At 41.4% G+C, this 72,089-nt stretch overlaps 4 protein-coding genes and 2 pseudogenes across 6 annotated transcripts in view; all 6 read right to left on the reverse strand.

Annotated features, from left to right (window-relative positions):
• Positions 1-9,543: 9,543 nt before the first annotated feature.
• LOC308283112 (uncharacterized protein) lies at positions 9,544-21,014 on the reverse strand (the record flags this gene model as incomplete). The annotated part of the gene is made up of 4 exons (XM_080723495.1): positions 9,544-9,555; positions 10,991-12,368; positions 13,916-14,112; positions 19,644-21,014. The coding sequence occupies 4 exons, from the start codon at positions 21,012-21,014 to the stop codon at positions 9,544-9,546; spliced, it is 2,958 nt and encodes a 985-aa protein (XP_080579621.1).
• A 9,722-nt stretch (positions 21,015-30,736) lies between these two features.
• LOC308283113 (nuclear factor 7, ovary-like) lies at positions 30,737-32,143 on the reverse strand (annotated as a pseudogene). Its single transcript has one exon. The product of its transcript is annotated as a nuclear factor 7, ovary-like (transcript).
• A 12,159-nt stretch (positions 32,144-44,302) lies between these two features.
• Positions 44,303-45,706, reverse strand: LOC308283416 (nuclear factor 7, ovary-like; the record flags this gene model as incomplete). Its single annotated transcript, XM_080723847.1, has 1 exon — positions 44,303-45,706. One exon carries the CDS (start codon positions 45,704-45,706, stop codon positions 44,303-44,305), a length of 1,404 nt encoding a protein of 467 aa, XP_080579973.1.
• A 9,247-nt stretch (positions 45,707-54,953) lies between these two features.
• On the reverse strand, positions 54,954-56,363 carry LOC308283114 (E3 ubiquitin-protein ligase TRIM35-like; annotated as a pseudogene). Its single transcript has one exon. The product of its transcript is annotated as an E3 ubiquitin-protein ligase TRIM35-like (transcript).
• An 11,553-nt stretch (positions 56,364-67,916) lies between these two features.
• Positions 67,917-69,326, reverse strand: LOC308283115 (E3 ubiquitin-protein ligase TRIM39-like; the record flags this gene model as incomplete). Its single annotated transcript, XM_080723496.1, has 1 exon — positions 67,917-69,326. The coding sequence occupies one exon, from the start codon at positions 69,324-69,326 to the stop codon at positions 67,917-67,919; it is 1,410 nt and encodes a 469-aa protein (XP_080579622.1).
• Positions 69,327-71,707: 2,381 nt separating this feature from the next.
• The window catches only part of LOC308283116 (uncharacterized protein), a gene marked incomplete at both ends in the record, with an annotated part of 11,888 nt that continues 11,506 nt past the window's right edge, over positions 71,708-72,089 (reverse strand). The window contains one exon of the mRNA XM_080723497.1: positions 71,708-72,089. This exon is cut by the window's right edge and continues 1,034 nt beyond it. Within this exon, the coding sequence (XP_080579623.1) occupies positions 71,708-72,089 (382 nt within the window).

The following is a 72,089-nucleotide window of genomic DNA, read 5'->3' on the forward strand; positions in this document are numbered from 1 at the left end:
TGACCTCATCATGATGACACGAGCAAACACAGCTGAATTGTATAAATGATCAGTGCAGAAACCAACAGAAGTATTTGACCAAGACTCTTCGATTTAAACATCAACAAAGGTGTGACGTTTGTTGATGGTCACAAAGGTGTGACGGACGGACGGACGGACGGACGGCCGGTGGAGGTTTTCATAGTAAACTGCTCCCTGACGGTCGCAATAAGTATACAGGTATATAGAGCAGGGGTTCCCAAACTTTTTTGTCTCAGGGCACCCCATAAATATTGTTTTAATCCGAGGCACCCCTACATTATAATTTTCACTCCCAGCACGTTATATTTATAGCATATCGTCGTTGTCGGGTGGAAACCTTGTATGTCCAAAACCGTTCGTTTTGTATTTATCATCTATAAAATGTACTAAACTAGTGAAAACAGCAGATCTACAAGCACACAATGTGTGCTTGTAGATCGGCTGTTTTCACTAGTTTTGTGTGACAGTCTTGTATGATGAAGCAGGGCTTTGCTTTACCAAAAGACGTACACATTTGAAACTTGGAGATGCAAGGTTTCTGCCCGACAGTGACGATATTTTAGTGATTTTGTTGCGAGGAAAACGTTGAGATAATAGCTATTTTTGTTAGAACTGACTGAAAATAACTCTGTAAGTTTAAAATGATACTAAATATTTTTTCAAATAAATTCCAAATATTATCAAATGATCTCGCGGCACCCCTGGACTGCCGTCACGGCACCCCAGGGTGCCCCGTCACCCACTTTGAAAACCCCTGATATAGAGTATTCTGCACATTTCTAAAGTTACAATTGAATGCCTTTTTCATACCAAATTCGCCCAATATTACCTAAGAAAGAGGCAAACGTTTTGAAAATAGCCGTTCTACAAGCTCACACATGGGGGTTTGGGAACCCTTGAGCTAGGCTATAGAGGGTATGCGCATGAATAGAGTAAATGGCATATCGAGTGGCAAATCGAGTGGCAAAGGGAGTGTCAAAATGAGTTTAACGTCATTTAACATTGTTTAATGCAATCAGATTGGGCTTTTCTGTTTGGATGTATGGGCTGTCAAGGCCAGAAAGTAGTTTTTTGCCACTTAGTTACCTTTCCCGCATAACTTCCTGGTATGAGGATGATGTCTCACGCATACCCTCGACAGTTCAATTAAATCATTGTTCACAGACACAGAATAATGATAAAAAATGTATTTTACTTGTAAACTGTGTGTGGAACCGGTGTTGACGTGACTCTCGTTGTCTTTGCAGGAGCCGACTACGTGAACACAGACGACAGTGACGCAGAAGGCTACGTGTACGTACGGGGCCGTCACAAGGGGGGGAGGGGGGGGGGGGAGTGGGACTGAGTTACAAGGGCCCAAGGTGGAGGAGCCTTAATTATTTTATACTTTAGCTGTTGAGAAATAGCAGATCTACATGCTCACAGCGCGGCACCGAGTGCCGCGCTGCGAGCTTGTAGATCTGCTATTTTTGAAAAGTTGTGAAAATGTGTGCAAATCTTTGAATATGTATTCTTTAAGCGAACATATGTAACTCAGAGTTTGCTTCTGGGGGGTCCCTGGAACTAAATATTTTGAGATGGGGGTCCGTACGTGGCCAAATACATATCATGTTGGGGGTCCTTCACATGAAAAAGTTTGAGCACCATTGACACAGAAACATTGTTTTTTTTTTTTAATAAAACTTCAAAGACTTGCGCAAATGTTCACGATTTTTCAAAAATAGCAGATCTACAAGCTTACAGCTTGCTGTGAGCAACATAACCCAGTGAATCCTTGCACCCAGGGCCCGGAATTTGGTGTGACACCCCTGGGAATTAGATATTAGCCTGGAATGACTTACCGGTATTCAGTTACAGTTACACTCCCCATGAAGCCTTGAATTCATGGAGATAATTCCTGATCGGTCATCAAATTATTGGCAAAAAAAGAAAGAAATCAATGAAAATTGTTGCAATATGTAGTAGCCCAGCGTTGGAGAGAGAGAGAGAGAGAGAGAGAGAGAGAGACATGTGTACACTGTACTTGTGTACTAAGGGTGCAACGGTTTACAAAATTCACGGTTCGGTTCGGTTCGATATTTTGGTGTCACGGTTCGATACAAAAAATAAACTGTCCTTGATTTATAAATGTGTTTTTATAACTACGTATTTGTTTGGTTTGAACAATACGGTACCCTCTAGGGTAGTGGTTCTCTAAGTGGGCTCGAATACATGTATTGTTGCACCCTAAAGCTGGTTGCACCCTAAAGCTGGTTGCACACTGCTGCGTTTTTCGTTGCGAAATGCGTTTTTCAGGGCAAGGAGAGAGAGAGAGATAGAGAGAGCAAGGGACAGAGTGGTGCCCGAAACGGGCGGCAGTGTGCAAACGTGACTGACATAACGTGAGTTTGATTTTTTTATTTGCGTGCTCCGAAATTCACTCCGATATTCGGCCCGAAAAACGCAGCAGTGTGCAACCACCTTTCACTGGGTGAAAAGAGAGATTATCTGACATATACTGGTAGATTATATGACCAATTTTGTACCAGTATACTGGGCATATACCCACATTATTGGAAGTTTTCAGTTCAAGAGATTTTCAGGCATATTCCCCTGTAAACTGCAAATAATAGACAAAGGCACAGTGTGCCTTTGTCTAGCTGGGGGCAGAATATCACCTATTATTTGCAGTTTACAGGGGAATATGCCTGAAAATCTCTTGAACTGAAAACTTCCAATAATGTGGGTATATGCCCAGTATATACTGGTACAAAATTGGTCATATAATCTACCAGTATACCGTATGTCAGATAATCTCTCTTTTCACCCAGTGTTTATTGTGTACCAATGTTAAAATTGTCTTGGTCCTCACAAGAGAAGAGGTTAGGGGTTGGCATTATGCCTCATTTATACTTAAAACAAATAAATAGATACATTTTTCAGATCAAATGGCAAAAACATGTATGGTAATATAAACGTGTGTGTGTGTGTGTGTGTGTGTGTGTGTGTGTGTGTGTGTGTGTGAGTGTGTGTGTGTGTGTGTGTGTGTGTGTGTGTGTGTGTGTGTGTGTGTGTGTGTGTGTGTGTGTGTGTGTGTGTGTGTGTGTGTGTGTGTGTGTGTGTGTGTGTGTGTGTGTGTGTGTGTGTGTGTGTGTGTGTGTGGTAGGAAGGTGTTGCCTGATGAACCAGCTGCAATTCATCAGTCCCGTTGCAGTCTGGCTTCAACGCACAGTTCAGGTACACTGTAAAACCAGCTGTCTGTGTAACCTTCTTTAATGAACACAATGTCATTTTCTTGTTGTAATACGTTAATACTATATAATGTATACAAACTGTATGGTAGTTAAGCAACACTACACAAGAGGGTGTGCATTATCGTGGTTATTGGCACGCCAGCCTTCGCTGCAGAACGCGAGGTGACAGGTGAGTTCCGTAGGCAGGGCTGAAGTGCCGATAACCACGATAAGGCACGACCCTCAAGTGTAACATTGTGATTATACAACAAACAGTTACCATTAAAAAGAAACACGTCAACTTCATTTCATTGTAATTAAGATATTCAAATGAAGTTTTAAAAGATTTAAAGGACAACTTTGTTTTTTTAGAAAAGGTGAGTGTACCAATGTTTTCATTTGCTTCGTTCTATTGTTTTATCGCGTTTACCGTGCTAAAATGTGGGGCATGCGTACGCATGGGGGCATGCGTACAAGTGGCTAAATATGTCTTTTTAGACACAATAAGCCAGCAGTTTCTTTATTGCTATTTACAGTAACACCTCTAGCCCCCATAAGTCACATCCAACCATGAAAGGTTGCGTTGTATCTTGGTAATGGGTTTATTCTGTGTAAAATGACATATTTAGTACTTGTACGCATGCCCCCAGCCACTGAAATAAAAAAATCTCTAAAACAATAGAAAGAAGTAAATGAAATCATTTTAACACTCATCTTTTATATTCTTTAGTTACAATCTAAAATATGAACCCTTGTTGTAAAAAAAACAAAGTTGTCCTTTAATGCCAGATATCTCCACTTTTTTGGACTCAAATCTTGGTCAAGATTCAATTTATCCCCTGAGCAAGCAGGCCGGCTCTAGTGGCTCAATGGTAAAAGATGTCTGCTCTTGCTCAGGAAACCACATTCAAAGAGGAAAGTTACATAGTGCTGCTTTAATATTATTTGTAATGAAGTGTTCAGTCATATAATAAGACATGCTGTTGTTCCTCCACAGTGGATGTAGAGCCTGCCTATGTCAATGTCAAACCAAACCAGAAGGGCAGATGTGGCTCAGGTAAGAACAGGCACGTGCACACATACAGTAGACATCAAAGGGGGCTTGAGCCCCTGCCCTTTTACCTGTCTGTAAAAAGGTGCCCTCTCCAGACCATGAATGCAGTTCAAATGCCCTCTTTCCATGCCATACCTGAAGGCAGCATTCAAGAGAATTCTCCTGAACTTGAATGCAGCGTCTCATGTTGAGAGCATTGCCCTCTCTGTGTTGAAATCCATGCCACATTTCCAGTATTGACTTAACTTCATTGTGGTATCACACGCTGGAAATAGCTGACCTCCAAGCTCACAACGCGTCGCAGCGCGACGCGTTGTGAGCTTGGAGGTCAGCTATTTTCAATATTTCCACCAAAAGGCCCTTTTAGAAATTTCAGCCCCTGCCTCTCTAACATTCTCTGTTTTTATCTCTGGGACCAAAATGCAAACCAAGTGGACCGCTTCCAGAGTTACAGACCCGCAAGGGTCCATTTGGTTCCATTTGTACACTCTCAATTACAGTCCCATAAAGGTCCATTTGCTTCCTTTCCTCTTGGCCCCCAAACTGTGGAATTAACTCCCTGTCGCACTTAGAACAGACTCACTCCTTAGCTTTTGCCGTGGACTGAAAACTCACCTCTTCTTCAGACTCCACCTAAGCCCATACTGTAGCATTTACTGTATCTCGCGCCTACCCCCCAATGACCATACTGTACATGAAAGCTAGATAGTATTTTTTAGTTTTTTTATATAAAGCTTTTTTTTACTGATTAGGTGCTTGGTCTACCTATGTTATTTTGTCTGGGTTAGGGTCAACTAACCCTAAGCTAAACCTAACCCCAATTATTTTGGGGGGTCCTCAGATGATTAACTTAATGTGCAACATTGTTTTCTCTCTCAACAGTAAACAAACCAACATACAGTTTAGGTGTATAGAGGGTATTTGCACATTTCTAAAGTGACAATTTAAAGACATTTTAATACCTCTAAAATGGCAATTAAACATTGGCCAAATTGTCAAATATTAGAGGCAGACATTTTTAAAATAGCAGATCTACATGCTCACAACGCCTCGCGATTTGAGGCGTTGTGAGCATGTAGATCTGCTATTTTCACAATAGAACCGTGTTATACAAAATGTAATGCCTCAACTCTTGGTGCTCGTCAGGGTGGGGGGTCCCCAGTTAAGATATAATTATTTTGGGGGTCGCTGCCTGAAAAGGTTGAGAACCACTGGGGTAGGAGGCCCTTGGCCTGAAAAAGGCTGGCAGTATGAAAATACATGTTCAGAAATGTTATTGTCACTCTGTTCCTTCGCTGCTGCTCAGGTGATTATTTGAATGTGGACCCCCTGAACCCCCAGCAGCCTCTGGAGGACCCCCAGAAAACCCGGGACCCCCGGAAGAGATCAGGTACGTTTGGAACTCACTCATTCACTGACCATAATATGACTTTTTATTTGATTTTATAGTATTCCAGTATGCATTATTAGGCCATGGCTTATATCCCCATAGTTTCTGAGAGTGTACAAATGGAACCAAATGGACCCTTAAGGGTGCCTTAAGGGTCCATCTGTACACTCTGAATTATAGACCTGTAAGTTAATCCATTTGATACCCAGTAAATTTGTAATTGTGACCGTCAGGTCGCAAGTTACTATGACAAGCTCCACCGGCTGTCCCTCGCCAGTCCCTCCGTCCCTCCATCTGTCCGTCACGTCACGCCACACTTTTGCCCCTACTCTTATCTCTGCCACCGGCCCTCGAAGCCAAACTTTGCACACAAACTCCTTCCTTGGATGGCAAACCACAACCTCCGCCCCTCATTTCTCCCTCTTCTAGCGCCACCATCAGGCCGATTTTTACAAACACATTTTTGGACACTGCTCCTACAGATTTTGGGCTAAAATCACGCAAAGCGGTACACAGTATCTCTAAAGTCATGTCATCAACATGGATCTGTCCCATTTCCCATATTCCCTCCTGATTGGCTACCATTGCCTTCTAAAGTTTGTGTATGCGACGTGGCGGTCGCTTATCTCCTGATTAGGGAGTCTTACTGGTTATACCTACAATTCATCAGCTTAAAATAATGTCCCAAGTAATCTATCAGCTCTTCATAACACTGGCCACTTCTGGAAGAATCGCCTATATGCTAATTGAAAAGGATCATTTTAATCCCGACCCAGTAATATAATGGCCTATCTCAAGAGTGACATGTGACATGGGCCTTCCCTTAAGTCAGGGGTTTTCAAAGTGGGTGACGGGGCACCCTGGGGTGACGTGATGGCAGTCCGGGATTGCCGCGAGATAATTTGATAATATTTGGAATTCATTTGGACACTTAAAAAAAATATTTAGTATCATTTTAAACTTGAAGTACAAAGTTATTTTCTGTCAGTTTCTTTCAATATGGCTATTATGTCAATGTTTTCCTCACAACATAATCAGTAAAATATGGCATAAATATAAGATGTTATGAATTATGAATATAATTTAGGGGTGCCTCGGATGAAAAAATATATATTTGGGAACCCCTGCCTTAAGTCACATTGTCTTGTGCTCTCAAAAGATTGCCTAGGTCTTGAGTAAGACAGTTACTCAATTTAATAATTTGGCCTTGAAGTCTGATTGGCCTAAGTCATTTAATCCTTAGGAAGTTTAACACTTCCTAAGGTTAATATGAGCATCAAAACAATATTTTGAATATTTGTATTTGCACATGTATGGAATCCATACTTTCCATAGGGCTGGACCACACATGAACAGGGGTGTCGTACCAAGGGCCCTGGGTACAAGAATTCTCTGCGGGACCCCCATGTGCTTTAACTATTGAATAATAGCAGATATACAAGCTCACAGCATGGCACCGAGTGCCGCGCTGCGAGCTTGTAGGTCTGCTATTTTTGAAAAGTCGTGTACCGGTAAATGTGTGCAAGTCTTTGATTACCTATAAAACATAGGTTTAAAAAAAAAAAAAAAAACTATGTTTCTATGTCAGTGGTGCTCAAACCTTTTCATGTGAAGGACCCCCAAAATTATATGTATTTGGCCACGGACCCCCATCTCGTTCCAGGGACCCCCCAGAAGCAAAGTTTGAGTTAAAAATGTCCACTTAAAAAATACATACATTCAAAAATAGCAGATCTACAAAGTATAAAATAATTACGTCCCCTCCACCTTGGGCCCTAGTAACTACAATAGGAGTTGGCTTTACATTTAGCTTGACTTGATCTATTCCATTGTGAAAATAGCCGATCTACATGCTCACAACGCCTCTGAACATGTAGATCGGCTATTTTCACAATTTCTGCTTGTAATATTTGACAATTTGACCAATGTTTGACCTAAAAAGGTCTTTAAAGTCCTTAAAGTGTCACTTTAGAAATGTGCAGATAGGCTGTACATACACTTATACTGTATGCTGTTTACTGTTGAGTGAGAAAACAATGTTAACATTTAGCTAATTATCTGGGGACCCCCAACATAATTTGGGGACCCCTCTGGGGGTCCTAACCCACAGGTTGAGAACCATTGCGCTAGGGGGCGGCCGCAATTGCCATCCCCTGCTGAGACCCTCAAAACACCCCTTCATTGTCATGAAAAAGTGAGTGAACCCTAATAACGCATCCCAGGGACGTGCTGGGCCCCTGATTCAGCCCGGGAAAAAGAGTTGGAGGGGCCCTCATTGCGCGCTATAGAGAGAGATCTCTCTCTGCTGCTACTCAAAGATTTGCCATTTCAGATCATGATGAGTTACATTTCGTCGTTGTCCAAAACCGTTTGTTTTGTATTTATCATTTGAAAAATGTATTAAACTAGTGAAAAGAGACGATCTACGTTGTGTGCTTGTAGATCTGCTGTTTTCACTACTTTTGTGCGACGGCCTTTTATGAGGCAGGGCTTTGCTTTGCGAAAAAATTTACACATTTGAAACTTGGAGACACAAGGTTTCTGCCCGACAGTGACGTTTTACTTTGTCCCCAAAATGGAACGAAGGCCGACATTTAATTTAATTTTTTTTCCCCTAATGGCCGGCCTGGACCGGCCGGGAATGAACCGGCCGTTCGGGAGTTGTCCCGCTTTTCCCAATGGCCAGCACGTCCCTGACTCATCCCTATCCCAAACCTCTGTTCCAGGTGGGAAGGCTGATTACTGCAACGACGTTAGCGATAGCAGCGATGACGAAGATGACGACGATGATGATGGCAACTATGTCAACCAACCAGCGGTACGGTCCAAACACACGTCTACACACTTGGTCACTCGCTGTTTGACAAAAGAAATCTATAAAAACGAACTTAACTTAAAACTTAATTAATTAACTTAATTAATTAAAGCCCAACTTCGCCGACCAATAGTGTCACGCTTTAAGTGTCAAAAATAGGGTTAGCAACAAAGTTTTACGTAATTTATACATCCTACCTGGTTCGCATATTGGTTTTCATATTGCGTCATATAAGAACTGTGTTCCAAACATAACAAATGATCTCAGCGGTTTGACTCATATAGATATGAAGAATCAACTGATGGTGAGAAAACGCCAATGTTACTGTTGCCGAATTAGTTACAGACTGTATCAAATATGAGTGACTGAATATCATAAACCATACAGAGCCACCTCCCCGACAATATCGAGGACACTGTTTTCTTATTTTTGAACCGCAATGCTTATATGAGATGATTTTAGGATGACTCAATGTTATTCTCCATAGAGAAATTACTTCCATGAACCGGGGGATAAGCGAGTGACATCATGACTTCACTGCTCAATTGCACCTTTTCTAGTAGGGGTGGGTGATATGGTGGTAAATATCGTTGAGACAATACGAGAGACTGGATTGCTTGCACTTTGAGGACCACTGGTCTAAATGGTCTGTTACTCCTTTTTCTTTTAGTTTTTGTTACCTTGTAGGTGGCTGTACGGTTAAGTAACTTGAAAAATAACCATAATAAACCAACATGAAAAAGAATCATGATAAGATTGCATGTGTATCGTGATACAGCTTGGAAATATATCGTGATATTGTATTTTTCCATATCAGCCACCCCTACTTTCTAGTTTAATTTAGCGTCCTGTGAAGCTTGGCCAGTGCGGGATGGGATGTGGGATGCGGGACATACCTACAAACAGACGTGGGACAAACAGTGCAGTTAGCACCGTTCATAAACATTTGAAATAGAACTATTGGATGCTATAGGTAAATAATGATCCTATCGCCTGAATAACATGCTATCTAAATGTCATTTCAACCTATTTGCATAAGTCAAGGCTTGGTCTAAGGTGGAGTCTGAAGAGGTGAGAGGTCAGATTACAGTGGTTCACCATCCCTTACAGTCTATGTCACTGGTTCCCCAACACAGTGAAATCTCGACGCATTTGTAGGTTGCGGACAAATTATTATGGGTCCCTGTATTGTATTGTATTTTATTTTATTTCCTACTATTTGTTTTTAATTATTTATTTCAAAACATTCCCCCCCAAAAAAGCAACATACAAGTAATTTCATTCATAAATAAAACTATGGCCAAAATGCAAAACCTCACATCTGTAAAAATCACTTTGTTGGGGAAAATGTAAAAGAAAATGTGAGTAAAAACGCAAATCCTCCTATCTACTATTTCTACTATTTTTAGGTAAAAACCTCCAGTCGACAACATGCAGATAGGAGGTTTTACCTAGAAATAGTTAGGCTATTTTTTTTCTTAAATAACACCTTTTACAGCACTTCATTGAGAACAAGACATTCTACTGGTCTGTACATGTATTACCATTAACATTTTTTATTACATTTCACCACCTGACACCAATCATTATCAATCAACAAGGCAATGCAGATAGGAGGTTTTGAGCTTCATCATTTTGCCACGTTTGCAAACCTGTCAAACGTCATGTTTTAGTCACATGACATTTTTGGCCAAATGAGTGGCAGAACAATCTTGCAGACAGACTGACCATGTGCAGCATAGCCTGTTGTCCTCATTTCAAGTGAAATCCAAAAATCATGACATTTGCATATAGGAGGTTTTGCATTTTGGCCATCGAAAAGCAAAATCTAAGAAATTCCATAAATTAGGAAACATATTTAAGAAGTAGTGAAAGTATTTATTAAATATCTATTTTGACTAGTTTGGGTCCAGGACAAATGCTTAATTTCTCTTTTGGGTCACTCACACACACACACACACACACACACACACACACACACACACACACACACACACACACACACACACACACACACACACACACACACACACACACACACACACACACACATTCGAGCAATGTGACATAATTAGAACCAAAAATATTTTATTATTTTATTATTTGTTATAATTTTAATCACAGTGATTCAAGTGACTGCAGGGTTCCTAGTTAATTAATGTAAACATTTAACATACTGACCTCTGCTAGCCATCATATTATAACATGTCATTCTTTATAATGTCATAGAGAGATTGTTCCAATGTGATGATTCTATATTAGGAAATAGTGTAAAAAGTACAATACAGTTACTTGCAAAAGTATCATAATAATAGTCTGGTACATTTTAAAGTATCTCAATGTTTACTATTGAGACAATTACATTTCTATGAATCCCCATAATATTAATTACCATTATTGTTGGCACTATTACTGATCTGATTAATACATCATCATCATCATCATCATCATCATCATCATCATCATGTCTAACTACGTGGTTCCAGAGTTACACTGACCTTCCATGGTAACATCTTCAGAGTCAGATCAGTGGCAAAGTATGGAAAGAGTGTTTCAGTGAAAGTGTGTGTGAAGGTGTGTATGTGTGTGTTAGTATCAGGATCAGAGAAGGACAGCTTTCCTTTGTTCCAGTCCAGCTGGACTCTGATCTTCTTGGGGTTCTGCTTCACTGAGAGAACAGTGACTGACCCTGGTGAGGAGTATGTGCAGTATTTACCGTGAGATAACCATATGCACCAGCATTGACCCCCTCCATTTCCCTTCCTCTGATAAGACTCTGCTAACACACCCAGCCACCACCATGTACTGTCTCCAACCTCAACATCCCAGCTGTGAGTCCCAGAGTTAAAACCCTCAGAACCCAGGACACGGGGCCACCAGTAGTCAAACCTCTCTGGGTTGTCAGGAAGCTGCTGTTCATCTCCACATCTCACACTGGTCAGATCATCAGACAGGATGAGTTTTGCACAGGCAGTGTTGGGGTCCAGAATGACAGGAGTGTAGGAGACAATGTCCTTCATCTTGTCCCAGACTCTGAAGGTCAGGTTCTTCAGGTGTTTGGTCTCGTCTATCAGTGGTCCTGAGACCGGCTGTGGGTCCTGCAGTGTGAACTGGACTCTTTCCACTGTGGTCTTGTAGTTCTGCAGGAATGAGATGTGTTCAGCTCTCAGATCCTCCTCTATGGCTCTGATTGTGTCTGAAAGGGTTGATATGTCTCTGTTCAGACCCTCAATCTTCTCCTTCACCATCTGAGTCTTCTGCTGCTCTTCCTCCCTCAGTGCAATGATCCTTGTCTTCTCTTCCTTCTTTAGAAACTGATGCATCTTCTTAAAGTGTTCCTTCATCTGCATCTCTGTGTGCCGGGCCCGGACCTTAATGTGTTCTGCTGTTTGGTCACAGTTTGTTTTAACTTTATTAAAGACCTCCAGTTTCTCCTGTAAAGGCTTCAGTGATTTCTGGACCTCCTCCTTGTGTTCCAGTGCAACTTCATCGATGGGTCTGAAACTGTGTTTGGTGTGTTTTTTAGAATCCAGACACACAAGACACACGGCCAGTTGACATTCCAGACAGAACAGTTTGAGTTTCTCAGCATGCAGACTGCAGAGAACCTCAGGCCCTGTTGAAGCTCTCTGATGTCTCTCCTGTATGAAGGCCTCACACAGGTTCTTCAGAGCCAGGTTTCTGGGTGGATCCACTGAATGTCTCTCCTTACAAACTGGACATTCTTTTATTACCTTCTCTCTCCACCATTCCTGCAGACAGGCTTTACAGAAGCTATGGCTGCAGGACAGGAGAACAGGATCTTTAAAGATGTCACAACACACAGGACAGCAATAATCCTCTTCTGGGCGAGTTGCCTTGGATGCCATTTTGTCCCTGAATGAAGCAACAAACACTCTGCTCAATAAAGGAAATCAGCCAGTCAGTGGTGGTAACACTCCCTCCTCTAGAATGTTCCCTGAAGTTTACTTTCACTTTGAATGGTGGTTGTTGTTAAAGTCCATTCAGCTGACAGAGTCAGCAGCAGGTTCCAGTGGTCTGGGTCAGTATTCCCTCCTGTAGATGTGGAAAGACAGTCTGTCCTCCTCACTGGAAGTTGTGCGTTTGATCTGAACGTGAATCTTATCGCCTGTCTCTGTGTGTGTGTGTATCTGTCTGTGTCGACAGAGCAGAGTGTGCTGTAAGTTTCTGTTTCCTGACTCCTCTGAGTCAGAGAGGGGAGGAGCTTTGACACAGCACAGAGCTGTTGCAACTCTCTCTCTTACACACACACACACACACACACACACACACACACACACACACGCAAGCACGCATACACGCACACATTTGAAATGTTTATTTATGCCCGCATAAGCAGAAGTACACAAATGTACAAAGGACATAAACAATAACAGTGCAGTTAGATAAATAGGAAAACAGCCAGTTACAAAGGGCATGTAGGGCAGAACGTTGTTACATACAATACAAGTCACACACACGCACGCACGTACGCACACACGCACGCACGCACACACACACACACATAGATGTCCAGTCCTTGAACTGTACTGAGCTGAAATAAGAGGCATTATCAGTCATGATCTCTTCTGTTAAGCCGAAACGTGTGAATATGCTCATCAGCTTGTTTATCACAGCTTCACTGGTTGTTCTTGTGAGACCTTTTATCTCTAGCCACCTTGAATAGTCGGGGGGTATCTTCAGAAATAGTGTCTCCTGGAATAAATTCCTTACCATTTCCTTAGTGACTCATCACTAAACCATAGTTTTATGGGGGCGTTTTTAGCCCAATGAATGTTTTTTTGTGCAAAACAAATGCTTGCAATGGATTCAGAATCATGAAAAAACCCTAGTTTGACCCCTCACATGCTACTTAAAGCATATTTATTTTGGTGTGTTTTATCCTGTATAGTTAATTTAATGTGACCCCAACTTTCAGCAGCTGTCACGGATTCTCCTAGGGAAACTGAATTTCAGTCTTTGTAGGATGTGTTACTAGACACCTTTACAAACACATTGGTGAAGACATTTTTTGGTAAGGAATTTATTCCAGGACTTTTTAAGATGTCCCCTGATAGTCTATATAATCTATAATGGTAGTTCTTTCCCTTGAACTCACACAACTCCATATCTTTTGCCATGGTACTGTAGCTCTGGTAACAGTGTTGTGATGAGTGGTTCTCTGTGTCGGCTAGGTTTGTGCTCATTACAATGGGAACAGGCAGCTTTCTCTTTAACATCTTGGCTGATATTTGGCCACCAGATGACGTCTCTGTACTTTGCTCTGCATTTGTTTAGGCCCTGGTGCCCATGATGGATTCTCTCCAGCATCTCTGATTGTAACGTCTGTGGAATCACAATTTGGTTCTTCTCTTTTTCGTAGCCCTTTCTGTTCACTTAAGCTACATCTCTCCCTGAAATACTCTAAGGCGGGCTTGGCCACATGCCTCTCGTATCGTGGCCAGCCTGACTTGGTGTATTGTTTGACAAGCTGCAGGGACTCATCTTTCCCTGTCTCTGTCTTTAACCTTTCAATCACTGTCTTGTGTCCCTCATACTCTTCGATGGCGTCCACATAGGCCTGGACGTCCTCGCACAGTCCAGTGTCGTCCTCCTTTGGCTGAGGATGCCTAGAGCAGAGGTTCCCAAACGTTTTGGTCTCAGGGTACCCCATACATATTCGTTTAATCCGAGGCACCCCTACATTATAATTTTCACTCCCAGCACCTTATATGTATAACATATCGTCGTTGTCGGGTGGAAACCTTGTATGTTCAAAACCATTCGTTTTGTATTTATCATCTATAACATTTACTAAACTAGTGAAACAGCAGATAGATCGGCTGTTTTCACTGGTTTTGTGTGACAGTCTTGTATGATGAATACTACCAAAAGACGTACACATTTGAAACTTGGAGATACGAGGTTTCTGCCAGACAGTGACGATATTTTAGTGATTATGTTGCGAGGAAAACGTTGAGATAATAGCCATTTTGGTTAGAACTGACTGAAAATAACGTTGTACTTCAAGTTTAAAATGATACTAAATATTTTTTCAAGTGTCCAAATAAATTCCAAATATTATCAAATGATCTCGCGGCACCCCTGGACTGCCGTCACGGCACCCCAGGGTGCCCCGTCACCCACTTTGAAAACCCCTGGCCTAGAGACCATGTCGGGCACAATCAGGTCCTTACCAGGGATGCAATCAGCGACTGGGTTGAACTTCATGAGATGGATAAGAAGTCGCTGGCAGCGCAGTGGGGTCTTATCCAGGTCTGTAGCTCTCCAGACCACACAGATAGAGATAGAACTGTTCTGAAGCCCATACACTAGCGAGACTACACTCTTTTTCGATCTGAGCGTAATTCTTTTCTGCATCATTTAGTGTACGGGAACAATAAGCTACAGGTTTCAGTGTGCCTGCATGTTCCTGCAACAGCACTCCTCTTATGCCATAACTCGATGCATCAGCAGCTACCACTGTGGGCAGGGTATACGCTCTCCATTCAGACATGTTGCCATTCAGACATTGAGAAAGAAGTAGTCGCCAGCACTCAAGGAATATCCTTTTTACATGATTTTATTTACCTCAATGGACAGTGTACGGACGCTGAGGAAGGCCGAAGGGCCGAAACGCGTCCGTACACTGTCCATTGAGGTAAATAAAATCATGTAAAAAGGATATTCCTTGAGTGCTGGCGACTACTTCTTTCTCATTATGCTTTTTTGAGCCGTGCACCTAAAAGCCTTCATCTAACTTGGAGTGTTGCGGGCTGTCTGCTTTATTGCAGATACCTTTCTCTGCCATTCAGACATTGACTTCTAATTGTCTGAGTGGCAACACTTCCATTGAGGTTAGGGTTAGGTATAGGGTTGGTGTCTGAATGGGGGGATGTCTGAATTGAATGGCAGCATGTAACCAGTGGGCAGTTTTGGGTCGTGGTACTGGATACAGGTGCTGAGCATATTAGTGTTTTCACTTTCTAAAGGCTTCTTGCTGTTGTGGGCCCCAAACCCATTCCACGCTATACTTCAACAACTCATACAGAGGTTGGAGTGTGTGAGATAAGTGAGGTGAAGTATCTCCTTACATAATTTACCATAGGGCATTAACGACTTGTGATTTTTACAAGTCGACTCGACTCAGTAAAAAGTTGAGTTGAAGTCGACTTTATCGTTTGATGACGTCATCACATCACACCCGACCCCCCAATTATTTTGGGGGTCCCCAGATGATTAACTTAATGTGCAACATTGTTTTCTCACTCAACTGTAAACAAACCAACATAAAGTTTAAGTATATTGAGGGTATCGTCACATTTCTAAAGTGACAATTTAAGGACTTTTTAATACCTCTAAAATGGCAAATTAAACATTGTCCAAATTGTCAAATATATAGTGGCAGAAAATGTGAAAATAGCCGATCTGAGGCCACAGTGGCCTTAATGCCCCAGCTTACTTGTACCACTTACCCCTCTGTCTTTCTTGTCAATATGTAGACAGCAGACACCGTGTGTCTTTCTTGTCATGTAGACACCAGTGTCTTTTGTTGCGATTCTGAAATCTTACCTCCCCGAGTCCCCATCTTTAAACCAATCCAGTGACTTTGATTGGTGCAGGGCTGAGCACGGATCAGATTGTAAATACCATCATTTATTTCACTGCATATTAGGTTATCATCCCTAACCCTTAAATTCGACAAATTCTTTCAATGGACTAAAATCTTGTTTTATTTGATGGCCTCCCTGTCCTGGCATTTGGCCTGTGTTCCCTGTGGCCTCGCCTTGCCCCTAAAATGAAGACATTCCAGGCCTGCATGTCATGACAGCTGTGTTAAGAGATACCTTTTGATGCACTGATGTGAGCACGCATGCACTTTTAATAACATGATTTACATCAAATAGGCATCTCCCCCTTTAGGTTATGGGTAATACTTTTCAATACAGTGTATGACATTAATCAAATAATAATCCATCAATCAAATAACAAAACTAATTGTACAGCTGTTCTTTTACTTTGTTGAACAAATATCTTTTTTTTTCTCCTTTTCTTTAGCCTTACATTTACAGCAATATCCAAATATTATAAATTCAAAACAACATTACTAATCTACAGGCAGGGCCAGATTAACCCTTCATGGTGCCCTGGTGCTTGGACCGTGTTTGGTGCCCCCCCCCCCCACGCGCGCGCTGGCGACCTGCGGTAGCCGCTGGTGCGGATACACACGGCTGCTTAGACATAGATAGGAACAGAGAAAGTCATTATGAGGACGCACACACACACACACACACACACACACACACACACACACACACCACTGCTCACTTCAAACTTGGTTTGATTTTTTTTCCCCTAATCGTGTGGTCTCATTTGTTATATGAGATACATAAAGGTTTCCTGTGCAAATAAGCCTTAAAGCTTACTAGGATATCCTTTTAGTTGACCTTGTACCAGTGAACTTTGAAACTGTACCTTTTCCTATGCAAACTTATAATAGTCTTCAATCAATCAAACAATCGGGATAGATAGCACCTTAACTCTGCAGCCAGCACTGAGGCGCTCCAACCAGTTGTGCATACTACTAGTATCCACCAAACATTTCCTCAAAACTCTTAAGTGTAACCACAAACCAGTCATTACAGACAGCAACGTTAGCTTAGCTTAGCTTAGCTCATGTGTTTACAGTGAAAAACACTACAAACACTAATACCGGTAATGTAATTTCCTCTTCGTAGCACTTAAAACATGTATGTATTCTCCACATATTTACCTGAAACAGGGAGAAGAGTGTATGGAACAACACATATGTCTTCTCTCATTCAAAGGTCTGTAGCATAGCAGACTCCATCTCAGAGTAGGTCATTACAGGCATTACTAGCCGATTCTCTTCACTATAGAAATACTATGAAATACAATGAATCAACTAGGGAAAAAGAAGGAAAGAAGGGGGGCACTGGGAAAACCACTCCTACAAACAAACCTCCTCGCTAATGGGGAGGAGGGAAAAAAAGATGTGGGGAAAAAAGCCTGCTTGAGCCTTGAGGATGGTGCCCCCTTGTGGTTTGATGCCCCGTGCAGCGCCTTCAGCCCGTGCATAAGTCCGGCCCTGTCTACAGGGTAGTGGGTAGAGGTAGACTACCACGCCCTGATGGAATGGGATGGGATTATACTGTGGTTCAGTGGTTCACAAACCTTCATCTCAAGACCCAAAAGAGAAATTAGACGTTTGCCCGGCAGGGACCCAAACTATTGAAAATAGCAGATGTGAGCTTGAAGATCTACTATTTTCCCTACTTCCTAAACATTTGTTCTCTAATTTATGGAGTTTATTTGATGTATTCTTTGATTTCTTGTTTAATTCTTTTGGGAATGTTTTTTGAAAATGTTTTGAAATAATAATAGCCTAAGAAAAAAAGAAATACCAATACTTTTGTGCTTTTACTCAACTACATTTTGAATTCCAGACTTTTACTTGCATACTTCTAAATTGCTGTATTGATACCTTGTGCAAATGGAGATTATGATGTGCTTGGACCTGAAGTCTGGTGGCCGTGGATTCCTTGTGACTTGCGTCAGTGCAACCACTTTCCCACAATGTCAACTTTTCTAGTACGGTGGGTGATATGGTGATAAATATCTTTGAGACGATACAGTCCACAATATGCCTTTTCAGAGATATCGTATGTATTGTGATACAATGAAGGGAGCCTGGTTGAATTGTTAACACAGAGATTCATTGCCGGATTCAATTTTTGCATTTTGGTCTAGATCAGTAGTTCTCCAACTTTAAAATGTCAAGGTCACACCTTAACTCTGACAGCATACAAATGAAACCAAATGGACCTGTAAGGGTCCATTTGGTTTCATGTGTATACTGTCAGAGTTACATACTTGTATGGGTCAATTTAGACCTCCCAAAAGGAACACAGAGAGTCTGGATCACATGCACTTTGAGGACCACTGGTCTAAATGGTCTGTTACTCCTTCTTTCTTTTCAACATGAAAAAGAATTGTGATAAGATTGCATGTGTATCGTGATACAGCTTGGAAAATAATCATGATATTGTATTTTTCCATATCGCCCACCCCTACTTTCTAGTTTAATTTAGCGTCCCGTGAAGCTTGGCCAATGTGGGATGGGGCGGTACAAACAGACATGGGACAAACAGACAATGTCAGATTTAGGAGCGGTTTGCACCGTTCATAAACATTTGAAATAGAGCTATAGGATGCTATAGGTAAATAATGAACCTATCGTCTGAATAACATGCTATCTAAATATCATTTTAACCTATTTGCATAAGTCAAGGCTTGGTCTAAGGTGGAGTCCGAAGAGGTGAGTGGTCAGATTACAGTGGTTCACCATCCCTTACAGTCTATGTCACTGGTTCCTTAACATAGTGAAATCTTGACGCATTTGTAGGTTGCGGACAAATTGTTATTTGTTTTTAATTATTTATTTCAAAACATTCCTCATCATTTAATAATTTCATTCATGAATAAAAGCAAAATCTAAGAATTTCCATAAATTAGGAAACAAAAGTAGTGAAAATATTTATTAAATATCTATTTTCACTAGTTTGGGAAATGGGCAAATGCCTAATTTCTCTTTTGGGTCGGAAACCATGCACGCACGCACGCACGCATGCATGCACGCACGCACGCACGCACGCACGCACACACACACACACACACACACACACACACACACAAGCAATGTGATATAATTAGAAACATAAATATTTCATTATGGTGTTTGTTATCATTTTATTAACAGTGATTCAAGTGACTGCAGGGTTCATAGTCTATCAGCCGTTATGGTTTCATAAAACTAATGTAATATTTAACATACTGACCTCTGCTAGCCATCATATTATAACATGTCATTCTTTATATTGTCATAAAGAGATTGTTCCAATGTGATGATTCTGTATTAGGAAATAGTGTAAAAAGTACATTACAGGTGCAAAAGTATCATAATAATAGTCTGGTACATTTTAAAGTATCTCGATGTTTACTCCTTAGATAATTACACTTCTACGAATCCCCATAATATTAATTACCATTATTGTTGGCACTAGTACTATTACTGACCTGATTAATACATCATCATCATCATGTCTAACTACCTGGTTCCAGAGTTACACTGATCTTCCATGGTAACATCTTCAGAGTAAGAATAGTGTAAATGAATGGAAAGAGTGTGTCTGTGAAAGTGTGTGTGAAGGTGTGTATGTGTGTGTTAGTATCAGGATCAGAGAAGGACAGTTTTCCTTTGTTCCAGTCCAGCTGGACTCTGATCTTCTTGGGGTTCTGCTTCACTGAGAGAACAGTGGTTGACCCTGGTGAGGAGTATGCTCTGTATTTACCTTCATAATAAAGGCTCCAGTATTCACCCCCTCCCTTTCCCTTCCTCTGATAAGACTCTGCTAACACACCCAGTCCCCACCATGTGCTGTCTCCAACCTCAACATCCCAGCTGTGAGTCCCAGAGTTAAAGCCCTCAGAACCCAGGACAAGGCTCCAGTGGTCAAACCTCTCTGGGTTGTCAGGAAGCTGCTGTCTCTTTCCACATCTCACACTGGTCAGATCATCAGACAGGATGAGGTTTGGATGGGCAGTGTTGGGGTCCAGAATGACAGGAGTGTAGGAGACAATGTCCTTCATCTTGTCCCAGACTCTGAAGGTCAGGTTCTTCAGGTGTTTGGTCTCGTCTATCAGTGCTCCTGAGACCGGCTGTGGGTCCTGCAGTGTGAACTGGACTCTTTCCACTGTGGTCTTGTAGTTCTGCAGGAATGAGATGTGTTCAGCTCTCAGATCCTCCTCTATGGCTCTGATTGTGTCTGAAAGGGTTGATATGTCTCTGTTCAGACCCTCAATCTTCTCCTTCACCATCTGAGTCTTCTGCTGCTCTTCCTCCCTCAGTGCAGTGATCCTGGCCTCCTCTTCCTCTTGTAGAAACTGATGCATCTTCTTATACTGTTCCTTCATCTGCATCTCTGTGTGCCGGGCCCGGACCTTAATGTGTTCTGCTGTTTGGTCACAGTTTGTTTTAACTTTATTAAAGACCTCCAGTTTCTCCTGTAAAGGCTTCAGTGATTTCTGGACTTCCTCCTTGTGATCCAGTGCAGCTTCATCGATGGGTCTGATTCTGTGGTTGATGTGTTTTTTAGAATCCTGACACACAAGACACACGGTCAGTTGACATTCCAGACAGAACAGTTTGAGTTTCTCAGCATGCAGACTGCAGAGAACCTCAGACCCTGTTGAAGCTCTCTGATGTCTCTCCTGTATGAAGGCCTCACACAGGTTCTTCAGAGCCAGGTTTCTGGGTGGATCCACTGAATGTCTCTCCTTACAAACTGGACATTCTTTTATTACCTTCTCTCTCCACCATTCCTGCAGACAGGCTTTACAGAAGCTGTGGCTGCAGGACAGGAGAACAGGATCTTTAAAGATGTCACGACACACAGGACAGCAATAATCCTCTTCTGGGCGAGTCCTCTTCCTGGATGCCATTTTGTCCCTGAATGAAGCAACAAACACTCTGCTCAATAAAGGAAATCAGCCAGTCAGTGGTGGTAACAATCCCTCCTCTAGAATGTTCCCTGAAGTTTACTGTCACTTTGAATCGTGGTTGTTGTTAAAGTCCATTCAGCTGAGTCAGCAGCAGCAGGTTCCAGTGGTCTGGGTCAGTATTCCCTCCTGTAGCTGTGGAAAGACTGTCTGTCCTCCTCACTGGAAGATGTGTGTTTGAACTGACCATGAGTCTTATCTATGGGCGGCAGGTCTGGGGGTGGCGCATCGCCATGGCAACCGCGGGCTGAGAGTCGAAATTTACTTTATCATAGCATGACAGGTTGTGCCAGTTCACTCATTGTGGCACGCACCCCGTGGGCATATGCAAATGTAGGGTCAATAATTATTTTGTTTTACCTGGCGGATTTGAGATGGAGGTGATCCTCCACACAACTTCCAAACACCAAAGAAGTGCACAGACTAGCAATTATTCGAGGTCACGGACACATCATCATCATCATCATCATCATCATCATCATCATCATCATCATCATCATCATCCCTGAACTGCAGATGTAGTGCTTCTGTGTTCAATCACAATCATGCAAGATGTTGAGGATTTTGTGGTCGGAAATGTCTTTTCATTTTCTTTCATTTAGCAATACATGATGCACTAATACCAGGGTGTGCAGGCAGTGGCAGTCAACGGGGGAGAGAGGGAGCAATCGAGGGGGAGAGAGAAATGAAGTGTGTGTGTGTGTGTGTGTGTGGGTGTGTGTGTGTGTGTGTGTGTGTGTGTGTGCGTGCGTGCGTGCGTGCGTGCGTGCGTGCGTGCGTGCGTGCGTGCGTGCGTGCGTGTGTGTGTGTGTCTCGACAGAGAAGAGTGTGCTGTAAGTTTCTGTTTCCTGACTCCTCTGAGTCAGAGAGGGGAGGAGCTTTGACACACCACAGAGCTGTTGCAACACTGTCTCACACTCTCTCTCTCTCTCTCTCTCTCTCTCACACACACACATGCACACACACACACACACACACACACACACACACACACACACACACACACACATACAAACGCAAGCACGCACGCACGCACGCACACACACACCAGGGGTCCACAGAAATAGTGAAACTAGCCTCTAAACTGTAGAGGCAAAAACTCTAGACCAAGTAAGAGCCAACAGTGAAGCTTAACTGTATGAAAATACATATTATTATTATTATTATTAAAGCTGCAATATTTAACTTTCCTCTGCTGTCCTGGATATGAACCTGGTTTCTTGCATTCAGCATTTTACTATTGAACCATGAGTTCAATGGTAAATCGTGATTTCTTTTGCCACAATAAACGGGACATGACATTTTCACATCGTGAAATCTCTACTGCCGAGCCCTAGACATTGCCCCTTAGGGCAGGCAACCTTAGGCACGGGTGCGAACATTGGCACAGACAGTGGAGCATAATCATTGGCACACTGGTATTTAGTGTGAGAGAGGATTTCTGGTTTAAAAAGTCTTACATTCATTCAAACTCTGAACTCTGACTGGGGAGGGAGTCTGGGAGATGGGTGGGTTATTGCTCGTAATGATCTTTACAATGTCCTGATATGAAGAAAAAAAAAGAGAGAACAAAAAAGTTCCGAAGAACAATAAGGTTGTTATATTCATGGACAATCAAAATCTATTGGAAATATTTTATTTTGATGTGGTGTCATAAATCAGTGGTTCTCAACCTTTTCAGGCCGCGACCCCCAAAATAATCAAATTTTAACTGACCCACCCCCACCCTGACGAGCACTAAGAGTTGAGGCGTTACATTTTGTATAACACAGTTCTATTGTGAAAATAGCCGATCTACATGCTCACAACGCCTCTAATATTTGACAATTGGTCAATGTTTCATTTCACAGGTATTAAGAAGTCCTTAAATTGTCACTTTAGAAATGTGCAGTTACACTTAAACTTTATGTTGGTTTGTTTACTGTTGTTGCACATTAAGTTAATCATCTGGGGACCCCCCACAATAATTTGGGGGTCCCGACCCACAGGTTGAGAACCACTGTCATAATTAAACTTAAAGTTGATATGGCACACTGGCTATCAAAACAGGGCACCAGAAGGACATACGTATAAGGTTTTCCACCTGCCTAGTAACCTCGCCTCTCGTTCACAACAGGTCGTTTGGTTTCCGCCCAACGCGGAAACCATTAGAAGAAGCGGCGTCGCTTTGATGTGCTTCCCTCCGTTTGTTTCCCCAATCCCTATTAAAATGCTGGAGTAGCCTAGTGTAGTCTTGCTAGTCGCTACGAGTTGGACTAAAAGATGCATATACCAACAATTTTTTCAAAAGCAAAACTACTCTGCATCAAGGAGTTTATTAGGTAGGCCCTAAAAGTATGTCCTTGAGCGCAGGGGAATTATTTGGGGTTAAAACTGTTTCCGGTTGGATAGTTCCGGCCAAATTGTAGTCTTTGAGTACTAACATCACGTGTTGTGGTTTCCACTCCCAACCGGTTACAACCCCGAAAAGTGAAGTGATCCCAAACTACCTGCCTGGTGACCATCTCTCATTATGTTTTGTTTTCAGATGATTGACAGATAGCCGGCCTCAGCTGCCTGTTGCATGATGGGACACAAACGGACTGCTTCGACTGATGGACATGTGGAGAAGAACTGGGCACTATAGGGACATCTGGGCACCTCAATGTAAAATTGTCTATTTTGTCCAACACATTGTCCAACAAAATCTAATAGGCGTATTGGAAAAATAAAAAAAGTATACGATTGGTCAGTAGTCACTTTGACTGGCAGCGATCCCTCCGTTTTTCCCAGATGTCTGTTACACATTGCTCCAATGAACTGCAGAGTCGGATGATGTATTAGTGTTTTATATCTATGTTGGAATCCACATCCATAACGGTATCGATACTGATGGTGGTGATGATGGTAGGTAGGGTTCTGGACTGAGGACCAGAGTGAATTGAGATGAGAGAGTGGTGCCAATGAGGGGTCAGAAAATGACCTGGTCACATGTTTCTGCTCGAGAGTGACAAGTGGGCAATTTAAATAACATTGGTTTCAATAGCAGCTCCACAAATATCTGCATTTTTAGGTAAATATACAACATGACAACTGTTTTAAAGTATTTTACAGTGACTAACTAAAGTCTCTGTAATATTTACTTTATACTATTGACAAAAAACTAAGTAAAATAACGTGGTTTAAGATCATTAAAGTCGAGCTGTTGTCCTGTCTGGCTTATCACTGCGTTGTCATAACGTTGTTAACATGCACAATAGCACCACCGAGTGGCAGGAGAAAGTAAGGCAATGAAAGACATGTACTCTGTTATCTTGAGACTGTCAGTTATTAACAGCTTGCAAACCAATTCTCGGCGATTTGTCACTTTAGAAGCTCATCCTGAGCCACCATGAAGTGAACGTAGGTGGCAGAACTCTCCGTTATAGGGCTCTGGTGAGGTCCAGTTAAATGAAGTTATACGTTAGAAAATGGGGCCTTTAAGCCTATGGGTCTATGGGTCCCCCTTGCACTGTGGGCCAGGCTTGTCAACTCTCCTGGATTTCCCAGGAGTCTCCTGGATTTTGAACCCCTCTCCTGGGAGTCTCCTGGATTGGCAAATCTCCTGGATTTCTCCTGGATTTGGTATCAAACTCCCAAAATTCACCAGAACACAGGAAATTACATCTACTATGTACATTTTTTTCTGGGGGAGGACCCCCAGACCCCCCGCTTTAGGGGTGGGGCAATGAATGCAAGAAAGATCAGACACATAGACTATTCACTTAAGTAATGACTTAAAAATTAGAAGTCATCATTAAAGATGTCCTTTGGTTCAGTCATCAATACTACATGTGTATAAAACATGCACAAAATTCACCAGAACACAGGAAATTACATCTACTATGTTAAATCTTTTCGGGGGGAGGACCCCCAGACCCCCCGCTTTAGGGTTGGGGGCAATGCATGCAAGAAAGATCATACGTGTAATGACTTAAAGATGAGAAGTCATTATTATTCACCTACATTTGGCATTTTAAGGCTGAAATTGTACCAGTGCTAGTAAAGCAAGCCTGATAAAAGTATCAAACATGCACAAAATTCAACAGAACACAGGAAAATATATATATCTGTTAAGAGGTTTTGGGGAGAGGACCCCCAGACCCCGGTAGGGGAGCACCCCCCAAAAAATTAATCTCCTGGATTCTGACCGTCCAATGTTGACAACCCTGCTGTGGGCTTGCACATAGGCTATTTTCTTATGTATGACATGTATCATGTATCGTATGACAGAGAATAGTATTAGCGGACATGAGGTTTCTGTGGCAGACTTTTGAATCTAAATGCCCTGACCCTGAGTAAGAAAATGAACGATATTCAATGGTATTTTCTCGTGAGATCCTTTAATTTGCAATGATCTACTATATTGTTTGCAAAAGCAAAATATCGTTCCTTTTTGGCTTTGTATTGTATCGTATCGTTTTAAAATGCGGAAATCGGTATCGAATCGTTTTGCAATGTTTGTATGGAAACTAAGTATTTGTGTCTTGTATTTGGCAATTTTAAGAGGGAAAATGAAAAAGAGGGGTCTAATTACTTTTCCATTCCATATAGCTACTCTTGGTCTATCGATAAATGTGTGTATCTCTGTATTCGTGTCAAGGTGGGTTTGTCCATATGTGTTGAAATATACATGTATTTGCTAGATAATCACAGTGTTTACTTCCATAATAATATATCTTTTACACGTTTTACACAGATTTCATTTCTTTGCCAAATAGTTACTATATCGATTTAAAATCATTGAATTGAATCGTATCGCCATGAATGAACCAATATCGTCCATGTATCGTATCGTTAACCATAAATCGTGATGCGTATCGTATCGCTGTTAAAACGTATCGTTACGAAAAAAGAAACCTTAGGTTTTTATCATAGCCAATTCTTTGTTCATTTTCTTAAACACAAAATAGCTGTTTGAACTTTCATAGAATCCTTTTTGGATTATTCACTGGTTTCCTTCGTCTGTTGTTTTTGCATTGGATTTCAGCCTCCCTGTTTCTGTGCGGCATGTTTTAATTGTTGCCATTTTGGCCATCGGTTGTCAATGTTCTGAGTTGATTGTTTATTTCATGGGATGGACGTTTCTGTAACGTGGACAGTATATACTATAGTTACAGTATAATATTGTCACTGTCGGGCAGAAATCTCGTATCTCCATTTTTTTTTTTTGCAAAGCAAAGCCCCGCTTCATCATACAAGGCCGTCGCACAAAAGTAGTGAAAACAGCCGATCTTTTCACTAGTTTAAATCATTTTCAAAATGATAAATACAAAACAAACGGTTTTGGACATACAAGGTTTTCACCCGACAACGACACGGTCACCAATCAACCACCAAAAAAAGTATAGCCTATATATTTTCAACCGATTACACACCCATGAAGCCTTGAATTCGTGGTGATTTTGTTTGTTTTTGTCTTATTCCAAAGCCAATACTTTTTAATACGAGCGAGAACTGAGGACTGCAGTCTCAGTCTTGTACCTGTGAACTGTACTGTTATGAAACTGTACCTTTTCCTATGAAAACTTCTAATAAATACTTTAATCAATCAATCAATCAATCAATCAATCAATCAATCAATCAATCCATCCTACTGACTGACCCGGTCATTAGTCATCAGTCAGTCAACGCTATTGATAGAAAAATATGTATTTTTTTTTTACTGTATTGTGTGTGTGCTTTTAATCTATATGGAATTAAGTGTGTACAGTATGCTAGCTCCATTCTGAACCTCTCCCTCCGCTAGGCAGGCCAGTCAATCTAAGCTAAAAAAAAAAAAATTGCAATAGTAATCATTCAGGTTTTTTTTATGATCCTTAGGGTCATCCAAAACACATGTGTTTTGGACTAACATGTGTTTTGGATGACCCTAAGGATCATAAAAAACCTTGAACCATTTCTCAGATTGACTGGACTAATGCAGCTCCGAGGGCTGTACAGCGGAGGGGGAGGGTCCCGAAAGGAGCTAACAGTATGTGTACTTTTAGTGACCATGGCATTGTGTGTGTCTGTGCTTTTGTGTGATTCACTGACGAGTCCTGAGAACATTTATTGTACAGGTTTGTATTTATGCGTTTTTCCATTAGTTTGTCAATTTGAACTCAACATGTGTGCTTTCCTTCTGTATTTTGCTCTTATTTTTTGAGAGAAAAAAAAAAGAAAAAAAAAACATAATACGCTTGTTGGAGCCAAATTGGCCTTTTGGTTTATTTAGTTTTGTTTTCATTTGAATTAATGGTGTGGCCTTGGTAATACGATGACGTCATGTCAATCACAATGGATTGGCATTATTATTCACCATGACAACCACCACAGGGGGGTGGTTACCCATGTATACCTGTCTGTGGGTGATTGTGGCCAGGTGTGCAACGGGGAAAGCCACACAGTTTTCGACCGTGATTCATATGCCTGTGTAAGACTGGCGCTTCAATGTTGTATGACATCAAGTGAGTTTATGTTATCTGAACATCTGTTAATAAATGGATTGACATATCCAAAGATACACCTTTACTCTGGACATTGAATTTATGTATGCACGAGTCTGACTTAAACAAGTACCCAGTTGCCCCTCACAGTAGACGTGGAACAAAATTATTGTGTAACCCCCTGATTTGAACCACTTTAACCATTATTTGATACTTTAACTTAAAAAAAAATAGCAGACAAGCTTGCAGCGCGACACTCGGTGTCACTTCTCGCCTGTCTATGGGAGAAGTGATAACTACCTCCTTCTCTGGCCTCCTGAAAGGTGAGTTTTCAGGGTAGTTTTGAAGGATGCCAGCGAGCTACCTACATGTTTAAAGGGAGGTAGTCAAGGAATTCCACACCTGGGTGGCAGTGTTGTAGAAGGAGAATTTACCCATATTTGACTTATGGGTTTGTGTTATCAGATCATAGTGTGTGCTCCCTCTGATGTTGTGGCTGTGGGTGTCGCTAACTTTTTGGAGATGTTTGGACAGATATGCGGGTACTGAGGGGATGGAGGGCAGATTTGTATTGACTATTTTGAAAGTCAATCCCATTTTTAGTTGTTGTGACCGTCAGGTCACAGTTACTATCAAAAGTAAGTCAGTCAGTCTCTCCGTCACGTCACGTCACGTCACGTCACGTCACGTCACGTCACGTCACGTCACGTCACGTCACACTTTTGCCCTACTGATATCTCTGCCACCGTTGCCCCTATCCATGCCAAACTTTGCACACACACTGCTTGGCCTTTAAGCCACAACCTCCACCCCTCATTTCTCACATGGCCCTCTTCTAGCGGCACCATGAGGCCAGTGTTGGCAGGTTAGCATTTCACCAGGTTAACATTCACCCGCGTCAAACAAATGGAACGTCGAACACATGTTATGTCGAAATATCGACACTCTCCCCCCAAACACTGGGTCTGGAGTCAGGACGCATCTGTAGGTCATGGATAAATTGTTATGGGTACCTTTATTTTATTTTGTTTTATTTCCTACTATTTGTTTTTAATTATTTATTTCAAAACATTTTCTAAAAAGAAAAAACATTCCCCCCAAAAAAGCAACGAGACATAATTAGAACCACAATCCTTCCAAGTAAACTGTTTTAATATTTTATTATGGTGTTATCATTTTATTAACAGTGATTCAAGTGACAGCAGGGTTCATAGTCTACCTCACCGTTGTGGTTTCATAAAACTAATGTAATATTTAACATACTGACCTCTGCTAACCATCATATTATAACATGTCATTCTTTATAATGTCATAAAGAGATTGTTCCAACGTGATGATTCTATAATCTATATTAGGAAATAGTGTAAAAAGTACAATACAGTTAAGTGCAAGAGTAAAAGTATAATAATAATAATCTGATACATTTCATATTAAAGTATCTCAATGTTTACAATTGAGACAATTACATGTCTATGAATCCCCATAATATTAATTACCATGGTGATATGGTGATAAATATCGTTGAGACGATACAATGTCTCCACAGTCCACAAAATGACTTTAGAGATATCGTATGTATGGTGATACAATGAAGGGAGCCTGGTTGAATTCCTAACACAGAGATTATTTGCAGCTTTAAATTTTAACCTGCATTTCGGTCTAGATCAGTAGTTCTCAAACTTTGTCAAACTTGACAAAAATGTCAAGGTCACACCTGTAAGGGACTTTCCCACTGGGCCAGATGACAGATAAAAAAATCTCTTTCTCCTGATATGTTTCCATTCAAAGTGGATGGTAGATACAGGTAAAATCTATCTATATATATATATATATATATATATATATATATATATATATATATCTGCCACAGTATTTCTTTTATCTGTGACAGATTCTTTATTTTATTCTTTTTTATTTTTTTATCTGTATCTATCATCCACTTTGAATGGAAAAATATCTGGAGAAAGAGATTTTTGTATCTGTTATCTGGCCCAGTGGGAATGGAACTTAACTCTGACAGCATACAAATGAAACCAAATGGACCCATAAGGGTCCATTTGGTTTCACGTGTATCGTGATACAGCTTGGAAAATAATCATGATATTGTGTTTTTCCATATCGCCCACCCCTACTTTCTAGTTTAATTTAGCGTCCTGTGAAGCTTGGCCAATGTGGGATGGGATGTGGCGGGACATACCTACAAACAGACGTGGGACAAACAGACAATGTCAGATTTAGGAGCAGTTAACACCGTTCATAAACATTTGAAATATGAACTATAGGATGCTATAGGTAAATAATGAACCTATCGTCTGAATAACATGCTATCTAAATGTCATTTTAACCTATTTGCATAAGACAAGGCTTGGTCTAACAGTCTATGTCACTGTTTCCCCAACACAGTGAAATCTCAACACATTTGTAGGTCATGGACAAATTGTTATGGGTCCCTGTATTTTATTTTGTTTTATTTCCAACTATTTGTTTTAATTATTTATTTCAAAACATTCCCCTCCAAAAAAAAAATATATATATTTAAGTAGTTTCATTCATGAATAAAAGCAAAATCTAAGAAATTCCATAAATTAGGAAACATGACTGTTTAAGAAGTAGTGAAAATATTTATTAAATATCTATTTTCACTAGTTTGGGTCTAGGGCAAATGCCTAATTTCTCTTTTGGGGCTGAACCACGCACGCACTCACACACGCACGCACGCACGCACGCACGCACACACACACACACACACACACACACACACACACACACACACACACACACACACACACACACACACTCACACAAGCAATGTGACATAATAGAAACACAAATATTTCATTATGGTGTTTGTTATCATTTTATTAACAGTGATTCAAGTGACTGCAGGGTTCATAGTCTATCAGCCGTTGTGGTTTCATAAAACTAATGTAATATTTAACATACTGACCTCTGCTAGCCATCATATTATAACATGTCATTCTTTATATTGTCATAAAGAGATTGTTCCAATGTGATGATTCTGTATTAGGAAATAGTGTAAAAAGTACATTACAGTTAAGTGCAAAAGTATCATAATAATAGTCTGGTACATTTTAAAGTATCTCGATGTTTACTACTGAGATAATTACATTTCTACGAATCCCCATAATATTAATTACCATTATTGTTGGCACTAATACTACTATTACTAATATGATTAATACATCATCATCATCATCTCTAACTACATGGTTCCAGAGTTACACTGATCTTCCATGGTAACATCTTCAGAGGGACAGTTTGATTAGTGGCAAAGTATGGAAAGAGTGTGTCAGTGAAGGTGTGTTTGAAGGTGTGTATGTGTGTGTTAGTATCAGGATAAGAGAAGGACAGCTTTCCTTTGTTCCAGTCCAGCTGGACTCTGATCTTCTTGGGGTTCTGCTGCATTGAGAGATCAGTGACTGACCCTGGTGAGGAGAGTGCTTTGTATTTACCTTTAGATAAACATATGCTCCAGAATTGACCCTCTCCCTCTCCCTTCCTCTGAAAAGACTCTGCTGACACACCCAGCCACCACCATGTACTGTCTCCAACCTCAACATCCCAGCTGTGAGTCCCAGAGTTAAAGCCCTCAGAACCCAGGACAAGGGGCAAGTTGTCAAACCTCTCTGGGTTGTCAGGAAGCTGCTGTTCATATCCACATCTCACACTGGTCAGATCATCAGACAGGATGAGGTTTGGATGGGCAGTGTTGGGGTCCAGAATGACAGGAGTGTAGGAGACAATGTCCTTCATCTTGTCCCAGACTCTGAAGGTCAGGTTCTTCAGGTGTTTGGTCTCGTCTATCAGTGCTCCTGAGACCGGCTGTGGGTCCTGCAGTGTGAACTGGACTCTTTCCACTGTGGTCTTGTAGTTCTGCAGGAATGAGATGTGTTCAGCTCTCAGATCCTCCTCTATGGCTCTGATTGTCTCTGAAAGGGTTGATATGTCTCTGTTCAGACCCTCAATCTTCTCCTTCACCATCTGAGTCTTCTGCTGCTCTTCCTCCCTCAGTGCAGTGATCCTGGCCTCCTCTTCCTCTTGTAGAAACTGATGCATCTTCTTAAACTGTTCCTCCATCTGCATCTCTGTGTGCCGGGCCCGGACCTTAATGTGTCCTGCTGTTTGGCCACAGTTTGTTTTAACTTTATTAAAGACCTCCAGTTTCTCTTGTAAAGTCTTCAGCGATTTCTTGATTTTCTCCTTGTGTTCCGGTGCAGCTTCATCGATGGGTCTGAATCTGTGGTTGATGTGTTTTATAGAATCTCGACACACAAAACAAGCTGGCAGTTGACATTCCAGACAGAACAGTTTGAGTTTCTCAGCATGCAGACTGCAGAGAACCTCAGACCCTGTTGAAGCTCTCTAATGTCTCTCCTGTATGAAGGCCTCACACAGGTTCTTCAGAGCCAGGTTTCTGGGTGGATCCACTGAATGTCTCTCCTTACAAACTGGACATTCTTTTATTACCTTCTCTCTCCACCATTCCTGCAGGCAGGCTTTACAGAAGCTGTGGCTGCATGGCAGAACAACAGGATCTTTAAAGATGTCACGACACACAGGACAGGAATAATCCTCTTCTGGGCGAGTCCTCTTCTTGGATGCCATCTTGTCCCTGAATGAAGCAACAAACACTCTGCTCAATAAAGGAAATCAGCCAGTCAGTGGTGGTAACACTCCCTCCTCTAGAATGTTCCCTTCGTGAAAGTTTCCTTTCACTTCGAATGGTGGTTCTTGTTAAAGTCCATTCAGCTGACAGAGTCAGCAGCAGGTTCCAGTGGTCTGGGTCAGTATTCCCTCCTGTAGCTGTGGAAAGACTGTCTGTCCTCCTCACTGGAAGGTGTGTTTGAACTGACCGTGAGTCTTATCTATGGGTGGCAGGTCTGGGGGTGGCGCATCGCCATGGCAACCGCAGGCTGAGAGTCGAAATTTACATTATCATAGCATGACCGGTTGAGCCAGTTTGCTCATTGTGGCACGCACCCCGTGGGCATAATGCAAATGTAGGGTCAATAATTATTTTGTTTTACCTGGCGGATTTGAGATGGAGGTGATCCTCCACACAACTTCCAAACACCAAAGAAGTGCACAGACAGCAATTATTCGAGGTCACGGACACATCATCATCATCATCATCATCATCATCATCATCATCATCATCATCATCATCATCATCCCTGAACTGCAGATGAAGTGCTTCTGTGTTCAACCACAATCATGCAAGATGTTGAGGATTTTGTGGTCGGAAAGGTCTTTTCATCTTCTTTCATTTAGCAATACATGATGCACTAATACCAGGGTGTGAAGGCAGTGGCAGTCAACGGGGGAGAGAGGGAGCAATCGAGGGGGAGAGAGAAATGTTTCTTCCAGAATTTTTTTTAAAAAAGAAAAGAAAACGAAAGTTATCTTTTGTGATGAATATCTTTGCTGTTATAGTATGGTGCTTAAATGTATGCAAAACTCGGCGCCTCTGGTCTTATCGTGTGTGTGTGTGTGTGTGTGTGTGTGTGTGTGTGTGTGTGTGTGTGTGTGTGTGTGTGTGTGTGTGTGTGTGTGTGTGTGTGTGTGTGTATAAACGGGATATGACATTTTCACATCGTGAAATCTCTACTGCCGAGCCTTAGAAATTTCCCCTTAGGGCAGGCAACCCTGGGCACGGGTGCAAACATTGGCACAGACAGTGGAGCATAATCATTGGCACACTGGTATTTAGTGTGAGAGAGGATTTCTGGTTTAAAAAGTCTTACATTCATTCAAACTCTGAACTCTGACTGGGGAGGGAGTCTGGGAGATGGGTGGGTTATTGCTCATAATGATCTTTACAATGTCCTGATATGAAGAAAAAAAAGAGAGAAAAAAAGTTCCGAAGAACAATAAGGTTGTTATATTCATGGACAATCAAAATCTATTGGAAATATTTTATTTTGATGTGGTGTCATAAATCAGTGGTTCTCAACCTTTTCAGGCCGCGACCCCCAAAATAATCATATTTTAACTGGGGACCCCCCCCCCTACCCTGACGAGCACTAAGAGTTGAGGCATTACATTTTGTATAACACGGTTCTATTGTGAAAATAGCGAGGTGTTGTGAGCATGTAGATCGGCTATTTTCACAAGTTCTGCCTCTAATATTTGACAATTGGTCAATGTTTCATTTCACAGGTATTAAGAAGTCCTTAAATTGTCAGCTGTGCATTTAGTCTCAATGTTTGTAAACAAGAAACCTGTCTATAGTAGGCGACGTTCGCGACCCCCCAAACACTGAATCACCATTGCACCACTGAATACAGCAGGAGACATAACCAACTGTGTATTATTTATTCAGCACAAACTTAATCAAAACAGTTATTCTATTCTAGTCGCTTCTATCGCTTTACTCTGGTGGCACAGCAGCTGTGATGGAAGTTGGAACAACCACGACATGAAACGAGCAATTATAATCAATTGAATCAAATTAGGTAGTCTACAAGAGTAGTGTCACGGAACCGTGAGACTCGATCGGTGAGAGAAAAACATCCATGCTTTTTACATTGTGTTTTCGGTGGAGAAGTCTTGTTGTAAACAGTCTGCCTTCCCTTCACAACCAAAGAATCGCCCGTTTCAGCTTGACTCATTATCATTTTGAATCAATTAAACTTACATTGTGAGCAAGTCTAACTCCGAGGCAAAGCACTGTGTCTGCGAGGCGGACGGTCAGTGTGAAGCGAAAGTTAAATAGCATCTGGAGGTTTATTCTTCGCTGCATGACGGTGTCGCTATAACATGCACCCTTAATCTACAAGCCCACAACGTATTGGATCAGTGACGCATTGTGGACTTGTAGATCAGCTCACTTTTGCAGCAGCGAATGGAGACTTCTGCCTCACGATACCAGCCGCCTTTTAACGTTACATGCGCCCAGAATCTCGCATTTTCTACTATCGAATCTTCTTTTATTGTTAACATTTGAAGGAATATTCGAATATAGAATATTCTTTCACAGCTCTACTACGAGTTGGACTAAAAGATGCATATACCAAACACATTTTTCAAAAGCAAAACTACTCCGCATCAAGGAGTTTATTAGGTAGGCCCTAAAAGTCTGTCCTTGAGCGCAGGGGAATATTTTGGCTTAAAACTGTTTCCGGTTGGATAGTTCCGGCCAAATTGTAGTCTTTGAGTACTACAACATGGCATGTTGTGGTTTCCGCTCCCAACCGGTTACAACCCCGAAAAGTGAAGTGATCCCAGACTACCTGCCTAGTGACCATCTCTCATTATGTTTTGTTTTCAGATGATTGACAGATAGCCGGCCTGTTGCATGATGGGACACAAACGGACAGCTTCGACTGATGGACATGTGGAGAAGAACTGGGACATCTGGACACCTCGATGTAAAATTATCTATTTTGTCCAACATGTTAAAAAATCTAATAGGCCTATTTGAAAAATAAAAAAAGTATACGTGATTAGAACATTCGATAATTAAGGTCTAATAATTCTACAATTGCTACACAACCTGTATATCCAGTCATTGGGTCATAAACAATAAGAAAATAGCCAAGTTTACGTGCGTCACACATACACCAATAAAGCTCTGTTGAATTGATAAGTCTGATTGGTCGGTAGTCACTTGGCAGCGATCCCTCCGCTATTTCCCGGGCGTCTGTTACACGTTGCTCCAAAGAACTGCAGAGGCGGATGATGTATCTAGTGTTTTATATCTATGTTGGAATCCACATCCATGATGGTATCGATATTGATGGTGGTGATGATGGTAGGTAGGGTTCTGGACTGTCCATAGTGAGGACCAGAGTGAGTTGAGATGAGAGAGTGGTGCCAATGAGGGGTCAGAAAATGACCTGGTCACATGTTTCTGCTTGAGAGTGACAAGTGGGCGATTTAAATAACATTGATTGATTTCAATGTTCCGCAAATATCTGCATTTTTAGGTAAATATACAACATGACAACTGTTTTAAAGTATTTTACAACTAAAGTCTCTGTAATATTTACAAAAAACTATGTAAAATAACATGGTTTAAGATCATTAAAGTCGAGCTGTTGCCCTGTCTGGCTTATCACTGTAGTCATAAAGCTGTTAACATGCACAATAGCACCACTGAGTGGCAGGCGAAAGTAAGGCAATGAAAGGCATGTACTATTGTTATTATGAGTCAGTTATTAACAGCTTGCAAACCAATTCTTGCGATTTGTCACTTTAGAAGCTCCTCACAAGCCGCCATTGGACTCGCCCCATGAAGTGAACGTAGGTGGCAGAACTCTCCGTTATAGGTCTCTGGTGAGGACCAGTTAAATGAAGGTATACGTTAGAAAATGGGGCCTTTATGCCTATGGGTCTATGGGTCCCCCTTGCACTGTGGGCTTGCACATAGGCTATTTTCTTATGTATGACATGTATCATGTATCGTATGACAGAGAATAGTATTAGCGGACATGAGGTTTCTGTGGCAGACTTTTGAATCTAAATGCCCTGACCCTGAGTAAGAAAATGAACGATATTCAATGGTGTTTTCTCGTGAGATCCATCGCTGGAAGTTGATGCCTCCATTTAACCTTTGGTTCTGTAGTGTGAAACTATATAACAGGTTCCATATGTAACCCATTCCCATCCCCTACTCGTCATATCATATTTTGACACTTGTTCAGGGGTCAGGTTTAAATATGGAGTTGGACAAAGTACCATAGGGTGAGGGGGGGAAAATAGCTGCCATATCATGTTATGTCATGTTTTAATTGTTGCAAAATAGAGGGAGAGCACTAGAGGTGTAACGATATAGTAACTGAATCGAAAAATCGATTTTAATTGGCAATGATCTACTATATTGTTTGCAAAAGCAAAATATCGTTCCTTTTTGGCTTTGTATTATATCGTATCGTTTTAAAATGCGGAAATCGGTATCGAATCGTTTTGCAATGTTTGTATGGAAACTAAGTATTTGTGTCTTGTATTTGGCAATTTTAAGAGGGAAAATGAAAAAGAGGGGGCTAATTACTTTTCCATTCCATATAGCTACTCTTGGTCTATCGATAAATGTGTGTAATCTCTGTATTCGTGTCAAGGTGGGTTTGTCCATATGTGTTGCTAGATAATCACATTGTTTACTTCCATAATAATATATCTTTTACACGTTTTACACAGATTTAATTCTTTGCCAAATAGTTACTATATCGATTTAAAATCATTGAATTGAATCGTATCGCCATGAATGAACCAATATCGTCCATGTATCGTATCGTTAACCATAAATCGTGATGCGTATCGTATCGCTGTTAAAACGTATCGTTACGAAAAAAGAAACCTTAGGTTTTTATCATAGCCAATTCTTTGTTCATTTTTCTAAAACACAAAATAGCTGTTTGAACTTTCATAGAATCCTTTTTGGATTATTCACTGGTTTCCTTCGTCTGTTGTTTTTGCATTGGATTTCAGCCTCCCTGTTTCTGTGCGGCATGTTTTAATTGTTGCCATTTTGGCCATCGGTTGTCAATGTTCTGAGTTGATTGTTTATTTCATGGGATGGAGGTTTCTGTAACGTGGACAGTATATACTATAGTTACAGTATAATATTGTCACTGTCGGGCAGAAACCTCGTATCTCCAAGTTTGTTTGTTTTTTCGCAAAGCAAAGCCCCGCTTCATCATACAAGGCCGTCGCACAAAAGTAGTGAAAACAGCCGATCTCCAAGCGCACAACGCCTCGTGCGAGGCGTTGTGTGCTTGTAGATCTGCTGTTTTCACTAGTTTAAATCATTTTCAAAATGATAAATACAAAACAAACGGTTTTGGACATACAAGGTTTTCACCCGACAACGACACGGTCACCAATCAACCACCAAAAAAAGTATAGCCTATATACTTTCAACCGATTACACACCCCATGAAGCCTTGAATTCGTGGTGATTTTGTTTGTTTTTGTCTTATTCCAAAGCCAATACTTTTTAATACGAGCGAGAACTGAGGACTGCAGTCTCAGTCTTGTACCTGTGAACTGTACTGTTATGAAACTGTACCTTTTCCTATGAAAACTTCTAATAAATACTTCAATCAATCAATCAATCAATCAATCAATCAATCAATCCATCCTACTGACTGACCCGGTCATTAGTCATCAGTCAGTCAACGCCATTGATAGAAAAATATGTATTTTTTTTTTACTGTATTGTGAGTGTGCTTTTAATCTATATGGAATTAAGTGTGTACAGTATGCTAGCTCCATTCTGAACCTCTCCCTCCGCTAGGCAGGCCAGTCAATCTAAGCTTTTTTATGATCCTTAGGGTCATCCAAGACACATATTAAAAATCTTCCAAAATGTTATTAGTGGATCACGGTAAATTCAGGGCGTTCAAGTTTGGGTCCCTTCACTTACTATACAGGAAAAAGATACAAGAAATCTTCTTTAAGTAGCATGTGAGGGGTCTAACTAGGGGGTTTTCATGATTCTGAATCCATTGCAAGCATTTATTTTGCACAAAAAAGCTAGGGGGTTTTCATGATTCTGAATCCATTGCAAGCATTTGTTTTGCACAGAAAAAAATCCACTGCCCAAAAACGGACCCACAACACTATGGTATAGTGATTGTTTAGTGATGAGTCATCACTTTTCACACTTTTGTGGGGTCCATTTTTAGCCAGAGGAATGTTTTTCATGCAAAACAAAAGCTTGCAATGGATTCAGAATCATGAAATAACCCTAGTTAGACCCCTCACATACTACTTATTTAATTTTTAAGAATATTTTGGAAGATTTTTAACATGTGTTTTGGATGACCCTAAGGATCATAAAAAACCTTGAACCATTTCTCAGATTGACTGGACTAATGCAGCTCCGAGGGCTGTATAGCGGAGGGGGAGGTCCTGAAAGGAGCTAACAGTATGTTTACTTTTAGTGACCATGGCATTGTGCGTGTCTGTGCTTTTGTGTGATTCACTGACGAGTCCTGAGAACATTTATTGTACAGGTTTGTATTTATGCGTTTTTCCATTAGTTTGTCAATTTGAACTCAACATGTGTGCTTTCCTTCTGTATTTTGCTCTTATTTTTTGAGAGAAAAAAACAAGAAAAAAAAAAAAACATAATACGCTTGTTGGAGCCAAATTGGCCTTTTGGTTTATTTAGTTTTGTTTTCATTTGAATTAATGGTGTGGCCTTGTAGTTGGTAATACGATGACGTCATGTCAATCACAATGGATTGGCATTATTATTCACCATGACAACCACCACGGGGGGTGGTTACCCATTTATACCTGTCTGTGGGTGATTGTGGCCAGGTGTGCAATGGGGAAAGCCACACAGTTTTCGACCGTGATTCATATGCCTGTGTAAGACTGGCGCTTTAATGTTTTATGACATCAAGTGAGTTTATGTTATCTGAACATCTGTTAATAAATGGATTGACATATCCAAAGATACACCTTTACTCTGGACATTGAATTTATGTATGCACGCGACTTAAACAACTACCCAGTTGCCCTTCACAGTAGACGTGGAACACAATTATTGTGTAACCCCCTGATTTGAACACTTTAACCATTATTTGATGCTTTGACTAAAAAAAATAGCAGACAAGCTCGCAGCGCGACACTCTTCTCGCCTGTCTATGGGAGAAGTGATAACTACCTCCTTCTCTGGAGGTAGTTATCGTTCCTTGGGCTAAAATCGGACCTACAAAACGATGGTTTAGTGATGAATCATCACTTTTCACTGTTTAGTGGGGGCCATTTGTAGCCCATGGAATGTTTTTCGTGCAAAACAAATGCTTGTAATGGATTCAGCATCATGAAAAAGCCCTAGTTTGACCCCTCACATATTACTTAAAGCAGATTTATTTTTTGTATTTCTTTCCTGTAGGCTATAGTAAAGTTAATGGGACACAAACACAAATCAGTTTTTTTATGAGGTTTCCCCCGGGAGTTGAATTTCAACCTTTTAGTACACATTATTACACACCTTTAGAAACACATTGGTGAAGAAATTCTATGGTAATTTTTTCAAACACATTTTGGACACTGCTCTACAGATTTTGGCCTAAAATCATGCAAGACATAGCAAGTACAATAGTGATCTCTAGTCATAGTCATTATTCCATAGTCAGTACCATAGTCATCTATACCAGTGGTTCCCAAACCTTTTAGCCCATGACCCAAAAGATAAATTCAATATTTGCCCGTGACCCAAACTAGTGAGAAACAGCAGATCTAAAAGCTCACACCGCGTCGCTTCGAGCCGCGTTGTGAGCTTGAAGAGCGGCTATTTTCACTAGTTCTTAAACATTCGTTTTCTAATTTCAATAAAGCAAAAGCAAAGGGACCCATAAGAATGTGTCCACAACACAGTTTGGGAACCAGTGATCTATCCATAGTCATCTATACAGTAATAAGTACCATAGTCATTTATTCTATACCATAGTCATTTATTCTCAGGGGCCACTCAGCAAAATACCAAAAGTCCAAGGGCCACAAGCTAAAAATGACCATGATCACACTATTCTAAAAAAGTAAGGAAACACAGCCATATTTCTATAACCTCATTGAACAAAAAGATGGTCATGGAATGATTAATGATCGTGAAATGATGGAGTTTCCAAAAATAAAGTCTTGCAACAAGACTGAAATAGTTTCTTATGGGGTTTTGGAGATAAAATGACATCAGAAATGATTTGTCCACACTGAAATAGAAGAAATATATTTTTCTTGGTATGACCATGACGGGCCGCATAGACATGCCGCAGGGGCCGCATAGCGGTTAACATTCACCAGGTTAGCATTCACCAGGTTAGCATTCACCAGGTTAACATTCACCAGGTTAACATTCACCAGGTTAGCATTCACCAGGTTAGCATTCACCAGGTTAACATTCACCAGGTTAGCATTCTAATTAATTCCATAAATTAGGAAACATGTTTAAGAAGTGGTGAAAATAGCTGATCTAAAGCTCACACGTGAGCTTGTAGATCAGCTATTTTCACTAGTTTGGGCAAATGACTAATTTCTCTTTTGGGTCTGAACCACACACACACACACACACACACACACACACACACACACACACACACACACACACACACAGGGCACACACACACACACACACACACACACACACACACACACACACACACACACACACACACACACACACACACGTGACATAATTATAACGATAATACCTCCAAGTAAACTGTTTTTATTAACAGTGATTCAAGTGACTGCAGGGTTCATAGTCTACATCACCGTAATGTAATATTTAACATACTGACCTCTGCTAGCCAACAACATGTCATTCTTTATAATGTCATAAAGACATTGTTCCAATGTGATTGATAAATATATTATTTGTAAACAACAACACATTCTTATTTATTCCCCTATGAGATACATTAATCCATCACAAAGAAATAAGACAGGAGAGTTCAGGTTCAGAGTGAGAATGGAATGTTTACTATGGAGAGAGAATTCAAGACAGGTACAGTACAGAGATAATGGTTGGTTCGTGCTCTCTCTGACAAACGATGTTTTGACATGAGTATAAGTATGGTCATTTGGTCAGTCAGTGGATGACGTTTCAACAGTTCATAGGATGTTTCTTGTCCACAAGTGGGTTCCATATACGTGGCAAAGAGTTCATAGGTTGCTGAAGGGATGTCCTTCCAGGCTGAGCTGAACCAAAACAATTCTCATTGTTTTAGTTACAGGCTCCATGGCAGTAGATAAGGCCTTTCTACCAGACCTAGTGTCCAGTGCGGGACATACCTACAAACAGACGTGGGACAAACTGGCAAATGTAGGATGCACCGTTCATAAACATTTGAAATTGAACTATAGGATGCTATAGGTAAATAATGAACCTATCGTCTGAATAACATGCTATCTAAATGTCATTTTAACCTATTTGCATAAGTCAAGGCTTGGTCTAAGGTGGAGTCTGAAGAGGTGAGTGGTCAGATTACAGTGGTTCACCATCCCTTACAGTCTATGTCACTGGTTCCCCAACACAGTGAAATCTCACTATTTCCACGTGTCATTATTTCGACTAAGGGTTTGGTTTAGGTTTAGGCATAGTGGTTAACATTCACCAGGTTGGCATTCACCAGTGTCGGCAGGTTAGCATTTCACCAGGTTAACATTCACCCGCGTCAAACAAATGGAACGTCGAACACATGTTATGTCGAAATATCGACACTCTCCCCCCCAAACACTGGGTCTGGAGTCAGGAGGCATTTGTAGGTCATGGATAAATTGTTATGGGTACCTTTATTTTATTTTGTTTTATTTCCTGCTATTTGTTTTTAATTATTTATTTCAAAACATTTTCTAAAACAAAACATTCCCCCCCCAAAAAGCAACAACACATAATTAGAAACACAATCCTTCCAAGTAAACTGTTTTAATATTTTATTATGGTGTTATAATTTTATTAACAGTGATTCAAGTGACTGCAGGGTTCATAGTCTACCTCACCGTTCTGGTTTCATAAAACTAATGTAATATTTAACATGCTGACCTCTGCTAACCATCATATTATAACATGTCATTCTTTATAATGTCATAAAGACATTGTTCCAACGTGATGATTCTATAATCTATATTAGGAAATAGTGTAAAAAGTACAATACAGTTAAGTGCAAGAGTAAAAGTATAATAATAATAATCTGATACATTTCATATTAAAGTATCTCAATGTTTACAATTGAGACAATTACATGTCTATGAATCCCCATAATATTAATTACCATGGTGATATGGTGATAAATATCACAGTCCACAAAATGCCTTTAGAGATATCGTATGTATGGTGATACAATGAAGGGAGCCTGGTTGAATTCCTAACACAGAGATTATTTGCAGCTTTAAATTTTAACCTGCATTTCGGTCTAGATCAGTAGTTCTTAAACTTTGTCAAACTTGACAAAAATGTCAAGGTCACACCTGTAAAGCCCTTTGCACACAGGTGCGTTTAACCGCACGGATAAAACGGACAATATAATTTTTTGAAAAGAAAACAATGATTCTCTATGACCTCATGCACACCGGCTTCGAATTAGCCGTGCGACGAGTGGCTGCCGCCGTGCGTTTTTTTCTCGATCGAACCCAGTTCGATTCGTGCGTCTTGTCGCATGCGGTAAAAAACTCATCACTCCTTTTATGACTCCTTTTGGGATCCGCAGCGCTGATTCCGCACAGCCTTGCACACCAAATCCAATGCGTTTTATTCATGCAACAAACGAAAAAAACGCAACTGTCCTGTGTGCAAAGGGCTTAAGGGCCTTTCCCACTGGGCCAGATGACAGATAAAAAAATCTCTTTCTCCTGATATGTTTCCAATCAAAGTGGATGGTAGATACAGATATATATATATATATATATATATATATATATATATATATATATATATATATATATATACCGGTATATATATATATATATATATATATATATCTGCCACAGATATTTCTTTTATCTGTGACAGATTTTTTATTTTATTCTTTTTTACTTTTTTTATCTGTATCTATCATCCACTTTGAATGGAAAAATATCTGAGATTTTTGTATCTGTTATCTGGCCCAGTGGGAATGGAACTTAACTCTGACAGCATACAAATGAAACCAAATGGACCCATAAGGGTCCATTTGGTTTCACGTGTATCGTGATACAGCTTGGAAAATAATCGTGATATTGTGTTTTTCCATATCGCCCACCCCTACTTTCTAGTTTAATTTAGCGTCCTGTGAAGCTTGGCCAATGTGGGATGGGATGTGGCGGGACATACATACAAACAGACGTGGGACAAACAGACAATGTCAGATTTGGGAGCAGTTAACACCGTTCATAAACATTTGAAATATGAACTATAGGATGCTATAGGTAAATAATGAACCTATCGTCTGAATAACATGCTATCTAAATGTCATTTTAACCTATTTGCATAAGACAAGGCTTGGTCTAACAGTCTATGTCACTGTTTCCCCAACACAGTGAAATCTCAACGCATTTGTAGGTCATGGACAAATTGTTATGGGTCCCTGTATTTTATTTTATTTTATTTCCTACAATTAGTTTTTAATTATTTATTTCAAAACATTCCCCTCCAAAAAAAAATATATATATATATTTAAGTAATTTCATTCATGAATAAAAGCAAAATCGAAGAAATTCCATAAATTAGGAAACATGTTTAAGAAGTAGTGAAAATATTTATTAAATATCTATTTTCACTAGTTTGGGACCTGGGCAAATGCCTAATTTCTCTTTTGGGTCTGAACCACGCACGCACTCACGCACACACACACACACACACACACAAACACACACACACACACACACTCACAGGGTTACACAAGCAATGTGACATAATAGAAACACAAATATTTCATTATGGTGTTTGTTATCATTTTATTAACAGTGATTCAAGTGACTGCAGGGTTCATAGTCTACCTCAGCCGTTGTGGTTTCATAAAACTAATGTAATATTTAACATACTGACCTCTGCTAACCATCATAATATAACATGTCATTCTTTATATTGTCATAAAGAGATTGTTCCAATGTGATGATTCTGTATTAGGAAATAGTGTAAAAAGTACATTACAGTTAAGTGCAAAAGTATCATAATAATAGTCTGGTACATTTTAAAGTATCTCGATGTTTACTACTAAGATAATTACATTTCTACGAATCCCCATAATATTAATTACCATTATTGTTGGCACTAGTACTATTACTGATCTGATTAATACAACAACATCATCATCATCATCATCATCATCATCTTTAACTACATGGTTCCAGAGTTACACTGACCTTCCATGGTAACATCTTCAGAGGGACAGTTTGATCAGTGGCAAAGTATGGAAAGAGTGTTTCAGTGAAAGTGTGTGTGAAGGTGTGTATGTGTGTGTTAGTATCAGGATCAGAGAAGGACAGCTTTCCTTTGTTCCAGTCCAGCTGGACTCTGATCTTCTTGGGGTTCTGCTGCACTGAGAGAGCAGTGACTGACCCTGGTGAGGAGAGTGCTTTGTATTTACCTTTAGATAAACATATGCTCCAGAGTTGACCCGCTCCCTCTCCCTTCCTCTGAAAAGACTCTGCTGACACACCCAGCCACCACCATCTACTGTCTCCAACCTCAACATCCCAGCTGTGAGTCCCAGAGTTAAAACCCTCAGAACCCAGGACACGGCACCAGTGGTCAAACCTCTCTGGGTTGTCAGGAAGCTGCTGTTCATCTCCACTTCTCACACTGGTCAGATCATCAGACAGGGTGTATACTGGATGGGCAGTGTTGGGGTCCAGAATGACAGGAGTGTAGGAGACAATGTCCTTCATCTTGTCCCAGACTCTGAAGGTCAGGTTCTTCAGGTGTTTGGTCTCGTCTATCAGTGCTCCTGAGACCGGCTGTGGGTCCTGCAGTGTGAACTGGACTCTTTCCACTGTGGTCTTGTAGTTCTGCAGGAATGAGATGTGTTCAGCTCTCAGATCCTCCTCTATGGCTCTGATTGTGTCTGAAAGGGTTGATATGTCTCTGTTCAGACCCTCAATCTTCTCCTTCACCATCTGAGTCTTCTGCTGCTCTTCCTCCCTCAGTGCAGTGATCCTGGCCTCCTCTTCCTCTTGTAGAAACTGATGCATCTTCTTAAAGTGTTCCTTCATCTGCATCTCTGTGTGCCGGGCCCGGACCTTAATGTGTTCTGCTGTTTGGTCACAGTTTGTTTTAACTTTATTAAAGACCACCAGTTTCTCCTGTAAAGGCTTCAGTGATTTCTGGACTTCCTCCTTGTGATCCAGTGCAGCTTCATCGATGGGTCTGATTCTGTGGTTGATGTGTTTTTTAGAATCCCGACACACAAGACACACGGTCTGTTGACATTCCAGACAGAACAGTTTGAGTTTCTCAGCATGCAGACTGCAGAGAACCTCAGACCCTGTTGAAGCTCTCTGATGTCTCTCCTGTATGAAGGCCTCACACAGGTTCTTCAGAGCCAGGTTTCTGGGTGGATCCACTGAATGTCTCTCCTTACAAACTGGACATTCTTTTATTACCTTCTCTCTCCACCATTCCTGCAGACAGGCTTTACAGAAGCTGTGGCTACAGGACAGGAGAACAGGATCTTTAAAGATGTCACAACACACAGGACAGGAATAATCCTCTTCTGGGCGAGTTGCCTTGGATGCCATTTTGTCCCTGAATGAAGCAACAAACACTCCGCACAATAAAGGAAATCAGCCCGTCAGTGGTGGTAACACTCCCTCCTCTAGAATGTTCCCTGAAGTTTACTTTCACTTTGAATCGTGGTTCTTGTTAAAGTCCATTCAGCTGACAGAGTCAGCAGCAGGTTCCAGTGGTCTGGTTCAGTATTCCCTCCTGTAGCTGTGGAAAGACTGTCTGTCCTCCTCACTGGAAGGTGCGTTTGATCTGATCGTGAATCTTATCGCCTGTCTCTGTGTGTGTATCTGTATGTGTCGACAGAGAAGAGTGTGCTGTAAGTTTCTGTTTCCTGACTCCTCTGAGTCAGAGAGGGGAGGAGCTTTGACACAGCAGAGAGCTGTTGCAACTCTCTCTCTCTCTCTCTCTCTTTCTCTCTCGCACGCACGCACGCACGCACGAACGCACACGCACACGCACACGCACACACACACACACACACACACACACACACACACACACAGACAGACACAAGGGGTCCGCAAAAATAGTGAAACTAGCCTCTACACTGTAGAGGGGAAAAAGCTAGACCAAGTAAGAGCCAACAGTGAAGCTTAACTGTATGAAAATACATATTATTATTATTAAAGCTGCAATATTTAACTTTCCTCTGCTGTTTGGATTTGAACCTGGTTTCTTGCATTCAGCATTTTACCATTGAACCATGAGCTCAATGGTAAGCTGGCCTGCTTGATCATAAATATTTGTTTTAATCCCAGGCACCTCATTATAATTTTCACTCCCAGCACCAGGCCTAGAATTTCGTCATTTTAGGGGCAAGGCCAATTGGCCTTTAGGGTTGTCAAATATTTGAGGGCACAAAGGCCAAGTCTCAGGGCAGGAAGGCCATCAATTAAAACAACAGTTTTAAGTCACGGGCATAATTAATTTAGCTTAAAGGTTAAGTATGATTACATTGTAATGATAACTTTCAATGAAGAAAATATCAAGAAGCCGTTTATTTCTGTTTTACTGTTTTATTTCTTAAATAGTGTCCAAAGTAAACAGTGCAACAAGGTCTCTCAAACAATCAGTGCAACAAGGTCACTGTTTTCTCGTAACAGCAATGACAGAAATGACATCTCAGTTTTTATGTGACAATTAGTGAGGTCACTTCCTGAACTGCACTCCTCCCTTTGATGCTGAGTCAGTATTAAATATTATTAGACTAAATTCTTAAGTAGTTAACCTTTAAACAAAAAGTGCAAAATCACTGGCAAAGGAGGTTTCTCATGGTCACATTCAGTCCTGGCCTGTACAAGCTGAATAATCTGAATCACTGCTTGAAGATGATGATGGGGAGTAGGGGGTTGTCACATTTTTGAATGTTTTATTTCTTGGACCTTATGGCTTGATGTATGGCCTCTTTTTACAGATGCCATCTCCCCACCATTTTGCCACTGCTTCCTGGCTTTTATAATCTGCAGGAGCACAACCCTGTGATTTGATAAGGAGGAGGTCTTCAATTGTGGATGTGTGCAGACTTAGGCGCCAGTCTCCCTGCATTCTCTTCATAATTGAGAACTGTCGCTCTACCTGAGAGGTGGAAACAGGGAACACTAAGACAATTCTAATAAGGTGTAGCAGGTTGGGATATGCGTTTCCCTTCTCATTGAGAAACTTTGACCATAACTGGAGGAAAGTCTGGTTCTTGTGGTGGCGTACTATGTTAACTTTAGCTCTATACCACTCTCTGTGAATCTCTGCCACATTACAACCGTTTTTTGTGAGAAGAGGCTCAAAGTGCTTGCATAAGTGATGCACTTCTTCCTCACCAAACTCCTCCAAGAGCCCTTCTTCTGTTGGGAAATTCACAGGATCAAACACCTCTGCTGCAAACAGCACAGGATCAGTGGAGAAAGTGGAAAATCTCTTGCCAATGCAGGCAATGATTTTGTCCACAGTCTCTTTCCTACAGCGACAGAAGGCCTCTGCTGTTACATTGGAGTTTTTGATTGTGACACCATTGTATTTAAAATCCTCCGTGGCACTGGTGAAGGATTCAAGGACTGGGCGGAGATAGGGTCCTGGCTTCTTAGTTTGCTTTCGCAGTGCAGCCTGGGAAGCCAGGATCCTACCACGCACACTCGATAGGGGAAGTTGATCTCCTTGGAATTGAAGTGACAGATCAGCCAGTGCAGATAAAAGGTCCTGATATAGTGCCATATTGAGGATAAACTTTTCTGAGGTTAACTGCCGCAAGATGGCTCTGATCTTCTCTCTCTCTGGCGCGGGCTCATCCTGTCTTTCCTGGAGGTGGGTGACAATGCCCATGTAGTTGGAGTTGGCAAGACACGACACAGCTTTCTTCCTGTGGTCAATCCACCTAGATAGATAAATAGATACCTTTAATATCCCAACGGGTAAAATCAGTTGTCCAGAGGCAGTCAAGGTTACAGAGTTACAGATAGGGCAAAGAATGCAAGTACTGTTGTGAACAGCAAGAAAACCCAATGCAAACAAAGCAGAATAAATATTTATCAAAGAGCAACACCTATCCAAAGCAAAGGTAAAAAGAGGTAGAAGACACCTCCAAACAGTCAGTGCAAGTTCTCTCACTGTTATCTCGTCTTAACACCGATAGTAATACTTAATGTAAAATGTAAATACTTGAATACTAATTAATAATAAAAAAGTGTTCATAGGCGAGTACAAAAAAACAGAAGTGACATGTGCTCAGCGAAAGCAGCAAGAACCCCACCCTAGGAATGTCTTTAGAGGTCAGGGTCTTTAACTATTATTCACCTTGTTCCCTGGGAGCGAGCTGGTTTCACAACATGCTCCTTAAGTTCCTTTCCGATGGCCTTCAACTCCCTCCATTTTTTGGGGGAACGACGGTAGAGAGAGTACAGTTTTGCCAAGAGTTCATCAATCTTAGCAAAAGACAAACAGAAATAAAGGCATTTATTACACTGCATTACACATGTACATTTTGATTATATATTTTCCAGATATAGTAGGTAAAGAATAATACATTACCTGTTCAAAGTATGTGCCCTTGAAGGCTTCCTTCAGGCACAGCTCCAGTCTGTGGGCAACACAATGCACTTTCAGCTTCCATGGCACAGATTCCTGGAGTTTGGTAAGGACACCATTTGTCTTTCCAAAGTTGACGGCTGCTCCATCAGCTGCTGTTGCAGTCAAGCAGCCACTTAGATCCAGGTGGTTCTCTCCACACTTCTGCATTATGGCCTCAAAGATCCCATCAGCGTCACAGGTCGTTGGCTCTGCAATACTTAAAAAACAGAAAATGGAGCACAAAGATAGACAATGAAAATAAATTAGTTTTTAATACATCCATGCTTTTTATACTGTCACTAACCAAATAAAGCAAAAACTAAAAACATAAGCTTGCATGTGGAGAAAAGAAAATTCAGCAAAGACTACAATCCCCATTTACACTGGCAGCCAAATCCAGCCTGAATCAGATCTGTGTCACATCCAGATTGGAATCTGATTTGTTTCATGTGACCATTTAAAGTTTATAATCTGGATGTGGCACAGATCTGATTCAGGCTGGATTTGGCTGCCACTGTAAATGGGGCCCCAAGTCCACATTCTTCTTACCCAAGTAGGCAGATTTTTGGGGATCCATTTTGAATAAGCTTTATGCTTATAACTTCTTTGTCGGAAGCTGCTTTTTCTGTGCTTCCATCGAAAAGCAAAGAGCAGTAGAAAGGCTCACCTTTTCTTATGACTTGAAGCTCATCTCTTATGCTTTCAGCAATATAGTGGATGAACACACGGCAGGATTTAGAATTATGGTAGGTGAGCCCCAGCTCCACCCCATGTTTTCGCTCCACTGACACATGAGTCTTGTACATACTAAACGGTTGCTCAGAGTATGCAACCATGTAAGCTATGTCAAATAATTTGCACATCTTCGTCTCTGTCCTCTCGTGAAGCTTCTGGAGCTGTGAAACTGTATTACTTGGAGTTGTGTTTCCTTGGTTGCATGCTGTCATGTGAGCTTTTGACTCATTATGTGTTTTAGCTGTGTCTTTTTTAATGTTTGTCGTTCCAGTTGAGTATGAATCAGAGCAAATTGAAAGATGTGGCGCTTTTTTTGTTTTCTCTTTATAGTATTTTCTACACATGGAACACCACAGCTTAGTAACATATCCTTCATTGTCCTTATCAAAGAGCAGCCAGTCATATCCCCACGACTCTACAGTTGTGGCAGTTGTCTTTCTTGGCTGTCTTACATTGTCTGCTCCAGCATGTTTTCCTCCATTCTTAGCTCTGTGTCTCTCATTGTCTTCATGTTCTCCTTCACTTTCATCTCTGTGTCTCTCATTGTCTTCATGTTCTCCTCCACTCTCATCTCTGTGTCTCTCATTGTCATCATGTTCTCGTCTCTCATCTCTGTGTCTCTCACTGTCTTCATTTTCTCCTCTCTCATCTCTGTCTCTTTGTCTTAGATTTTCTTCTCCTCTCTCATCTCTGTGTCTTACACCGTCTCCTCTGGCATGTTTTCCTCTCTTGTCTCTGTGTCTCTCATTGTCTTCATTTTCTCCTCTCTCTCTGTCTCTTTGTCTTAGATTTTCTTCTCTCTCATCTCTGTGTCTTACACCGTCTCCTCTCTCATCTCTGTGTCTTACACCGTCTCCTCTGGCATGTTCTCCTCTCTTCTCTCTGTGTCTCTCATTGTCTTCATTTTCTCCTCTCTCATCTCTGTCTCTTTGTCTTAGATTTTCTTCTCCTCTCTCATCTCTGTGTCTTACACCGTCTCCTCTGGCATGTTCTCCTCTCTTGTCTCTGTGTCTCTCATTGTCTTCATTTTCTCGTCTCTCATCTCTGTGTCTCTCATCATCTTCATTTTCTCCTTTCTCATCTCTGTCACCTTGTCTTAAATTGCCCGTTCTGTCATGTTCTTCAGTCTCATCTCTGTCCCTTTGTCTTACTTTGTCTCCTCCTTCATATGGTTCTGGTTCATTTTCTCTTCTGGCTTGTTCTCTCTCATCTCTGCCTCTTAGGCTTACATGTTCTCCTACTGCCTGGTCTCCTCTTTCATATCTGTGGCTTTCTTCATTTTCACCTCCATCCTCTCCATGTAGAAATAATACTTCTTGTTCACCTGTGTCTGTGATTCTCTGACGTTTGTTCTTTGGTTCTTCTGTGTCTTTCTGGTCTGCCTTACTCTGGCTGGAAAATATTGACACAATACATACAAAACAACTGGGTAAAGAGAGCTAATAGCAAATCAGTGGTGGAAAAAGTATTCAAATGTTTTACTTAAGTAAAAATATCAATACTGCCATATAGAAATACTCTGTTAGTAAAAGGCTGGAATTCAAAGTGTACTTGATTAAAGGTACGAAAGTATTGGGATCAAAATATACGTTAAGTACAAAATGTTTGAAAATAGCAGATATACAAGCTCACAATGCGTCGCAAAGCAACACGTTGTGAGCTTGTAGATCGGCTATTTTCAAATAGCCTAGGTATAAAACAGGGCTAAAGTGGATTCATGTATGTTTTATAATATAATCATTTATATCTGCAAAATCTAGTAACTATAGTGGAGTAAAAGTACAATATTTGGATCCCAGATGCAGTGGAGTAGAAGTAAAAGTACTGAAAACTGTAACTAATCAAGTAAAGTATACATCAAAATTGTACTTAACTACACCACTAGTTACTTTACACCACTAGCAAATACATTAAATGTTTCACTGCACAACAACTAGATTACATGCATTTTTGTGCATTCTTAGTAGCTAACTTTTTGCATCATAATTTCCTCACCTGAAAAAAAAGTCCAATGTTTTGCAGTTTTTGGCTGCATTCTGAAATGTCTTCTGCAAAGCTTGATCCCTCCGCTTCTTGCACGGCATGTCTGTAGCTGAGAGTAAAATGAAAGTAACATTAATTGTCTAACTTCTAACAAAGCCTACCTAACAAAGCCTGCTGTCAAACCAAGGATATTTACATTTCTACACCATAGGAAAAGTACAGGACAGTACAGAGTTCAGATACAAGGTTAAGGACCCCCAAATTGACATGCATTCTGCAGACCCACCCATCTGAAAATATTTGCCAGGGAAGATTGTTCTAGATTTATCAAAAGATAGCCGATCTACAAACTCAAAATGGGCAGTAATGGAACGCATTGTGAGCTTGTAGATCATCTATTTTCAAACAAAGTAAAAAATATGGTTTAAGTGGTAAAACTGTTTCTCGTTTTGTTGTGGACCCCCTGGAGCTTTCACAAGGACCCAGACCACACTTTGAGAACCACTGCTCTAAATAAATGCTAAAAATATTATTTTAATGTAAATCCTATATTATACAACTGTATAAACATGTCACACTCAAACGCCACCCTAGCCTCATTCACACTACAGATATATAGTTGAACGTTTTGCTTGGTAATTCAATGTAATCTCAATGGAAACCAGCTTTAAAGATGCAGGAGACCCTGAGAACGAAGCTTTGAAAGCTTTAAAGCTGGTTTCCATTGAGATTACATTGAATTACCAAGCTAAACGTTCAACTATATATCTGTAGTGTGAATGAGGCTTTAAATTAGAGTGCTCCTGCTCCTCCAGTGTGCTGGGTCTACTAATATGCTTCCTCCAGTCTTCCAGAACTTACAAACAGGTGTTCCATTCTAAACACTTGTGATTTAAGCCCAAGCATTCGTGAATGTATGTGAAAATCCCAAAGGAGACTGTTTCAACAACATTTCTCTGAATCATTTTGTCACAAGTCTGTAAAGACATCGACCAAAAAAAGTAGTCAAATAAGTAAAATAAAACGAACACGATCTCAAACTGAAACAACAGAGAATGTAGCGTGTGCTTCAGCCTTCATCAAGTGGTCTTTGTCTAGTTACCGTATGCGTCGTCGGCAGCAGGTCAGCGTCGCTAAATACTAACAGTTACATAATGTAATTTATATTAAATGTTGAGTTTTTTGTCTTATGCTTTCACAAATGTATCAAACTTTCTTACCTCTGTGCTCAGCAGAGCTCAATCATCGTCTTCTTCAGAGCACACACTAGTCCGTTTACGTTTGCAGCACATCCGGGTTCTTCGTTTGTGATCCACACACAGGCTGGCAGGAGGCGTTAGATTTTTTCCCTGTTTGTCCCGGCGATGCGTTTGTGTGTGGTAAAACACTGTGTTGTTGCACCTTGCGGGACTCCGAGCTTGAAATCGAATACTACTGGTCATGTGAGACGCTCAACTGGAGACACCGTATATGACGGAAAAATCGCGCAGCGGAAAAAGCGGTAAAATGAAATGTTGTGGGCGCCGGTCGTCCGACTGGGGCACCACGGCCACTGTGGCCGTGTGGGCATGTCATTTTTCGAGGGGCACACGGCCAAAGAGGGGGGCAACGACGGCCATGGCCGTCGTGGCCGCCGTGAATTTCCTGCCCTGCCCAGCACCTTATATTTATAACATATCGTCGTTGTCGGGTGGAAACCTTGCATGTTCAAAACCATTCGTTTTGTATTCATCATCTATAAAATGTACTAAACTAGTGAAAACAGCAGATCTACAAGCACACAACACTAGTTTTGTGTGATAGTCTTGTATGATGAAGCAGGGCTTTACTTTACCAAAAGACGTACACATTTGAAACTCGGAGATACAAGGTTTCTGCCAGACAGTGACGATATTTTAGTGATTATGTTGCGAGGAAAATGTTGAGATAATAGGCATTTTGGTTATTGTACCTCAAGTCTAAAATGATACTAAATATTTTTTCAAGTGTCCAAATAAATTCCAAATATTATCAAATGATCTCGCGGCACCCCTGGACTGCCGTCACGGCACCCCAGGGTGCCCCGTCACCCACTTTGAAAACCCCTGGCCTAGAGACCATGTCGGGCACAATCAGGTCCTTACCAGGGATGCACTCAGCGACTGGGTGGAACTTCATGAGATGGATAAGAAGTGGCTGGCAGCGCAGTGGGGTCTTATCCAGGTCTGTAGCTCTCCAGACCACGCAGATAGAGATAGAACTGTTCTGAAGCCCAAACACTAGTGAGACACTCTTTTTCGATCTGAGCGTAATTCTTTTCTGCATTATTTAGTGTACGGGAGCAAAAGGTTCTCAACCTTTTCAGGCTGTGACCCCCAAGATAATCATATTTTAACTGGGGACCCCCCAGAGTTGAGGCATTGCATTTTGTATAACACGGTTCTATGGTGATAACTGATAATAGCATATCACCATAGAACGCACAACGCTATTTTTTTTTTATTATTTATTTCAAAACATTCCCCCCCCAAAAAAGCAATATTTAAGAAAGATCCCATGATTGGCCGCTAGTTGCACTGTTTTCCCCCCGCGAGGTAGCAAAAAGATTTTTTCTCCACTGGACCCCATTCATTTTCGTCTTTGATTTTCTAAACTTAATAAACATCGTCATACATACTTTATGGTTCATGTCGCTAGTGAAAAACTGCATTTCAATTACCATGATAATCGTTTTATGCAAATATGGTCCCATTTATGTTCAAATTGATGATAAAGTTGCGGGGGGCGTGGCCAACTAAACTGATACCAGCCGGCTGTGTTCTTCTTCGTGTGCAAGTTCCTAATTTCTCTTTTGGGTCTGAACCACACGTGCACGCGTGCACGCGCGCGCGCACACACACACACACACACACACACACACACACACACACACACACACACACACACACACACACACACACACACACACACACACACGAGCAATGTGACATCATTAGAACCACAAATATTTTATTATGGTGTTTGTTATAATTTTAATAACAGTGATTCAAGTGACTGCAGGGTACATAGTCTACCTCACTGTTGTGGTTTCATAAAATTAATGTAATATTTAACATGCTGACCTCTGCTAAATATTATAATAACATGTCATTCTTTATAATGTCATAAAGACAATGTGATGATTCTGTATTAGGAAATAGTGTAAAAAGTACAGTAGGCCTACAGTTACGTGCAAAAGTATCAAAATAATAGTCTGGTACATTTTAAAGTATCTCTATGTTTACTACTGAGATAATTACATTTCTATGAATCCCCTTAATATTAATTACCATTATTGTTGGCAATAGTACCATTACTGTTCTGATTAATGCATCATCATCATCATCATCATCATCATCATCATCATGTTTAACTTCATGGTTCCAAAGTTAAGGCCCTTTCCCACTGAGCGCGATAACGATAAAGAAATATTGTTTTCACGCCGACATATCATTATCGTCATCTTTATCGCGTCTGGTGGGAATGAAGCTTTACACTGATCTTCCATGGTAACATCTTCAGAGGGACAGTATGACCAGTGTTAATGAATGGACAGAGTGTGTCAGTGAAAGTGTGTGTGAAGGTGTGTATGTGTGTGTTAGTATCAGGATCAGAGAAGGACAGCTTTCCTTTTTTCCAGTCCAGCTGGACTCTGATCTTCTTGGGGTTCTGCTTCACTGAGAGATCAGTGAGTGACCCTAGTGATGAGACTGCTTTGTATTTACCTTCAGATAACCATATGCACCAGAGTTGACCCCCTCCTTCTCCCTTCCTCTGATAAGACTCTGCTGACACACCCAGTCTCCACCATATGATGTCTCCAACCTCAACATCCCAGCTGTGAGTCCCAGAGTTAAAGCCCTCAGAACCCAGGACAAGGGGCAAGTTGTCAAACCTCTCTGGGTTGTCAGGAAGCTGCTGCCTCTGTCCATGTCTCACACTGGTCAGATCATCAGACAGGATGAGTTCTGGATGGGCAGTGTTGGGGTCCAGAATGACCGGAGTGTAGGAGACAATGTCCTTCATCTTGTCCCAGACTCTGAAGGTCAGGTTCTTCAGGTGTTTGGTCTCGTCTATCAGTGCTCCTGAGACCGGCTGTGGGTCCTGCAGTGTGAGCTGGACTCTTTCCACTGTGGTCTTGTAGTTCTGCAGGAATGAGATGTGTTCAGCTCTCAGATCCTCCTCTATGGCTCTGATTGTGTCTGAAAGGGTTGATATGTCTCTGTTCAGAACCTCAATCTTCTCCTTCATCATCTGAGTCTTCTGCTGCTCTTCCTCCCTCAGTGCAGTGATCCTGGCCTCCTCTTCCTCTTGTAGAAACTGATGCATCTTCTTAAACTGTTCCTTCATCTGCATCTCTGTGTGCCGGGCCCGGACCTTAATGTGTCCTGCTGTTTGGTCACAGTTTGTTTTAACTTTATTAAAGACCTCCAGTTTCTCTTGTAAAGTCTTCAGTGATTTCTTGATTTTCTCCTTGTGTTCCGGTGCAGCTTCATCGATGGGTCTGAATCTGTGGTTGATGTGTTTTATAGAATCTCAACACACAAAACAAGCTGGCTGTTGACATTCCAGACAGAACAGTTTGAGTTTTTCAGCATGCAGACTGCAGAGAACCTCAGACCCTGTTGAAGCTCTCTGATGTCTCTCCTGTATGAAGGCCTCACACAGGTTCTTCAGAGCCAGGTTTCTGGGTGGATCCACTGAATGTCTCTCACAAACTGGACATTCTTTTATTACCTTCTCTCTCCAACATTCCTGCAGGCAGGCTTTACAGAAGCTGTGGCTGCATGGCAGGATAACAGGATCTTTAAAGATGTCACGACACACAGGGCAGGAATAATCCTCTTCTGGGCGAGTCCTCTTCCTGGATGCCATCTTGTCCCTGAATGAAGCAACAAACACTCTGCTCAATAAAGGAAATCAGCCAGTCAGTGGTGGTAACACTCCCTCCTCTAGAATGTTCCCTTCGTGAAAGTTTCCTTTCACTTTGAATGGTGGTTCTTGTTAAAGTCCATTCAGTTGACAGAGTCAGCAGCAGGTTCCAGTGGTCTGGGTCAGTATTCCCTCCTGTAGCTGTGGAAAGACTGTCTGTCCTCCTCACTGGAAGTTGTGCGTTTGAACTGACCGTGAGTCTTATCCATGGGCGGCAGCTCTGGGGGTGGCACATCGCCGTGGCAACCGCGGGCTGAGAGTCGAAATTTACATTATCATAGCATGACCGGTTGAGCCAGTTCTCTCATTGTGGCACCACTGGCACGCACCCCGTGGGCATATGCAAATGTAGGGCCAATTATAGTTCTTTTGTTTTTACCTGGTGGATTTGAGATGGAGGTGATCCTCCATACAACTTCCAAACACCAAACAAGCGCACAGACAGCAATTATTCGAGGTCACGGACACGTCATCATCATCCCTGAACTGCAGATGTAGTGCTTCTGTGTTCAACCACAATCATGCAAGTGGTTGAGGATTTTGTGGTCAGAAAAGGTCTTTTCATTTTCTTTCATTTAGCAATGGATGATGCACTAATACCAGGGTGTGAAGGCAGTGGCAGTCAACGGGGGAGAGAGTACACTGGGCACAGTGCAGGCCCAGGATCCCCCTTATACATCCACAGGTAGACTCAGGCAAAGAATATGGAGAATTTGTTGAGATAAGAACTCGTACAGTGACGTGACCACACTAACCTTCACAATGGTGCTTAAATGTATGCAAACTCAGCGCCTCTGGTCTTATCGCCTGTCTCTGTGTTTGTGTGTGTGTGTGTGTGTGTGTGTGTGTGTGTGTGTGTCTGTGTCGACCATAGAGCTATAATAATAATAGAGAGGGCAACTGATATCCCCGCCCGTCCACTTGCATTGAGTTGCTCACCCAGCGCATGAAGCGTACTTCCGCGTTTGAAACGCCTCTGAAACGTGACGTAGTGGGTCAACTATTTGGCCTCTTAGCCAATCACGACGGTCGGGGAGCGAGAAACGGGGAGGCGGGGGGTAGCGGGGGGCTATCTGCCTCTGTTTGAATAGTTGACCCAACTGCAGTACCTCAAACGGCCACCATGTACTTTTTGCTTCAAAGCGCCCCCAGGGTTCTGGGGGCTTGGTGTCGACAGAGAGGAGTGTGCTGTAAGTTCCTGTTTCCTGGTTCCTCTGAGTCAGAGAGGGGAGGAGCTTTGACACAGCACAGAGCTGTTGCAACTCTCTCTCTCTCTCTCTCTCTCTCACACACACACACACACACACACACACACACACACACACACACACACACACACACACACACACACACACACACACCAGGGGTCTGCACAAATAGTGAAACTAGCCTCTAAACTGTAAGAGGCCCCCCAGACGAGATGCGATATTGCATCAGATCAGAACTCGGAGCCGGGGGTTGATCGGTGTTCATTTCAAACGACAGCGATCCTCTGTCTTGAATTCGGGCCCGGTATATCCCGCTGTGCCAAGTGAAATATCTGAGACCATTACAAACTAGAAAAATATTGTTCCTTCGAAACAATAGTGGGCTCGCTTCAAGCCGGAAAACAATGGCTATAAAAGCACAAAATGTCAAGATCGCAGGCAGTGCTCTCTTTGACGTTACTGACGTCAAAGATTGGTCCATTTTATTCCAAAAATGTGTTGTGCAAAAGTTGACCCGCTGGTGGCGCTATAACAGGCCAATGTGAGAAGGTTGGTATCTGTTCCTTGACCTATTGGGAATGTGCTTGCAAGATTTCACGCACATCCCAGGCTGTGTTCATGATTTGAGGTGTTTTTGGCTTTGGACACTTTATCGCTGCTTGCAGCTATATTTATTATTATTATTTTATAATTTTTTTGTGTGCACTTCATAGGCATGTTAGATAAAGGTCCTTAGATTGCGTGTAAAATGTTTCATGCAAATTGCAAAAAAGAATCCTAGAATAAAAACGGGTTTAAGCGTTTTACAAACTGCTCAAAATTATATAGCGCCCCCCTTTGGCCATTTGGGGTAAGATTGGTTTCAGTGATATTTGAACTAACCCTCTACACTATTTTGTCATGAAAATGTGACTTTGCATGTATGTTTTAGAGGCAGAAGAATAATTTGCATAAAAATGCAATATTGTTTGAATTATTTAAAAAAGCATGTTTCAATGTTAAAGAAATCCGATCTGACAGATCTTTAGATATCGGTCCAAAGTTCACGTAAAAAAAGTTTTGTGCACGTGACGCGAAAATTCCAGAATAAAAGCGGGTTTACGCGTTTTACAAACTGCTCAAAATGGCAGAAAATCAAAGGGCGGAGCTTACTTAACAACGACACAGATGTCTTCCGCTTGAGTCAAAGCACGCGTGTAACAAGTTGCATGTCTTCAAACGAAACGAGTCATGACTTATGCCCGTTTGAAGTTTGAATTTTCAGACGCTTCGTATAGCGCCCCCCTTTGGCCGATTGGAATAAAATTGGTTTCAGTGATACTTTGACTAACCCTCCACATCTTTGCCAAATGCCATGAACGTGTAACTTTGCATGTATGATTTAGAGGCCGAAGAATAATTTGCATAAAACCGCAATATTGATTGAATTATTAAAAAAATATATTTCACTTTAAAAGAAATCCGCCGAGACTAGTTTGACCGTATTGGTCCAAAGTTCATGTGAAAAAAGTTTTGTGCACTTGACGCGAAAATCCCAGGAGGAGATAGATTTTTACTGTTTTTCATATAATTCCGAATTGTGGGAGACCTAAAGGTCAGAGGTCAAAAGTTAGAGGGTAAAAGTTGTTCGGCATGAGGAGACGCATAAGTGTATACAGGTTTCATGGCTGTATGTATAACACAGCATGAGCTATACCTGTTCAAAGATCGCACTTTCGAAGGCTTCCTACAGCGCCACCATTTGGCCGATTGCTATAGAAAATAATAGCACACTTCGCCACTGTAAACTGAACACATTGATGTTTTTATTTTCATTTTCTCACTAAGTATGTAGGAGTAGAAAGGAACCGAAATCCCGTCTACTGTTGATTGCCTGCCTGATAGATAAATAATGACAATATCTAAAGTGTGCTCGCCTTATAGGCGAGCCCACAATGAGCCAGATATCCTGGATGACCACCCCTAGCGATCTCGGGCCAGAGTTGATTGGGGGAAAAGTTTTATTTTATTTTTTCTGGCAGTTGATTGAATAAAGAAACAAGGCTCCAGCCTCGGTTCTCAAACTATGTGTCCCGACTCAACGTGGGGTCGCGGAAGGTGCCATGGGCTCGCACATTGACGACCATACTACTGTGTATAACGTCTATTTGCCCTTCAACTATAAAATATATATTGTTTTTTATGAGACACGCATTGTAATTAGGCTATGCTCCCAAATCCATTGTATTACCTTCTGTTTGCATATGCAATGAGTCCTGCAGTGCTGCCAATCTGTTGAAGGTGAAAATCATGGAGGTTTTTTAGCGAGGTGAAACGCCATCAAAAGCCACCTCGAAGATGCAGGTTGGAACTCACTTATATGGAGCTCAAATTAATCATTACATCATTGCGCGAAACTAGGTCAGATAAATAATTAGCGCATCAGTTCCAGGTGGTGGTCCGCTCTCAAAAGTGGCCAAGCTTCTCATCATTGAGAATGCTTGCAGGTGTGCATGTTCAATATAGGAAATTGCCCATTACATCAAAGTGAGCCTTTCTCCGCACAAAAAAAGAAAGAGAGGTTTAAACTTGAACTCAGTCTGTGACTGTCCCACCTTAAGCGCCTTCAACCAACACTGTCAGAGTAGCACTTGTATAGGTCGATTTAGAACCCTTTTAATTTATTAATATATTAGGCTGAGTCGTGAACCTTTTTCATGTAATATCCATCTTCGCGTTCGTTGATAGCCAAAAAAGCAGATACAAGCTCACAATGCACTGTGCCATGGCTGCGTCTACAGAGAACAGATCTGTTATTTTGGGAACATAACCATGCTGCGCATTTTGATGACCAAATAATCCTGTGTGCACTGTAATATTACGTGGGAATGATATACCTTTTTGAACAATAGCCTAAATTGCGTGGTGTTAATGAGTTGTGGTCATACAACACCAAACAAAACAAGAAAAAAGACCGCACGTAGTAAAAAAGAAAAAGAAATCCCAAGGAATGTATGTCTCTCTGACTTTGAGTATGATGACATTATATGAATAATAATGTGGCATATAGCATCAACCAGCATTTTAACGGCAACCAGCCAGACATTAAACAGACATGAGCTTAATCAGCTAATAGCAATTATGAATGTCCAAACCTGCGTGCAGTCGCAGAAAAAAAAAGTTTAACCTCTCGCTTTTTTTTACTGTCCCACCACCTCATCCAAGCAGAATAGGGACAGGCCTAGGTTCCTCAATATCATTTAGCTGGGGACCCCCTGGAACTCCCCAAGGACTGGCGGTCCTCTTTGAGGACCAATGAACAAACTGACAGCACGAGAGGCGCAATGATGTGCCCGCAGCCCGCGCGTAAAAGTAAAAAAAAAAAAAGGAATGCAATGGAATGTCTCTGACTTTGAGTATTACATTATATGAATAATGTGGCATAGTAGCATCAACCACCATGATGATAGCCCAATATATTATCTTTTATAAATATAAAAAATATATATTATATATCCCCATGTGTTGTCGTGGGGAAAGGCTTTCGTGAGGTGATAGAATAGGCCTACACTGCATGCCTTGTCGCCAAATGACTGCGCAGAAGAAAAAAAGGAAAAAAAAGAACGCTATAGGCTATAACGTTTTTGAACAAGTGATTACAGCATTTTAGGGAGAAAGTAGGCTAAAGTAAAACGTAAGTAGGCTAATAATAATAATAAAAGTGTAGGCTATTCTATTGTGAGGTGACAGAATAGCCTACACTCTGCGCAGCATAAAAAAAAGGGAGGAGGATCTGGCTTCATATAATCTGAAGCAATCCCGTGTGCTCATTCAGACGACAATAATTGTAAAGGATTCCTACCCGATGACCGCCCCCGACGAGTCCCGAGATCATAAAAAGCTAATTAACATAATCCGATCATGTCGGGGTACCGTTCAAACCCAAGACCGAGTCCGGGGCCGACCGAACGATTTTCCCGGGGGATCATCCCGACAATCGGCCCCGGGGAATCGGCCCCGGGCTCGGCCCAGTGTGCACGGGCCTTAAAGGGGAAAAAAGCTAGACCAAGTACAGAGCCAACAGTGAAGGTTAACTGTATGAAAATACATAGTATTATTATTAAAGCTGCAATATTTAACTTTCCTCTGCTGTCCTGGATTTGAACCTGGTTTCTTGCATTCAGCATTTTACCATTGAATCATGAGCTCAATGGTAAGCTGACCTGCTTGATCAGGGGATAAATGTCTCAATAGAAGAGCAGGGAGACTAAATACAACCTCCTATTGTTATATTGTATTAACATACTCTACCATACAGATTGCTATATTGTATTAACATACTCTACCATACAGATTGTTATATTGTATTAACATACTCTACCATACAGATTGTTATATTGTATTAACATACTCTACCATACAGATTGTTTGATGTCATATTTAGATGTCCAGTCCTTGAACTGTACTGAGCTGAAATAAGACGCATTATCACTCACGATCTCTTCTGTTAAGCCGAAACGTGTGAATATGCTCATCAGCTTGTTTATCACAGCTTCACTGGTTGTTCTTGTGAGACCTTTTATCTCTAGCCACCTTGAATAGTCGGGGGGTATCTTCAGAAATAGTGTCATATCCTGGAATAAATTCCTTACCATTTCCTTAGTGACTCATCACTAAATCATAGTTTTATGGGGGCGTTTTTAGCCCAATGAATGTTTTTTTGTGCAAAACAAATGCTTGCAATGGATTCAGAATCATGAAAAAACCCTAGTTTGACCCCTCACATGCTACTTAAAGCATATTTATTTTGGTGTGTTTTATCCTGTATAGTTAATTTAATGTGACCCCAACTTTGAGCAGATGTCACGGATTCTCCTAGGGAAACTGAATTTCAGTCTTTGTAGGATGTGTTACTAGACACCTTTACAAACACATTGGTGAAGACTTTTTTTTTGTCAGTTGACATTCCAGATTGACTCCGACCTAACAATGGCTACTGTCTATGACGGCAGTTCCATATGACATATTGGACTAGACTATCTCCATATATAGTGTTATCCACATCTCCATGTTAGGACTCATATATGGGCATAAAAAGTATGTCATGTGACATCACTTCCTGTACAGACAGTCAGCCATTGACTCCGGATTAACAATGGCTACTGTCTATGACGGTAGTCCCATATGACATATTGGACTAGACTATCTCCATATATAGTGTTATCCACATCTCCATGTTTAGACAGCCATTGACTCCGGCCTAACAATGGCTACTTTCTATGACGGTAGTCCCATATGACATGATGGACTGGACTATCTCCATATATAGTGTTATCCACATTTCGTGTAGCCGCCCTGTACAGGAAGTGATGTCACAACTCGCTGACATCACACTGACATCACAGAGGATACGGAAGGACGGTCACGAGGATACGGAAGGAAGGTCACTCAAGCGACACGGTTCTTCAGAGTATATGCGACCTTCGGTCGCAATAACATATCGTCGTTGTCGGGTGGAAACCTTGTATGTTCAAAACCATTCGTTTTGTATTTATCATCTATAAAATTTACTAAACTAGTGAAAACAGCAGATCTACAAGCACACAACGCCTTGCATCGCGAGGCGTTGTGTGCTTGTAGATCGGCTGTTTTCACTGGTTTTGTGTGACAGTCTTGTATGATGAAGCAGGGCTTTACTTTACCAAAAGACAGTGACGATATTTTAGGGATTATGTTGCGAGGAAAACATTGAGATAATAGGCATTTTGGTTAGAACTGACTGAAAATAACGTTGTACTTCAAGTTTAAAATGTCCAAATAAATTCCAAATATTATCAAATGATCTCGCGGCACCCCTGGACTGCCGTCACGGCACCCCAGGGTGCCCCGTCACCCACTTTGAAAACCCCTGGCCTAGAGACCATGTCGGGCACAATCAGGTCCTTACCAGGGATGCAATCAGCGACTGGGTGGAACTTCATGAGATGGATAAGAAGTCGCTGGCAGCTAGGGGGTCTTATCCAGGTCTGTAGCTCTCCAGACCACACAGATAGAACTTCTCTGAAGCCCATACACTAGTGAGACTACACTCTTTTTCGATCTGAGCGTAATTCTTTTCTGCATCATTTAGTGTACGGGAGCAATAAGCTACAGGTTTCGGTGTGCCTGCATGTTCCTGCAACAGCACTCCTCTTATGCCATAACTCGATGCATCAGCAGCTACCACTGTGGGCAGGGTATACGCTCTCCATTCAGACATGTTGCCAATCAGACATTGAGAAAGAAGTAGTCGCCAGCACTCAAGGAATATCCTTTTTACATGATTTTATTTACCTCAATGGACAGTGTACGGACGCTGAGGAAGGCCGAAGGGCCGAAACGCGTCCATACACTGTCCATTGAGGTAAATGAAATCATGTAAAAAGGATATTCCTTGAGTGCTGGCGACTACTTCTTTCTCATTATGCTTTTTTGAGCCGTGCACCTAAAAGCCTTCATCTAACTTGGAGTGTTGCGGGCTGTCTGCTTTATTGCAGATACCTTTCTCTGCCATTCAGACATTGACTTCTAATTGTCTGAGTGGCAACACTTCCATTGAGGTTAGGGTTAGGTACAGGGTTGGTGTCTGAATGGGGGGATGTCTGAATTGAATGGCAGCATGTAACCAGTGGGCAGTTTTGGGTCGTAGTACTGGAGTACAGGTGCTGAGAATATTAGTGTTTTCACTTTCTCAAAGGCTTCTTGCTGTTGTGGGCCCCAAACCCATTCCACGCTATACTTCAACAACTCATACAGAGGTTGGAGTGTGTGAGATAAGTGAGGTGAAGTATCTCCCTACATAATTTACCATAGGGCATTAACGACTTGTGATTTTTACAAGTCGACTCGACTCAGTAAAAAGTTGAGTTGAAGTCTACTTTAAAGTTTGATGACGTCATCACATCACACCCGACCCCCCAATTATTTTGGGGGGTCCCTAGATGAGAAAGAAGTAGTCGCCAGCACTCAAGGAATATCCTTTTTACATGATTTTATTTACCTCAATGGACAGTGTACGGACGCGTTTCGGCCCTTCGGCCTTCCTCAGCGTTGGTCCCCAGATGATTAACTTAATGTGCAACATTGTTTTCTCACTCAACTGTAAACAAACCAACATAAAGTTTAAGTATATTGAGGGTATCTTCACAATTCTAAAGTGACAATTTAAGGACCTTTTAATACGTCTAAAATGGCAAATTAAACATTGTCCAAATTGTCAAATATATAGAGGCAGAAATTGTGAAAATAGCCGATCGCCTTAATGCCCCAGCTTACTTGTACCACTTCCTCCTCTGTCTTTCTTGTCAATATGTAGACAGCAGACACCTGTGTCTTTCTTGTCATGTAGACACCAAATTATGTCTTTTGTTGAGATTCTGAAATCTTACCTCCCCGAGTCCCCATCTTTAAACCAATCCAGTGACTTTTATTGGTGCAGGGCTGAGCATGGATCAGATTGTAAATACCATCATTTATTTCACTGCAGATTAGGTTATCATCCCTGACCCTTAAATTCGACAAATTCTTTCAATGGACTAAAATCTTGTTTTATTTGATGGCCTCCCTGTCCTGGCATTTGGCCTGTGTTCCCTGTGGCCTCGCCTTGCCCCTAAAATGAAGACATTCCAGGCCTGCATGTCATGACAGCTGTGTTAAGAGATACCTTTTGATGCACTGATGTGAGCACGCATGCACTTTTAACATCATTTACATCAAATAGGCATCTCCCCCTTTAAGTTATGGGTAATACTTTTCAATACAGTGTATGACATTAATCCAATACATCAAATAATAATCCGTCAATCAAATAACAAAACTAATTGTACTGATGTTCTTTGACTTTGTTCAACAAACATCTTTTTTTTCTCTTTTTCTCTTTTTTTTCTTTAGCCTTACATTTACAGCAATTTCCAAATATTATAAATTCAAAACAACATTACTAATCTACAGGGTAGTGGGTAGAGGTAGACTACCACACCCTGGTGGAATGGGATGGGATTATACTGTGGTTCAGTGCTTCCCAAACTTTTATCTCAAGATCCAAAAGAGAAATTAGACGTTTGACCGGCAGGGAGTCGGGACCCAAACTATTGAAAATAGCAGATGTGAGCTTGAAGATCTACTATTTTCCCTACTTCTTAAACATTTGTTCCCGAATGTATGGAGTTTATTTGATGTATTCTTTGATTTCTTGTTTAACGTTTTTGGGAATGTTTTTTGAAAAAGTTTTGAAATAATAATAGCCTAATTAAAAAAAAGAAATACCAATACTTTTGTGCTTTTACTCAACTACATTTTGAATTCCAGACTTGTACTTGTATACTTCTAAATTGATAGTACCTTATTAAGTATAATATTTGGGTACTTTATGATGTTTTTGGACCTGAATTAAGTCTGGTGGCCGTGGATTCCTTGTGACTTGCGTCAGTGCAATTGTACCTTTTCTAGTAGGGGTGGGTGATATGGTGATAAATTGTTGAGACGATACAATGTCTCCACAGTCCACAATATGCCTTTTCAGAGATATTGTATGTATCGTGATACAATGAAGGGAGCCTGGTTGAATTGTTAACACAGAGATTCATTGCAGAATTCAAATTTAACCTGAATTTTGGTCTAGATCAGTAGTTCTCCAACTTTAAAATGTCAAGGTCACACCTTAACTCTGACAGCATACAAATGAAACCAAATGGACCCGTAAGGGTCCATTTGGTTTCATTTGTATGCGGTCAGAGTACATACTTGTATATGGGTCAATTTAGACCTCCCAAAAGGAACCCAGAGAGTCTGGATCGCATGCACTTTGAGGACCACTGGTCTAAATGGTCTGTTACTCTTTTTGTCTTTTAGTTGTTGTTACCTTGTAGGTGGTTGTACTGTTAAGTAACTTGAAAAATAACCATGAAAAACCAACATGAAAAAGAATTGTGATAAGATTTCATGTGTATCGTGATACAGCTTGGAAAATAATCGTGATATTGTATTTTTCCATATCGCCCACCCCTACTTTCTAGTTTAATTTAGCGTCCGTGAAGCTTGGCCAATGTGGAATGGGATGTGGGATGCGGGACATACCTACAAACAGACGTGGGACAAACAGACAATGTCAGATGTAGTAGCGTTTTGCACCGTTCATAAACATTTGAAATTGAACTATAGGATGCTATAGGTAAATAATGAACCTATCGTCTGAATAACATGCTATCTAAATTTAATTTGAACCTATTTGTATAAGTCAAAATATTTATTAAATATCTATTTCAGTAGTTTAGGTCCAAGGCAAATGCCTAATGTCTCTTTTGGGTCTGAACCGCACACGCACGCACGCACGCACGCGCGCGCCCGTGCGCACACACACACACACACACACACACACACACACACACACACACACACACACACACACACACACACACACACACACACACACAAGCAATGTGACATAATTAGAAACAGAAATATTTCATTATGGTGTTTATCATTTTAATAAAAGTTTCAAGATTCAAGTGACTGCAGGGTTCATAGTCTACCTCACCGTTGTGGTTTCATAAAACTAATGCTGACCTCTGCTAACCATCATATCGTCACTGTCGGGCAGAAACCTCGTATCTCCAAGTTTAAAATGTGTACGTTCTTTCCCAAAGTAAAGCCCTGCGTCATCATACAAGGCTGTCGCACAAAAGTAGTGAAAACAGCAGATCTACAAGCACACAAGGCCTTGCGGTGCGAGGCGTTGTGTGCTTGTAGATCGGCTGTTTTCACTAGTCTAAATCATTTTCAAAATGGTAAATACAAAAGGAACGGTATTTGGACAATGGACATACGAGGTTTTCACCCGACAACGACGATATTATAACATGTCATTCTTTATAAAGTCATAAAGACATTGTTCTAATGTGATGATTCCATATAAGGAAATAATGTAAAAAATACATTACAGTTACTTGCAAAAGTATCATAATAATAGTCTGGTACATTTTAAAGTATCTTGATGTTTACTACTGAGATAATTACATTTCTATGAATCCCCTAATATGAATTACCATTATTGTTGGTACTTGTACTATTACTAATATGATTAATACATCATCATCATCATCATCATCATCATCATGTTTAACTACATGGTTCCAGAGTTAAGGCCCTTTCCCACTGGGCACGATAACAATAAAGGAATATTGTTTTCAATTGAAGTGGATGGCAGCGTCCACACCACTACGATAAAGCGGTCATAATTGATGTGAACGCCAACATATCGTTATTGTTATCTTTATCGCGTCTGGTGGGAATGAAGCTTTACGCTGATCTTCCATGGTAACATCTTCAGAGGGAGAGTATGAGCAATGTGAATGAATGGAAAGAGTGTGTCAGTGAAAGTGTGTGTGAAGGTGTGTATGTGTGTGTTAGTATCAGGATCAGAGAAGGACAGCTTTCCTTTGTTCCAGTCCAGCTGGACTCTGATCTTCTTGGGGTTCTGCTGCACTGAGAGAACAATGTCTGACCCTGGTGAGGAGACTGCTGTGTATTTACCTTCATACAAACATATGCTCCAGTGTTGACCCTCTCCCTCTCCCTTCCTCTGATAAGACTCTGCTGACACACCCAGTCTCCACCATGTACTGTCTCCAACCTCAACATCCCAGCTGTGAGTTCCATAGTTAAAGCCCTCAGAACCCAGGACACGCCCCCAGTAGTCAAACCTCTCTGGGTTGTCAGGAAGCTGCTGTTCATATCCACATCTCACACTGGTCAGATCATCAGACAGGATGAGGTTTGGATGGGCAGTGTTGGGGTCCAGAATGACAGGAGTGTAGGAGACAATGTCCTTCATCTTGTCCCAGACTCTGAAGGTCAGGTTCTTCAGGTGTTTGGTCTCGTCTATCAGTGCTCCTGAGACCGGCTGTGGGTCCTGCAGTGTGAACTGGACTCTTTCCACTGTGGTCTTGTAGTTCTGCAGGAATGAGATGTGTTCAGCTCTCAGATCCTCCTCTATGGCTCTGATTGTGTCTGAAAGGGTTGATATGTCTCTGTTCAGACCCTCAATCTTCTCCTTCATCATCTGAGTCTTCTGCTGCTCTTCCTCCCTCAGTGCAGTGATCCTGGCCTCCTCTTCCTCTTGTAGAAACTGATGCATCTTCTTAAAGTGTTCCTTCATCTGCATCTCTGTGTGCCGGGCCCGAACCTTAATGTGTTCTGCTGTTTGGTCACAGTTTGTTTTAACTTTATTAAAGACCTCCAGTTTCTCTTGTAAAGGCTTCAGTGATTTCTGGACCTCCTCCTTGTGTTCCAGTGCAACTTCATCGATGGGTCTGAAACTGTGTTTGGTGTGTTTTTTAGAATCCAGACACACAAGACACGCTGGCTGTTGACATTCCAGACAGAACAGTTTGAGTTTCTCAGCATGCAGACTGCAGAGAAGCTCAGACCCTGCTGAAGCTCTCTGATGTCTCTCCTGTATGAAGGCCTCACACAGGTTCTTCAGAGCCAGGTTTCTGGGTGGATCCACTAAATGTCTCTTCTTACAAACTGGACATTCTTTTATTACCTTCTCTCTCCACCATTCCTGCAGACAGGCTTTACAGAAGCTGTGGCTACAGGACAGGAGAACAGGATCGTTAAAGATGTCACAACAGACAGGACAGCAATAATCCTCTTCTGGGTGAGTTGCCTTGGATGCCATCTTGTCCCTGAATGAAGCAACAAACACTCAGCTCAATAAAGGAAATCAGCCAGTCAGTGGTGGTAACACTCCCTCCTCTAGAATGTTCCCTGAAGTTTACTTTCACTTCTTGTTAAAGTCCATTCAGCTGACAGAGTCAGCAGCAGGTTCCAGTGGTCTGGGTCAGTATTCCCTCCTGTAGCTGTGGAAAGACTGTCTGTCCTCCTCACTGGAAGGTGTGTTTGATCTGAATGTGAATCTTATTGTCTGTCTCTGTGTGTTTATCTGTCTGCATTGACAGAGAGGAGTGTGCTGTAAGTTTCTGTTTCCTGACTCCTCTGAGTCAGAGAGGGGAGGAGCTTTGACACAGCAGAGAGATGTTGCTACTCTCTCTCTCTCTCTCTCTCTCTCTCTCTCTCTCTCTCTCTCTCTCTCTCTCTCTCTCACACACACACGCAACTGCACACACGCACGCACGTACGCATGCACACACACACACACACACACACACACACACACACACACACACACACACACACACACACACACACACACACACACACACACACACACACACACACACACACACACACACACACACACACACACATCAGGGCTCCAAATAGTGAAACTAGCCTCTATAGTGGGAAAAAAGCTAGACCAAGTACAGAGCCAACAGTGAAGCTTAACTGTATGAAAATACATATTATTATTATTAAAGCTGCAATATTTAACTTCCCTCTGCTGTCCTGGATTTGAACCTGGTTTCTTACATTCAGCATTTTAACATTGAACTATGAGCTCAATGGTAAGCTGGCCTGCTTGATCAGGGGATAAATTGAATCTTGACCATCAGGTCAAACTTTGTGTCAGATTCTGTGTCTAGGTGAGTCATGACCTTTGACATCTAAATGTCTCAATAGAAGAGCAGGGAGACTAAATACAACTTCCCCTATTGTTATATTGTATTAACATACTTTACCATACAGATTGTTATATTGTATTAACATACTTTACCATACAGATTGTTATATTTTACTAGAAGCTCGACATAAATAGAATGTTCCAATGTGATGATTTTATATACAGTATTAGGAAACGAACTAAAAAAAAGTACAGTACAGTTAAGAGCACGAGTAAAAGTATCATAATAAGTCTGATACATTTTATAGTAAAGTATCTCTAATTGTACTACTGAGAGAATTACATTTATATAAATCCCCTAATATTAATTACCATTATTGTTGGCATTATTACTAATCTATCTATAAATGCGACAAATCTCTGTGTGCGTGTCTGTCTGTATGTAATCCGCGTATCTCGAGAACCGTTCGTCCCACCAGCTTCAGATTCGGCACACGTGCGTTCCCCGCCGCGGCGCGGCGCGGAGTGCCGTGCACGGCCTCGACCCGACCCGACGCACGTTTTTTCCGAACCGGCGCGAAACGTTCGGAATCACCTTATGCGGAGCTGATTGTTGACATCAGGTGTTTCGGAGGAAACCGGCGCAAGCGCTGACTCATTGTGACATCACTTTATAAAAGGCTTTGACATCACGTACGCCACATGAGTCAACAAAAAATTGACGCAGATAGACATATCTCCGTATATATACGCCACATGAGTCAACAAGAAATGGACGCAGATAGACAGATATCTCTGTATATGGGCATAAAAGGGACACAGACAGATACAGAGATCTCCATATATGGGCATAGGCAAACAGATGGTCAAAACGGGTCCTATGGGGTTTGCAATAACGGGTAGGGCATTCATTCCCGATTTCAAATTCGGCACGCACGTTCCCCGCCACAGCAGGTAGTGCAGTGCTTGGCCTCGACCCAACCCGATCCGCGATTTTCTGGAACCAGCACGAAAGGTTCGGATTCTGATGTCGGCACTGGGTCTGCATAGATCTCCATATATGGGCATAACATTGATGCAGACAGACAGATACATATATCTCCATATATGGGCTAAAAATGGACGCAGATAAACAGATATCTTCATATATGGGCATATACGGGAATAAAAGGGACACAGACAGACAGATACAGAGATCTCCATATATGGGCATAAAATGGACCCAGAACTGTATCTGCAGTGATCTCCATATATGGACATAAAATGGACGCCGACAGACAGACAGATACAGATATCTCCATATATGGGCATAAATGGACACAGGCAAACAGATGGTCAAAACGGGTCCTATGACAACAGGTATAAGGGGGTTTGCATTAAAGGGCGGGGCATTCATTCCCTATTTACATCGTTCCCGAGTTGGCCAGGTCGCCGACTAGACGCTGGGCCGCCCGCTTCTAGTATGATTAATACATCATCATCATCATCATCATCATCATCATCATCATCATCAATAACTATGTGGTTCTAGAGTTAAACTAATCTTGAGTTCCCAGATGTCTTTTTTTTCCTCCACTAGGGGGCGAAAAAAGAGTTACACTGATCTTCCATGGTAACATCTTCAGAGTACCAGCAGTGTAAATGAATGGAAAGAGTGTGTCAGTGAAAGTGTGTGTGAAGGTGTGTATGTGTGTGTTAGTATCAGGATCAGAGAAGGACAGCTTTCCTTTGTTCCAGTCCAGCTGGACTCTGATCTTCTTGGGGTTCTGCTGCACTGAGAGAACAGTGATTGACCCTGGACCTGGTGAGGAGGAGCGTGCTGTGTATTTACCTTTATAAAACAATATGCCCCAGTATTGACCCCCACTCTCCCCCTTCCTCTGAAAAGACTCTCCTGACACACCCAGTCTCCAGCATGTG

The sequence above is a fragment of the Nannobrachium achirus genome, assembly GCF_963921795.1.
Source record: "Nannobrachium achirus genome assembly, chromosome: 4".
Taxonomy (NCBI): Eukaryota; Metazoa; Chordata; class Actinopteri; order Myctophiformes; family Myctophidae; genus Nannobrachium; species Nannobrachium achirus.